General features: G+C 45.3%; 2 protein-coding genes across 3 annotated transcripts; both read right to left on the bottom strand.

Moving 5' to 3' along the window:
* Positions 1 to 2,408: 2,408 nt before the first annotated feature.
* On the bottom strand, positions 2,409 to 22,586 carry LOC139392161 (alpha-taxilin-like). Of its 2 annotated transcripts, XM_071139932.1 has the most exons (12): positions 22,547 to 22,586; positions 21,673 to 21,865; positions 19,491 to 19,925; positions 19,070 to 19,161; positions 17,597 to 17,767; positions 15,062 to 15,127; positions 14,224 to 14,352; positions 12,854 to 12,973; positions 8,906 to 8,980; positions 8,562 to 8,654; positions 5,441 to 5,536; positions 2,409 to 4,472 (listed from the first exon to the last, which is right to left on the bottom strand). In XM_071139932.1, exons 2-12 carry the CDS (start codon positions 21,824 to 21,826, stop codon positions 4,173 to 4,175), a joined length of 1,731 nt encoding a protein of 576 aa, XP_070996033.1. In that variant the 5' UTR covers positions 21,827 to 21,865; positions 22,547 to 22,586; the 3' UTR covers positions 2,409 to 4,172. The 2 variants fall into 2 exon arrangements, with proteins under 2 accessions (XP_070996033.1, XP_070996034.1); XM_071139933.1 differs by lacking the exon at positions 21,673 to 21,865 and having other exon boundaries at positions 2,410 to 4,472.
* Positions 22,587 to 31,226: 8,640 nt separating this feature from the next.
* Positions 31,227 to 69,088, bottom strand: LOC139391645 (importin subunit alpha-7-like). The gene is made up of 12 exons (XM_071139034.1): positions 68,962 to 69,088; positions 47,812 to 47,945; positions 47,292 to 47,487; positions 46,801 to 46,895; positions 46,452 to 46,583; positions 44,752 to 44,840; positions 44,533 to 44,632; positions 40,179 to 40,342; positions 39,825 to 40,029; positions 39,552 to 39,679; positions 35,142 to 35,332; positions 31,227 to 31,648 (listed from the first exon to the last, which is right to left on the bottom strand). The coding sequence occupies exons 1-12, from the start codon at positions 68,963 to 68,965 to the stop codon at positions 31,461 to 31,463; spliced, it is 1,626 nt and encodes a 541-aa protein (XP_070995135.1). The 5' UTR covers positions 68,966 to 69,088; the 3' UTR covers positions 31,227 to 31,460.
* Positions 69,089 to 72,089: the final 3,001 nt, after the last annotated feature.

Below are 72,089 nucleotides of genomic sequence, written 5' to 3'. Positions count from 1 at the left end.
TACCCCCTGTAACCCTAGGTGACCTACCCCCTGTAACCCCAACATAGGACCTTAACCCCAGGTGACCAACCCCAGGTGACCTACCCCCTGTAACCCCAGGTGACCTACCCCCTGTAAACCCCAGGTGACCCACCCCCTGTAAACCCCAGGTGACCTACCCCCTGTAAACCCCAGGTGACCTACCCCCTGTAAACCCCAGGTGACCTACCCCCTGTAAACCCCAGGTGACCTACCCCCTGTAAACCCCAGGTGACCTACCCCCTGTAAACCCCAGGTGACCTACCCCCTGTAAACCCCAGGTGACCTACCCCCTGTAAACCCCAGGTGACCTACCCCCTGTAAACCCCAGGTGACCTTGTTCCAGTTTTTACGGTACATCCTTATTCTAAAACGGATTAAACAAATATTTTTCCCCTGAGTCTAGACACAACAACCCATAATGACAAAGCGTAAACAGGGTGTTAGATATGTAAATAATGGTAAAAAAAATATATATATATATATATAAGTATTCAGACCCTTTGCTATGAGAGTCAAATTGAACTCAGGTTCATCCTGTTTCCATTGATCATCCTTGAGATGTTTCTACAACTTGGAGTTCAAATGTGGTAAATTCAATTGATTGGACATTGGAAAGGCACACACCTGTCTATATAACGTCCCACAGTAGACAGTGGATGTCAGAGCAAAAACCAAGCCATGAGGTCGAAGGAACTGTCCATAGACCTCCAATACAGGATTGTGTTGAGGCACAGATCTGAGGAAGGGTACCAAAACATTTCTGCAGCAATGAAGGTCCATAAGAACACAGTGACTTCCATCATTCTCAAATAGAAAACGGGCCTTGGTCAGGGAGTTGACCAAGAACCCGATGGTCACTCTGACAGAACTCCAGAGTTCCTCTGTGGAGATGGGAGAACCTTCCAGAAGGACAACCATCTCTGCAGCACTCCACCAATCAGGCCTTTATGGTAGAGTGGCCAGACGGAAGCCACTCCTCAGTAAAAGGCACGACAGCTCGCTTGGAGTTTGCCAAAAGGCACATAAAGGACTCTCAGACCATGAGAAACAAGATTCTCTGGTCTGATGAAACCAAGATTGAACTATTTGGCCTGCGTGCCAAGCTTCACGTCTGGAGGAAACCAGGCACCGCTCATTACCTGGCCAATACCATCCCTACAGTGATGCATGGTGGCAGCATCATGCGGCAGGGATGTTTTTCAGCGGCAGGTACTGGGAGACTAGTCAGGATCGTGTGTTCAGTATACATGGTTATCAAACATATGGGCCCATTTTAGCTAGAAATGTTAAGAACAATAAACAACATTAGGGATATCTAGTTTCATCATTGTGATAAATAGTTGATAAAGAGGTGTCACAGTAGTTATTTAAAGTGTTTTCCAGGGAGACAGCTGAGCATTATGCTACAGACCTCACTACGTCACACTGTTATGGTAACGGGAACTACTTATCTCGGCGGCTAGCTGGTTAGCATAAAACACTGACATTGTACAGAAAATCCTAGCTAACTTTAGCACTTTGATGAGTGGCTAATGAAATAAAATAAAAATATTTGTAAAAAAAAGTTAAGATCTGATATACTCACCATCGCCAAAAGCTTTACCCTTGTCGCTTTATCCGTTGTAATCGTTATTTCTCCAAAAAACAAGAAAAGACGAGGACTCGTGTTGCTAGGCACCAGGGCGAAAGCGGAAAATGAATGATGGTACTTCCGGTGAAACCAGTGACCGCATGAAAGTTCTAAAAGGCGCATTTTGCTCCGAGTAAAAGTCACTAGAATAAATTAATAATGGCATGTGATAAACCTTCACAATATTCACAGGTCTTTGGAAAAAGTTGTACAGTGGTAGCCAAGTGAAGTGTAAAGTTATTCAAAGTCAATGTTGAAACGTCTCAGTAATTGCAGCAAATATGTTAAATCATTCTCACCCCTAAACCAAAATCCTAGAGAGCTAAATTGCAGCTTTCGACTGGGGGTCAAAAATAAAATACCCATTACGAAAATCACATAACAGATACATATTTTAAATAAGCAAGTAATTAAGTACAAAAGTATAGGAAAATATAAACAATATTATGTAGAACGTAGACATTGCCACTAACCACTGATACAGGGTCAGTTGTTTCACCTTCCCAATGGTCAGGGTTGGGAATGGACTAGAGTAATCTGATCCTAGATCTGTGGTTAGGATCAACTGAGTGTTTACGTCTGGGGGTGTGTATTCATTAGTGTACACCTTCGCAAACCATTTTACAACCGAAAACAAGTTTCTTATTGGATGAATTCAGGTAGTTCCCTCCCGGTTACATCCTGTTTCCTAACGTTTGGTTCTTAGTGAATACACCCCAGGACAGTGTGTCGAGGACGGGAGGGGATAATACATTCTCAGTTAAGTTCTCGTCAAATCAAACTGCCACAAAACTAAATAGCGAGGCTGGGGTTGCATAGATATATCAGTTAAAATATTTTATTACTTGCACCTGATTAACAAATCGAACTATCCGAGTTGTGATTCAACAAATCTTGCTAAGATACGTACACTCACCCACACACAGGCATTAATTATTGGTAGCCAACCTTGGTCAGTACATTTCAATATCTGTTTTAGTGGTTAATGGAATCTTACATCTCAAACATATACATGGCTCATGATAGCAAGGAAAGGCAGCATGAAAAAAACATTCCATCGGATCAAATGTTGCAGAATGACATTGGAAAACAAGGAATATGAGCGTGTGTAATGGATACATGCATATTGTGGGAATGATGACGAAAAAAAAACACTCAATTAGTTAACCATTCGTTTTTTTTGGACTGATATCTATATATAGCGGTGAATCTCCATTAGATACGCAGGTGTTAAAATAACATATCAAAAAACAGTCTACAAACTCTGCTGTGTAACATGATATAAAGAAACAAACCAAAACACAAGGCTATTTTCTCTATTCTTGGGGTGTATTCAGTAGTGCACACTGTAGTGAAACACTTTGCAATGGAAAACACGTTTCATATTGGACAAGTTCAGTTTAGTCCCTTCCCTGGTTTGCCCTATTAGCTTCCTGTTGGTTCCGAGACATTACACACCCCGTGGTTAGAGTACTTTCTGTAGATCCACCGATTGCGCAAGATTCCTACAGAATACGTACATAATCCATTAACGCTCTGGACCTCTGGTTCTAGGATAAACAATGATATCTAGAACAGAATGAAGAGAAGTGGCATCCCCAACCTAGAGATATACACACTGATCTTTGAACTGAAAAGGTGATGATCCCTACATGCTCTGGGTTGAAGTCCAACTGTGGCCAGACATCTGCTGCTTCACTGTATCTCTGTATGACGGACACACACACACACACACACACGAAAGACCGATGGAGACAGGCACACACCTACTAAATACTCTTGTGGTCCAACATCATCTAGGGTTCTGGTGAAATATAGGACACTATTTTGGGAATAGGGTGCAAATTGTGACAGTCTATTCCCATATGGTTCTGGTGAAATATAGGGCACTATTTAGGGAAAAATGTGCCAATTGTGACACAGGCTATTCCCATATGGTTCTGGTGAAATATAGGGCACTATATAGGGAATAGGGTGCAAATTGTGACACAGGCTATTCCCTTATGGTTCTGGTGAAATATAGGGTACTATTTAGGGAATAGGGTGCCAATTGTGACAGTCTATTCCCATATGGTTCTGGTGAAATATAGGGCACTATATAGGGAATAGGATGCCAATTGGGGAGCAGGCTTTCCTTAGCTTGTGATTTACATGAACATTGCGTACAGGAGTTCTGAAAGGAAAGGACAAAAAACCGCAGGATAAGAACCTTCTAGGCGGCACAATCTCCCGACTGACATCACCTTCAACTCTCCAGGGGGGAACCAGAGTAAGTAGAAGCTGCTATCCGACTACAAATCCAGGATCAGATTTTCTTGCATCGCCCTATTGGGTTTTTAGTTAGGATGGACCAAATGGAAACTGATTCTAGATCTGTGGTTAAGGGACAACTTCATCTTATTCTTGAGGGAATTACACAGACCCATACTCTTAACGCCTACGTTAGTAGTGGCTTGGCTTGCAGGCTGGAAGTTGGTTGGTGAAGAGGAGAGTGTGAGCGTTGTTGCCCAGGCGAGAGGTTTCATTCCTGGGCCGTGAGGGAGGCTGCACAGGCCTGGTTCTCAGTGTCCAACTCTGGGCTGAAATGGCAGCAGGGTGTGGGGGAACTAGGGGTGGTGGTGTCGGGGTCTGGGCTGGGCTCCTGGGAGTCTATGGGGGGGAGGGAGGTGGATTCATCTCCTGGGCTGGTTTCGTCGTCGGTGCTAAGGCCCTGTACCTTCTTGCTGAGTTCGTTGCGTTCGTTCTGCAACGCCCGACAGAGCTTCTCCAGCCTCGCTACCTTCCCCTGGAGGCTGTCAAACTCACGATCCTGCAGAGTTTTCTAGGGAACACACAGTCAGTGTGTCAGTGAGTCAGTCACAGACACCTTGCACTTTTCACAACAAAACAAAAATGCACTCACACTAATCTAAAAGTCCCATTCAGGGATTCAAAATCCCGAGTCCAGCCTACCTCCTCAGCCATGATCAGTGATTCAAAATCCAGAGTCCAGCCTACCTCCTCAGCCATGATCAGTGATTTAAATCCCCAGTCCAGCCTACCTCCTCAGCCATGATCAGTGATTTAAATCCCCAGTCCAGCCTACCTCCTCAGCCATGATCAGTGATTTAAATCCCCAGTCCAGCCTACCTCCTCAGCCATGATCAGTGATTTAAATCCCCAGTCCAGCCTACCTCCTCAGCTATGATCAGTGATTTAAATCCCCAGTCCAGCCTACCTCCTCAGCCATGATCAGTGATTTAAATCCCGAGTCCAGCCTACCTCCTCAGCCATGATCAGTGATTTAAATCCCCAGTCCAGCCTACCTCCTCAGCCATGATCAGTGATTTAAATCCCCAGTCCAGCCTACCTCCTCAGCCATGATCAGTGATTTAAATCCCCAGTCCAGCCTACCTCCTCAGCCATGATCAGTGATTTAAATCCCCAGTCCAGCCTACCTCCTCAGCCATGATCAGTGATTTAAATCCCCAGTCCAGCCTACCTCCTCAGCCATGATCAGTGATTTAAATCCCGAGTCCAGCCTACCTCCTCAGCCATGATCAGTGATTTAAATCCCCAGTCCAGCCTACCTCCTCAGCCATTATCAGTGATTTAAATCCCGAGTCCAGCCTACCTCCTCAGCCATGATCAGTGATTTAAATCCCCAGTCCAGCCTACCTCCTCAGCCATGATCAGTGATTTAAATCCCGAGTCCAGCCTACCTCCTCAGCCATGATCAGTGATTTAAATCCCCAGTCCAGCCTACCTCCTCAGCCATTATCAGTGATTTAAATCCCGAGTCCAGCCTACCTCCTCAGCCATGTTCAGCAGGGCCTTGTTGCTGCTCTCCCACCTGGAACGATACATGGTCGTCTCCTTCTCCAGCTTCTTGATCTTCTTCGTCATCTACGGATACACACACAGGGTCACATGACCACAGGGTCACATGACCACGGACTACAACAAAGAGACACAGACCTGCCAACCCGGGAATCGTTTTTTTACGAGTACCACTTCAGCGCGGCGGCGGCACCCCCAGCCCCACTTCAGCGCGGCGGCGGCACCCCCAGCCCCACTACGGCGCACGTGCAACACCCACACTGCACAAATCATTTGGTATGCACCTTTTTATTATTTTTTTTAATTATTGCCTAATAATTATGTTGCAAGAAAACTGCCTCAGTAGTCTACAGACTTCTGGGTACTTGGTAATTGGCTGCCCCTCAGCAGCTAACTAGAAATACACTGAAATGTATAATCACAAAGTACATGAGGATGGCTGGGGGGGTGATCAGGAATTGAGATTTTTTATCTATTTGTCTATTTTTCTGCATATCGAAGCATACATCTTGAGCCGTCTATTGGTTATTTAAAAAAAATATATATAAAAAAAAGACACTAATTATGTTGCTCTGCATCTCTGCTAAAATCTGTGTAAAAAGACTGAAAGGAATGTGAGTTTTATTCAGTACATTTAGTTATTGCTGGAAGTCCACCAACCTTGACAGCAGGCATGCCAGCTAAGATACAGGTAACTACAAGTAAAATAAATGACAACGTTTGAGTAAATGAGGGTGGCACGAGCAGTCACTGGTTTGATGAGCATGAAAACGAGGTAAGCCATATTGCATGGCCGTCTCAGAGGACCCGATCTCAACCCAATTGAACACTTGTTGAAGACTCTGGAGAGGCGCCTGAGACAGCGTTATCCACCACCATCAACAAAACACCAAATGAGAGAATTTATCGTGGCAAAATGGTGTTGTATCCCTCCACTAGAGCTCCAGACACTTGCAGAATCTATGTCAAGGTGCACTGAAGCTGTTCTGGTTCGTGGTTGGCCCAACCTCCTATTAAGAGACTTCATGTTGGTGTATTTTATTAATTGAACTTTTATTTAACTAGGCAAGTCAGTTAAGAACAAATTACTTTTTACAATGAAAGTGTTACCTTCTTAAAAATGTTATTTTATATATATATATATATATATATTTTTATAGATAAGCTAGCTGCTCTAACTTGATTGATAGCATGAAATGGCTTCTGGGTATTGAGTTATAAGGTTGGGAACCCATCTGTGATAGCTAAAGCCTACTTCATACAATTTCTAGGTGGCTTGTAGTATTTTAACAGGACAAATCTGAGTGGCCATGTCCCCCCCTATGGGCATGAAGCCTCTGTAGGCCTACGGTTGGGTAGGGGGGAGGTCCAGAAGGGGGTCAGTCAACCTCCCCCTCAGGAATTTGGAAGAATTATCTCTCTCTCTCAAAAAAAAAAAGAAGTTTAAACCTGCCATTTCCTGAAACCTAGCATCTTAAATTATATCAAACAATGTAGCCAACACAGAAGTCTTATGTTTTGATCATAAATGACATTGAGGTGGTCTCAATAAAAAGTCCAGATTATTCTAGGTTAAATTTAGGGGTCATGATTATTCTAATTAAAAAGGGAAATTTCATAATTTCCAACTTCATATTCATCACCTCCAGCACCAACAGAATATCAACATGTGAAAACAGCTCGTTTCTATGTTTTGTAGTGAAGAAGAGTGAGGAAGACAAGTGTTCCCAAAGACATCAGTGTGCATCGTGTGATTTTAACCAATGAGGAGGCATTGCATACTAATTGATTGATGATGTCACTGTAAACACTTATCTTCCTGTATCTTAAAAAAAACACACCATTTTCACATACAGTGAGTTGATGTTGGGGTGCTGCTGGAGACGAACATGAAGTGGAACATCTTAGAAATAATAGGCGTCTTTATGCAGATAGTCGGGTGAAAATGTAAACTGGCTTCTTCATTTTGTTTTGCGGGAAAATTCAGGATAATTCAATTACTGGATGTAATGTAACAGTCTAGCTTACTGTATGTAAAGGATATTTGGAATGTGAAACAACTGAATTAGGGCTATACGAGCTTGTTTCTACCCTCATCCACCCGGGCCCTGCCCTCATCCACCCGGGCCCTGACCTCATCCACCCGGGCCCTGACCTCATCCACCCGGGCCCTGACCACTAGGCTACCATTCATTCAACGTGCCTCATCGTCATGGGTGACCTGATTATTATGACATCGTTAGCAGCCTACTGTGTTGACCTCCAGAGGACTGATTCATTAACACAACTCTGCTAATCTTCAACAGTTTAACATCACTTTCTGAAGGTCTGTATTTCAGCAGAACAGCTCTCTGCCATGTCTGTTTCCATCCACGCAGCGACGCGCACCGAAGCACTGCACGTTTCCTTGCTCGTCAATGCACTCGCCTACTACCATCTTCGCGGAGATGTGCGGGCAAGAAGGTTCTCGCTTAGTAGACTAAACGCCGTAGCTCACTACCTTTTGTCGTAATGAAGCCTTAGCGAAGGAGCTAACTAGGAAAGTGGTTATGTCAACGTTTACCAAACTCGGTCCTCGGGATCCCAAGGGGAGCACGTTTTGGTTTTAACCCTGACGCTTGATGATTATTTACATCAGCTGTGTAGTGTTAGGGCGAAAACCAAAACGTGCACCCCTTGGGATCCCGAGGACCGAGTTTGGTAAACCCTTGGGTTATTGTGCGTAACTTAACACACATACATAGTGGGAAATGTATTCGGGCAAACAGTTTGTTCTCCATATTCCCCTCACACATCAGTGGTATCAACAGACAAAGTGGAGAGCCGTCACCCAGGGAGAAAACAGTACCATGGTTACGGGGGGGGCGGACCGGAGAGATAGAGACTTTTTCCCCCTTTTGCCCAAGTCCTCTGATTGGCTCAGCTCCAACTTCAGACGGTTGAGTCAAAAACCAACCATGTGCCAACTTGAATCCTATTTACTGGATCGTTTTTCGTACCAGCGCACTTTGACCTCAAATTGTGTGTAGGTTGGCAGGTCTGCGGACTCAAACATGGGTGCGCCTCCATTTTAACACACGCACAGGCTCACCTTCTCCATCTCCTGTTTGAATGTGGTGAACACCTCGTTGCTCTTGGACAGAGTCGTCTGGAACTCCTCAAACTTCTCTGTGTATAAGGACAGCTGGATGGAGAAACGGGGAACAGAGGGGACACAGAGGGGAACAGAGGGGACACAGAGGGGACACAGAGGGGAAACAGAGGGGAAACAGAGGGGACACAGAGGGGAAACAGAGGGGAAACAGAGGGGAAACAGAGGGGAAACAGAGGGAGGAGAGTTCATTCACATATTACCTTTACAGCTCAGCAGAAACAGTGAGGATGTTTATCGTAGAGCATCCACTCTGTCCTACAGAGTTCTAGAGAGGTTGTTACCTGTTGTTTGAGATGCACCTCCTGCTGCTTCATGAGCTCACACATCCTCTGAGACTCTGCCGCTTCCTTCAGCAGCTGGAGAGACAGGAGACAACATGAGACCAACCCATCGTCTGAAAGTACCTCTTCCTTCAGCAGCTGGAGATACATGAGACAACATGAGACCAACCCATCGTCTGAAACTACCTCTACCTTCAGCAGCTGGAGAGACGAGACAACATGAGACCAACCCTAACCCATCGTCTGAAACTACCTCTTCCTTCAGCAGCTGGAGAGACGAGACAACATGAGACCAACCCATCGTCTGAAAGTACCTCTACCTTCAGCAGCTGGAGAGACAGGAGACAACATGAGACCAACCCATCGTCTGAAACTACCTCTTCCTTCAGCAGCTGGAGAGACAGGAGACAACATGAGACCAACCCATCGTCTGAAACTACCTCTTCCTTCAGCAGCTGGAGAGACAGGAGACAACATGAGACCAACCCATCGTCTGAAACTACCTCTTCCTTCAGCAGCTGGAGAGACAGGAGACAACATGAGACCAACCCATCGTCTGAAACTACCTCTTCCTTCAGCAGCTGGAGAGACAGGAGACAACATGAGACCAACCCATCGTCTGAAACTACCTCTTCCTTCAGCAGCTGGAGAGACAGGAGACAACATGAGACCAACCCATCGTCTGAAACTACCTCTTCCTTCAGCAGCTGGAGAGACAAGAGACAACATGAGACCAACCCTAACCCATCGTCTGAAACTACCTCTTCCTTCAGCAGCTGGAGAGACAGGAGACAACATGAGACCAACCCATCGTCTGAAAGTACCTCTACCTTCAGCAGCTGGAGAGACACGAGACTAGGGCTTTCCACGACTAAAAATAAATAAATATTGGGTCTACCAAGAGTCATCTTTTTCATTTGACCAATCGATTGGTCGAAATTTTCAAAATGTGTATTTATCTTGAGTTTTAATCAAATCAACTATATGCACTGAGCTTGTCTGATGCTTTAAGCACACGATTTGATTAAATAATCAAGACACACAAATGACTAGAGGGAGTCCGACCGCAATTGATTTGATTGTGCCGGGCTCAGACTTGCTGTGCCGTCTAAAAACCAAAACAATTAGCACCCATTGTCTGTCTCTCCTCCCTGCTGCAGCGACCGACACAGAACATCAACAGTATTTATCTCGCTGTCCAGTGTTACTGGAGCTGTAACATAATTAGAGCCATTTCTAAACTGAAACGTTCTGTTACCGAAATCCCTCATTTGTTTAGGAACATTTTTGACTCAACCCTCGCTCTCTTTACACGACAGATGTAAACATCACATGCATGTGACCTTTATAGCATATCATAATCACGTCAATAAATTGGTTATAACAAACTCTGAACACTAACACTCGAAACAGGAATGTTTAAAGGGTGCGTTCTGAGCCCTCTCCTGTACTCCCTGTTCACCCACGACTGCGTGGCCACGCACGCCTCCAACTCAATCATCAAGTTTGCGGACGACACAACAGTGGTAGGCTTGATTACCAACAACGACGAGACGGCCTACAGGGAGGAGGTGAGGGCCCTCGGAGTGTGGTGTCAGGAAAATAACCTCACACTCAACGTCAACATAACTAAGGAGATGATTGTGGACTTCAGGAAACAGCAGAGGGAACACCCCCCTATCCACATCGATGGAACAGTAGTGGAGAGGGTAGCAAGTTTTAAGTTCCTCGGCGTACACATCACAGACAAACTGAATTGGTCCACTCACACAGACAGCATTGTGAAGAAGGCGCAGCAGCGCCTCTTCAACCTCAGGAGGCTAAAGAAATTCGGCTTGTCACCAAAAGCACTCACAAACTTCTACAGATGCACAATCGAGAGCATCCTGTCGGGCTGTATCACCGCCTGGTACGGTAACTGCTCCGCCCTCAACCGTAAGGCTCTCCAGAGGGTAGTGAGGTCTGCACAACGCATCACCGGGGGCAAACTACCTGCCCTCCAGGACACCTACACCACCCGATGTCACAGGAAGGCCATAAAGATCATCAAGGACATCAACCACCCGAGCCACTGCCTGTTCACCCCGCTATCATCCAGAAGGCGAGGTCAGTACAGGTGCATCAAAGCTGGGACCGAGAGACTGAAAAACAGCTTCTATCTCAAGGCCATCAGACTGTTAAACAGCCACCACTAACATTGAGTGGCTGCTGCCAACACACTGACACTGACTCAACTCCAGCCACTTTAATAATGGGAATTGATGGGAAATGATGTAAATATATCACTAGCCACTTTAAACAATGCTACCTTATATAATGTTACTTACCCTACATTATTCATCTCATATGCATACGTATATACTGTACTCTATATCATCGACTGTATCCTTATGTAATACATGTATCACTAGCCACTTTAACTATGCCACTTTGTTTACATACTCATCTCATTTGTACATACTGTACTCGATACCATCTACTGTATCTTGCCTATGCTGCTCTGTACCATCACTCATTCATATATCCTTATGTACATATTCTTTATCCCCTTACACTGTGTACAAGACAGTAGTTTTGGAATTGTTAGTTAGATTACTTGTTATTACTGCATTGTCGGAACTAGAAGCACAAGCATTTCGCTACACTCGCATTAACATCTGCTAACCATGTGTATGTGACAAATAAAATTTGATTTGATTTGATTTTACTGGTTGCTCAGTAGGTAAAGGGAATGTCTGATAAGTGGAATAAATGTGACTAGTTGTGGAAAACACTGGACATCAAGAAAAAGGGAAGGATCCAGCAGTGTGTGCATATTGTGTGTGCCAAACAGGTGCTGGTTATTATAAATACAACATCTTGACTATTGGGAACAGTGTAAACAGTAAATGAATACCAGAGAGTCTAACGGACAAAAAGGGTAGTGCCTGTACAATAACAAAGACCGTAATTAATTTTCCAGAATTATACATAATTATGACATTGAAGGTTGTGCAATGTAACAGCAATATTTTGACTTTCGGTTCCAAAATAATAAACGTTTTGTCTTTCGAAATTTGACCATATTAATGACCAAAGGCTCGTATGTGTATTTTTATGTTATAACAGAGTCTATGATTTGATAGAGCAGTCTGACTGAGCAGTGGTAGGCGGCAGCAGGCTCGTAAGCATTCATTCAAACAGCACTTTACTGCGTTTTCCAGCAGCTCTTAGCAATGCTTGAACCACAGCGCTGTTTATGACTTCAAGCCTATCAACTGCCAAGATTAGGCTGGCAATACTAAAGTGCCTATTAGAACATCCAATAGTTAAAGGGTATATGAAATACAAATGGTATAGAGGGAAATAGTCCTATAATTCCTATAATAACTACAACCTAAAACTTCTTAACTGGGAATATTGAAGACTCATGTTAAAAGGAACCACCAGCTTTCATATGTTCTCATGTTCTGAGCAAGGAACTGAAACGTTAGCTTTCTTACATGGCACATATTGCACTTTTACTTTCTTCTCCAACACTTTGTTTTTGCATTATTTAAACCAAATTGAACATGTTTCATTATATACTTGAGACTAAATTGATTTTATGTATTATATTAAGTTAAAATAAAAGTGTTGATTCAATATTGTTGTAATTGTCATTATTACACACACACACACACACACACACACACAAATATATATCTAAATTAAAAAAAATAATAAATAAATCTGCTGATTAATCGGTATCGGCCTTGAAAAATCACAATCGGTCGACCTCTAGCTCCCATATGATTATTGTGACTAACGATAGCTTGTCTTCATTTGGACACTCTTGAAAACGAGATGCATCAAGTCATTTCTTCCTGTAAAATGTTTTTAAAAAATATATATATATTCATTCTCATCGAGTTGAATGTGTTGACTAGAGTGTTCACCAAACAACCATATTATTTTACTGTTACTCACAAAGTCCTTCTCTCTGTGATGGCGGTCCTCTGACTCTATGAGCAAACCCTGAGCCTGGTGTAGCTTCGCATCCACCAACTGTTGCTGCAGTTCCTTATGCTTGAACACCTTGTCAATGTGCTGAGAGAGGACAGGGGGTTAACAGTCACATGACAAGAACATTGTCAGACATTTACTGCAGTTGTGTGCTTTAGTTGTGTAAGTCAATGGACTTGTCCTAGCTCCTCCTAGAAGCACGCACGCCGTTCTCCCCACCCGTAACCGCGCAACGCCGTTCTCCCCACCCGTAACCACGCACGCACGCCGCTCTCCCCACCCGTAACCACGCACGCACCCCGCTCTCCCCACCCGTAACCACGCACGCACCCCGCTCTCCCCACCCGTAACCACGCACGCACCCCGCTCTCCCCACCCGTAACCACGCACGCACCCCGCTCTCCCCACCCGTAACCACGCACGCACCCCGCTCTCCCCACCCGTAACCACGCACGCCGCTCTCCCCACCCGTAACCACGCACGCCGCTCTCCCCACCCGTAACCGCGCACGCCGCTCTCCCCACCCTTAACCGCGCACGCCGCTCTCCCCACCCTTAACCGCGCACGCCGCTCTCCCCACCCGTAACCGCGCACGCCGTTCTCCCCACCCGTAACCGCGCACGCCGTTCTCCCCACCCGTAACCGCGCACGACGTTCTCCCCACCCGTAACCACGCACGCACGCCGCTCTCCCCACCCGTAACCCCGCACGCCGCTCTCCCCACCCGTAACCGCGCACGACGTTCTCCCCACCCGTAACCACGCACGCACGCCGCTCTCCCCACCCGTAACCGCGCACGCCGTTCTCCCCACCCGTAACCGCGCACGACGTTCTCCCCACCCGTAACCACGCACGCACGCCGCTCTCCCCCCCCGTAACCACGCACGCACCCCGCTCTCCCCACCCGTAACCACGCACGCACCCCGCTCTCCCCACCCGTAACCACGCACGCACCCCGCTCTCCCCACCCGTAACCACGCACGCACCCCGCTCTCCCCACCCGTAACCACGCACGCACCCCGCTCTCCCCACCCGTAACCACGCACGCACCCCGCTCTCCCCACCCGTAACCACGCACGCACCCTGCTCTCCCCACCCGTAACCACGCACGCCGCTCTCCCCACCCTTAACCACGCACGCCGCTCTCCCCACCCGTAACCACGCACGCCGCTCTCCCCACCCGTAACCACGCACGCCGCTCTCCCCACCCGTAACCACGCACGCCGCTCTCCCCACCCGTAACCACGCACGCCGCTCTCCCCACCCGTAACCACGCACGCCGCTCTCCCCACCCGTAACCACGCACGCCGCTCTCCCCACTCGTAACCACGCACCTCCTCTCGTAGTTCGTACTGTTGGATGAGTTTCTTGAGCTTCTCTGCCAGCTCAGAGTTCTCCAGCCTAAGACTGGCATTCCTCTCGTCATGCTGCTCCATCTGGGCCTGGATGTCATACAGAGTCACCTGTGAACACACGCACACACACACCACACGCAAACTCACACCACACGCACGCCACACGCAAACACAAGCCACACACGCAAACACACGCCACACGCAAACTCACACCACACGCAAACTCACACCACACGCACGCCACACACGCAAACATACGCAAACACACGCCACACGCAAACTCACACCACACGCACACACACGCCACACGCACACACACACCACACGCACGCACGCAAACTCACACCACACGCACACACACGCCACACGCAAACACACACACAAACACACACGCGCAAACACACACGCGCAAACACACACACACACGCGCAAACACACACGCAAACACACATGCAAACACACACACACGCAAACACACACACACCCGCAAACGCGCAAACACGCGCGCAAACACACGCGCAAACACACACGCAAACACACAGGCAAACACACACACACGCAAACACATGCAAACACACACACACGCAAACACACGCAAACACACACACACGCAAACACACACACACGCAAACACACACACACAGGCTAGAGGACGTTACATCACAATAGACACCAACCGGTGTTGTATCTTTGGGTGAACGTCCAAAGTATTTCCTAGATTTCACACCTCATCGGAGAAGACGGCAGCCCATAAATCAACGCACCAAGGAAAAGATTTGACATTCATCCCCTTCTTTACATGACGCTAGTGGCTCACCTGGAAGTGTGCCGTCACTTCCTTCCTCTTCTCCTCCTCCACACGTGCACGCTGCATCCCGTCGTCCTGCAAGAGCAGGTCAAAGTTCGTGTAAAACGTACGGCTCCATTTTAGTCCAGAAAGCTGTTCAACTTCATGAGTCTGAGACGACTGATTCGCATTAAGGGCCCGACCCAGACCTGCCAACCGGGTCCAGCTTTTTAAGAGGACCAGACGCACATTGGAGATTCATAAACAAACATCACACCTGGTTCAGTTCAGTCCTCTGAAAAAAGGCATTTACAAAACAGCAAAAGATTCATACTGATAAGTTGTTTTTATTTAACCTTTATTTAACCAGGCAAGTCAGTTAAGAACAACTTCTTATTTTCAATGACGGCCTAGGAACAGTGGGTTCCTGCCTTGTTCAGGGGCAGAACAACAGATTTGTACCTTGTCGGCTCGGGGATTTGAACTTGCAACCTTCCTGTTACTAGTCCAACGCTCTAACCACTAGGCTACCCTACCTCCTCTACACTCTAACCACTAGGCTACCCTACCTCCTCTACACTCTAACCACTAGGCTACCCTGCCTCTAACCACTAGGCTGCCCTACCTCCTCTACACTCTAACCACTAGGCTACCCTACCTCCTCTACACTCTAACCACTAGGCTGCCCTACCTCCTCTACACTCTAACCACTAGGCTGCCCTACCTCCTCTACACTCTAACCACTAGGCTACCCTGCCTCCTCTACACTCTAACCACTAGGCTACCCTACCTCCTCTACACTCTAACCACTAGGCTACCTGCCTCCTCTACACTCTAACCACTAGGCTACCCTACCTCCTCTACACTCTAACCACTAGGCTACCCTACCTCCTCTACACTCTAACCACTAGGCTACCCTACCTCCTCTACACTCTAACCACTAGGCTGCCCTACCTCCTCTACACTCTAACCACTAGGCTGCCCTACCTCCTCTACACTCTAACCACTAGGCTACCCTACCTCCTCTACACTCTAACCACTAGGCTACCCTACCTCCTCTACACTCTAACCACTAGGCTACCTGCCTCCTCTACACTCTAACCACTAGGCTACCCTACCTCCTCTACACTCTAACCACTAGGCTACCTGCCGCCCCAAAGTACAGAACATATAAAATAAATATACGTTGTGGAATTAGCACAGATTGTATGTTTATTCCGTTACATTGTACAGTGTAGAATGGCGATAATTATCTAACCCAGCTAGCCCTAACCCACCCAGCCCTAACCTAACCCACCCAGCCCTAACCTAACCCAGCCCGCCCTAACCCAGCCCGCCCTAACCTAACCCAGCCCAGTAGTGTGACAAAGGTACAAGTGTGAGCAACCGCTTCACCATCCTTTACCTAGAGAGGAAGTACCGGTTTCACCATCCTTTACCTAGAGAGGAAGTACCGGTTTCACCATCCTTTACCTAGAGAGGAAATACCGGTGTCACCATCCTTTACCTAGAGAGGAAGTACCGGTATCACCATCCTTTACCTTGAGAGGAAGTACCGGTTTCACCATCCTTTACCTAGAGAGGAGGTACCGGCTTCACCATCCTTTAGCGGGGAAGTACCTGCTTCACCATCCTTTACCTAGAGAGGAAGTACCGGCTTCACCATCCTTTACCTAGAGAGGAAGTACCGGCTTCACCATCCTTTAGAGGGGAAGTACCGGCTTCACCATCCTTTAGAGGGGAAGTACCGGCTTCACCATCCTTTAGAGGGGAAGTACCGGCTTCATCATCCTTTAGAGGGGAAGTACCGGCTTCACCATCCTTTAGAGGGGAAGTACCGGCTTCACCATCCTTTAGAGGGGAAGTACCGGCTTCACCATCCTTTAGAGGGGAAGTACCGGCTTCACCATCCTTTAGAGGGGAAGTACCGGCTTCACCATCCTTTAGAGGGGAAGTACCGGCTTCACCATCCTTTAGAGAGGAAGTACCTGCTTCACCATCCTTTAGAGAGGAAGTACCTGCTTCACCATCCTTTACCTAGAGAGGAAGTACCGGCTTCACCATCCTCTACCTAGAGAGGAAGTACCTGCTTCACCATCCTTTACCGAGAGAGGAAGTACCTGCTTCACCATCCTTTACCGAGAGAGGAAGTACCTGCTTCACCATCCTTTACCGAGAGAGGAAGTACCGGCTTCACCATCCTTTACCTAGAGGGGAAGTACCTGCTTCACCATCCTTTACCTAGAGAGGAGGTACTGGCTTCACCATCTTTTACCGAGAGAGGAAGTACCTGCTTCCCCATCCTTTACCTAGAGAGGAAGTACCGGCTTCACCATCCTTTAGAGGGGAAGTACCTGCTTCACCATCCTTTACCTAGAGGGGAAGTACCTGCTTCACCATCCTTTACCTAGAGGGGAAGTACCTGCTTCACCATCCTTTACCTTGAGAAGAAGTACCGGCTTCACCATCCTTTAGAGGGGAAGTACCGGCTTCATCATCCTTTAGAGGGGAAGTACCGGCTTCACCATCCTTTAGAGGGGAAGTACCTGCTTCACCATCCTTTACCTTGAGTGTGCGGTTGTGTCTCTGCAGCTCCCGACAGAGTGACTCCAGTTTGCTGCGTGCCAGGATGGTCTTGCTGTGTTCGTTCCTCAGGTGGTCCGTCTCCTGCACCAGCTGAGACTGTTTCTTCTGCAGGACCCGCATTAGCTTCTGGTTGTTCCGCCGCTCCTCCAGCTAAACACACACACACAGGGGGATGAATGCACAACATACACAGGGACACGCACACGCACACACACACACAGGGGGATGAATGCACAACATACACAGGGACACGCACACACACACACACACACACACAGGGGGATGAATGCACAACATACACAGGGACACGCACACACACACACACACACACAGGGGGATGAATGCACAACATACACAGGGACACGCACACACACACAGGGGGATGAATGCACAACACACACAGGGACACGCACACACACAGGGGGATGAATGCACAACACACACAGGGACACGCACACACACAGGGGGATGAATGCACAACACACACAGGGACACGCACACACGCACACACACACAGGGGGATGAATGCACAACACACACAGGGACACGCACACACGCACACACACAGGGGGATGAATGCACAACACACACACACACACACACAGACACACAGAAAATAGTTTAATGCATGAAAATCCTATTACAGCTGTTCAGTTACACCTAAATGAAAAGCTATTGCCAAGGGAAGCTGGGTGTGTCGGCCATGTCGGCCATGTCCTTGGCCAGTAAAGACACTGTACAGCGGTTCCCCCTCTAGCCCATTCTAACCGCTGCGGTTTCCCCTCAGTGTTGCTCCATCAGCCAGTTGCCCCGACCATTCCCCTGTAGGTCACCCCTGACCATTCCCCTGTAGGTCACCCCTGACCATTCCCATGTAGGTCACCCCTGACTATTCCCCTGTAGGTCACCCCTGACCATTCCCCTGTAGGTCACCCCTGACCATTCCCCTGTAGGTCACCCCTGACCATTCCCCTGTAGGTCACCCCTGACCATTCCCCTGTAGGTCACCCCTGACCATTCCCCTGTAGGTCACCCCTGACCATTCCCCTGTAGGTCACCCCTGACCATTCCCCTGTAGGTCACCCCTGACCATTCCCCTGTAGGTCACCCCTGACCATTCCCCTGTAGGTCACCCCTGACCATTCCCCTGTAGGTCACCCCTGACCATTCCCCTGTAGGTCACCCCTGACCATTCCCCTGTAGGTCACCCCTGACCATTCCCCTGTAGGTCACCCTGTGTTGAGCTACCCTGACCATTCCCCTGTAGGTCACCCTGTGTTGAGCTACCCTGACCATGCTCCAACACAAGGAGACAAACTACTACTGTCTAATACACAGATGGAGGCTAGAAATAAGAGGTTGGCTAGCATGCCGAAATGAAAAGATATTAACTAAATCAAACAGCCTTTGAACCACACCCGAGTCAAAGCATTTATGAGAGTCACTAGTCACCAGTTCAGCATACTTCTTACAGAGGCCTGTCAGTTTATCCTCTGGAGTACTCAGAGTATTCAGGGTCTGCATCAGAAGGGTGATCTCTTTACCTGCAACACACAGGAGAGGGAACACATTCAGCACAACAGAGGGGGGGGACATATTCAGCGCAACACCACCTCATCACAACAGGGACCCAACAACACACAAGGGGAAGCTATCCAGCCCTAAACCCCTAGCCACCACATGTAAGACTAAAATAATCTGATGGATGACAGCTAGATATTAGTGACCAATCCTGGTCCGGAAGACCATATCGGTCTCCAGGATTGGAGGCGACTGACCTACACTCAGCCAATCATTTCAGATCAACGACAAGCATCCAGGAATACGGCCCCCAGGGATTGATTTCAGCCAGAGTAACAGAACCAGTCCTTACCCAGCCCCTTCACCTTCTTCTTCACTTTCTCCACTCCGCCGGCGCTCACTTTGACCTCCTCCGGCTTGGCATCCAACTCCTCATTGGCCAGGCCGTTGAGCACGGGGCAGTGTGATTGGCCGTTGGGCAGGTTAACTCCGTCCTCCCCGTTGTCCTCCAAGCAGTAGGTGTTGAGGATGTCCTCCAGCTGGCGGCTCAGCTCCTCAGCCATGTCACATTGAGACGACACCCCCTCCTCTATAGTGGAGACCGGGAGGGGTAAAGGGTCTGTTACAGTGGAGACTGGTACAGGGTCTGCTACAGTGGAGACTGGTACAGGGTCTGCTACAGTGGAGACTGGTACAGGGTCTGCTACAGTGGAGACTGGTACAGGGTCTGCTACAGGTGGGACCGTGGGGACGGCTGCAGACTCTGCTGTGTTGGAAACGACAGCCACTAGACAGGGGACGGAGAGAATGATGTAAAAAATAATAAAAATAAAAAAATCAGCTATAACAATTACTTATTGGACTTTGAAGTATGTAAGAACAACAAGGGGGACATAAAAATGAATTATAATAACAAAGCAAACAAACAAGCAAAGAAAGAACCCACAAAGCTACACTGCAAGCTACACACACTTATGGGCCTAATCATATAATTCCATATATAATCCCTAATCATATAATTCCATATATAATCCCTAATCATTTAATTCCATATATAATCCCTAATCATATAATTCCATATATAATCCCTAATCATTTAATTCCATATATAATCCCTAATCATTTAATTCCATATATAATCCCTAATCAATTAACTCCATATATAATCCCTAATCAATTAACTCCATATATAATCCCTAATCATATAATTCCATATATAATCCCTAATCATATAATTCCATATATAATCCCTAATCATATAATTCCATATATAATCCCATATCATATAATTCCATATATAATCCCTAATCATTTAAAAAAAAGGAACTCAGTTGGTCTAATAGTAAAGATGTGTCATTTAACTTTTCAAATATGTTATTTTATTGTGCCATGAAACACAACTAGCTAGACATTTTTCAGCCTGGCTACCTGCACACATTCATCCTGTATCCATAGAACTGCACAGCACACATTCATCCTGTATCCATAGAACTGCACTGCACACATTCATCCTGTATCCATAGAACTGCACTGCACACATTCATCCTGTATCCATAGAACTGCACACATTCATCCTGTATCCATAGAACTGCACTGCACACATTCATCCTGTATCCATAGAACTGCACACATTCATCCTGTATCCATAGAACTGCACTGCACACATTCATCCTGTATCCATAGAACTGCACTCCATTGATGAATGGAAAAAGACACTGTTACAATGAATGACATTCAGTGACTGTCAAATAGGCCCCACAGAATTGACGAGCCCACTGCTGTCCGCACGCGTCTCAAACACACATCTACGCTGTGGCGAAATGGAACTGTTATCGTCGAATCCACTTCGCATTAGGGAACGTATTTCCACGTTTTCAAATCCATTCACGCGACTCACAGCCAGTAATGACGTTTTCATTTTTGCGATAGGCTCGCGTTTTTCCCCGGTACGGCATCCCCTTACCATTTCTTTCACCTCAGTAGTAATTGCCATGTAAAAGTTTGTTGAAAAATGTGCTTTACACTAGCTAGGGTGTACTGGCTGTATGGAAGCCTTCACATATCAATGTCACAATGTATAGCTAGCTATGTTGTTGCCATAGTTGTGATACCCTGCGGTCGTAACGGTCCTGCCTATGTGGACGTAGAAATTCAGTGTCATGAGTGTTGTTGAAAGTTCCCAGCTGAGTTGAGAGCTGGAGGAGGTATGTTCATTAATTGAATAGTACCAGACTTGACTTTGTGGATAGGAGCAGTGATATCTTTTCAACGCTAGAGAGAGAAAAAGAGCCAGCCCAGTCTCAAGACGTCCACTGTAAAATGACTGCATTTGACTAGTGCCATTATGCCGCGTTCAACATGCTAGTTGAAACTCTGACATTGCCTTCTGGTTGTAGTTATACACACGCCGCGTTCAACCAGTTAGCAGGTCAAAAAAATCCCAGTTACCTTGTTCTGACTAGACTAGCAACATGAACGTGGCCATTTGGTTGTCACTGATGTGATGGAACTGTGACACACAGCGCTAACTTTACCTGCGCTTTCAGTCCCATCAGCTTGTGAAGGCATGTCCTGCTCTTGCTCTTTTGGGCTACTGGTCTCTGTAACCTTGCTTGCCTCCATCTCTCCCGTGCCAGGTGCTGCATCACTGCCCTGCGTGGACGACTCTTGTGTGTCCTGTTTCTTCATGATGAAACGCCCGAAACAGATATCCAAATTGTTCGAGTACTGTGTTTGTATAGGGGAAAAGTCCAACTGTGGCGTGAGTTACAGAACCGAATACGTTAAGTGTTGGCTAACGATCATAACACGTACCCGTGCTTGAGAAAAGCAAGAAATTCAACTGCCAAACGTCAACGGGGATGTGTTAGTGTCGTCTAAACCTATTAGTTAGCGGACTAAACTCAACTGTATTGGTGAACTCAGTCATTCACCAAGGAGTGGAGTTTAGTTAGAAATCAAGACCGTGCACCTTACCAGAAAATGTGTTGAAACATTTTACATAAGCAATATTACATGTATCTGAAATGGCGAACAACAGCAAGCAAGCAAAGCAACGAATAAATAAATGTGGTATGCTAACGAAGTGAAATTGCAACTCGGCCAAAGTGTAGCTAACTACACGAATAGTTGACATATTGGAAAGTCTACTTAATAATCATTGTCTAGCAAGTGAAACAAGACCTCTTCTCTTAGCAACCAAATACACAACTAGGTTTCACTTTAAACAGACATTCGTAACGTTGAGATAGTTAGTCAGCAAGCTAACTTAGAAAGCTAAATGCTATCTTAGCTCTACGCTACGGAACACCCCCAAAAAAGACGACACATCAACATATCGAAACAGTCATTATATATACTTGGAACAATATTTAGGTACTTTATTAGAACATAAAAATGACTGATTACCTTCTTGATCCAACTCAATAAACAAACTCCGGCGTTGCCTGCTGCCTTTCCTCTTGCCAACGGATACAGGAAATACGCAATGAACCACGGAAGTGCGTAACTGACAATCTTGTGGAAAATGTAGTTCAAACCCTCAACTCAGAACTACAAAAACGTTCATTCAACGATTCTACATCTTACACATGCGGCAGCAAAAGTACGTTTACGTTTTCGTATCTTTTAGTCATTCAAAACTTGTTAAAAAAATTGGAAAAACAGGAGAAAAAGGGTTGCAACATTTTATTTCTCGGGGATTTGTTTTGTACAGTTTCCACTGGACAAGTTTATTTTTTATTACATTTCTAATATTTGTTAATGCATTTGTTTCTGTGTTCATGTTTGTGTGTCATGTTCAGTTGAAGTGTATCAGTCACTCATTCATACCGTCGGTAATGTCAAGTCACAGTATAATATGGGTTATCATAAGCAAAAAAAATATTTGTTTTGTAAATAAATACATTGAAAGAGAGCGAAATGAGAGGACCAGAGAATACATCAGGACTGGTCAGTTATGACATATGAAAAAAACACTTTATAAACATGTAGCATTGTAAACAATTATAGCCTAGATAGCATAATTTATTTGACAAAGCCAAGCACTAAGGCGTGGCTTGGGATTTTCAAACACCTTTGTCTCAGTTATACACATTTACACAATCTAGGCCAGAAGACAAAAAAAAAATCCCATTTCAAAATGTATCTTAATTATATATATTTTTCAAACCAATGCCTAGGAGTTGTTCCTTACCAAAGGGCCTGACAGGGAAACAGACAATAGAGCAAATGGCACCCTATTCCCTATGTGGTTCGCCATTTTTGACCAGGACCTAATAGGTGTCTGGTCAAAAGTAGTGCACTATATAGGGTATATAAGTCCCAATTGGGACACAGACAGTTTCTCCTTGTCATTTGGTCAAGGGAAAAACTCCCATCCCTTTACTATGCCTTAAAAAGCATTTCAGCAGTCATTAAAAAATATGGATGATTCCTCCAGCTAATGTACATATTTCCAGGGGCACTGTACAATGGCGACCATGGCCGTGACTCGAATCCCTGCAGTCGTCTCAGTGGGAGTCAGATATGCAACAAACAAAATATATATATATATATATATTTCCATTACACATGTGTGTAAGAGAACAAAATATAAGCACCCCCCCAAATTATAAATCATACACACAGTTCCACTTGGACACTTGATTATCATTTAATGTAAATTTCACATTCCTGCATCCCAGATTTGTTCTAGGAAACTGTTGACCAGTCATCTCTGTTAATTGCCCTCTTGAAGAGGGCAAACACCTGAAAAATAAGTCTTAAGCTCCCTCCCAAAATGCCACTATTCCCTCTATAAAATGTACCACAGTATGACTCATAAGGCCTATAAAACATGGTGCCATTTCCCTGTTTGACCACTAATCGTTTTCCCATCATCCATTTTTCCCAGTTTTTATTTTATTTTTTAGGAACACTTAAAACATGGGCTGTGTTCCGTGTAGGCATTACCCTGGTGTGATGTTTTGATAACCTCTCAAATCTCAACCGGACAAGGTGACTTAATATGTTTGCCTGTACTCCCCTCCCCCCACCAAAACGAAATGCTAATTAGCTGCTAATGTGGCTATCATAAAGAACTACAAATACCATGATGACTGACGTATCGAGGCAAAAGCAACAATCTCTGGATTAATTATCTAAGGCTAGCTAAATGGATTAATGAATATAATTAGCTACATTTCTTTAATTAAAAAATGTACAATTCTGTGAACTGTCTTGTGCACGTCTTAAATTGACACAATACCTGTTAGCAAAGATGTCAGCTAGAGATGAAGTGGAGAAGCATGCAGGGATTTGTAGTCTTGCATGATGTCTAATTTATGTATTTTAAATTCTGCGAGTAAAAAAAAGAGAGCCGAATAATATTGAGTCACCCTGTCCTAGAGAGATCTACACGGTTATCAACACGTCACCCCGGGGTAAAGCCGACACAAAACACAGACCTTATTTTAAGTGTTTCTAAAAATCGCCTATGGGTAAAAAATAAAATGGTTGGAAAAAAACCCGATTAGAATTATTTCCGTTTGACCACTAGGTTTTATGGGTATTATTACACCTCCACTGTGGGGGTATATTGTGCACTATTTTTTAACCAGAACTTCATGGACTCCTGGTCAAAAGTTGTTCATTAAATAGGGAGCACTTCGGGACGCAGGTTAAACCTCTTGGGATGGCCGACTTCTGGAGAATATTTATTGCGTTACTTTTTAGGTTGTTCATTCTCAGCCAATAACGTAGCTTCCATTTAGCTTCCCATCTCAAGGCAAGTGTCTCTGAGTCCTTGTGCTAAATCAAGAAATAGCTGAGCGAAGTCTCAGGACAAGTGATTGGTTGTTTTGGTTGATTGACTGGGTCTGGACAGCCAAGAAGATTATGCCACTGAAACATTCTAGAACCATCCATATCCATGTAATGGTATAGCTGCTCAAAATCAAGAAAGAAAAAATTATGTAAAAATAAAATGTAAAAAACTTCGGTGAGTAGTGTCCATTTTGAATTGGCTGTTTAGTTCTTTGTGATAAGATGGGTTTGACTCATTATGTGCAAACATGGTAGTTTAGGTGGAGAAACCCCGGGGCACGTTCAGCAGGAACGCAACATTTTCAAAACGTTCAGATAGAAATATTTCTATGTAAAAAACAAACATGACATGTTAAATATGGAACAACGTTGGCATTTCCTTTTGCAACGTTTGGCCACTGAACGTGGCCCTGTATTGGCCTGATACGATAACTGACCTGATAAACAGGGCCGGGAGCTTTTCCAGACCATGTGACCTGACTAGGAAAAACTCAGGGCCCTAATAAATGTGCAGTGCAGTCTTTGCCTCAGGCTAAAATTACACTTGATGGCCCTGCATCTTTCTAACGAACGTCTAGGCTGTCTATCCCACAGCTGCAGTGTGAGGTCTGCACAGTGAAATCAACAAATGAATTCCACTGTAAAAAAAAAAAATCAAAAGAAGAGAGCATCAATATTTAGTTAGACGGATCAGCATGATGGAATAAATTATTAGTTTTTTTTTGCCGATTTAAAATGACTTCTGACCCAATCCCACAGTGCAAAAGCAGTAGAGAATGCCACTTTCAGAGAAGCCACATCAAGGAACTATAAGATGAGGAAAATAGAGCAGCAATGTTTTTTGCACAAAACGTGTGCACATTCAAGGAAATATTAAGAAAATTAAATGAATCAAGTCAAAAGTTATATGTAAATCACCCTCAAGTCTTTAGTTGGTCAGGATTGGCACTTTTGTTTTTTTCTTCATAAATATAAAATATATTTGTTTATTTTGTGTTTTTATTTTTATTTTACTTTTCTGGAAGTCTGTTGGTAGACTGCACGCAGAAGTCGAGAGAAAAAACAAAAACAAGGAGAGGACTTCTGATTTTATAAATGCTCGTCCCACTCGTTAGTGACGTAGAGGCAAAAGTTCTTTAGCAAATGTTTTCCAACATTTATTTAGTCTCAAAATGTCAGTTTGGAACACTTGTTCTGTGGACAACCATTTCCCTTTAGAGGACCAAAGTGCATAGACTCCTATAATAGCCTATTACTGTTACTTACTGTCCATGTTAGATCAATGACAAGCTTAGTCTCTTACCAACGTCAATACATTTTGCATGTCAACCAAAGGGCAACGTGTCCAAAGCCATAGCAGACCATGAAAAATCACCATTTTGCAGACCATGAAAAACCACCATTTAGCAGACCATGAAAAACCACCATTTAGCAGACCATGAAAAACCACCATTTAGCAGACCATGAAAAACCACCATTTAGCAGACCATGAAAAACCACCATTTAGCAGACCATGAAAAATCACCATTTAGCAGACCATGAAAAATCACCATTTAGCAGACCATGAAAAATCACCATTTAGCAGACCATGAAAAATCACCATTTAGCAGACCATGAAAAATCACCATTTAGCAGACCATGAACAATCACCATTTAGCAGACCATGAAAAATCACCATTTTGCAGACCATGAAAAACCACCATTTTGCAGACCATGAAAAATCACCATTTTGCAGACCATGAAAAAAATCACCATTTTGCAGACCATGAAAAAAATCACAATTTTGCAGACCATGAAAAAATCACCATTTTGCAGACCATGGAAAAATCACCATTTTGCAGACCATGAAAAATCACCATTTTGCAGACCATGAAAAATCACCATTTTGCAGACCATGAAAAATCACCATTTTGCAGACCATGAAAAACCACCATTTTGCAGACCATGAAAAATCACCATTTTGCAGACCATGAAAAAAATCACCATTTTGCAGACCATGAAAAAATCACCATTTTGCAGACCATGGAAAAATCACCATTTTGCAGACCATGGAAAAATCACCATTTTGCAGACCATGAAAAATCACAATTTTGCAGATTGAACATAATAACAAGCTATGACATTGTACAAAGTCATGGCCCGCATCCTCACAGGGTTAACCTACCGAGACATCACGTCAGGAAGGACAATATAGCCATAGGGGATGATTTTCTATATAAACATGTGCAATGACTAGGGTCCTCATAGCTAGCATATCAAGTAAAATATATATATATATTATTTTTAAAGATGAGTTACAGATGCCCTTCCAAAAATGAAAGTTTAGGCATTAAGTTTGAAATAGAAACAGCTCTGTAAATTCTGATTTTGTTTACCTCAAACCAGTTTGGTTCTGCTCAACCAGGGGAAACAGTGGATCCACAGAACAAGCTGTGACTGATGAGGACATACAAATTGTACATCTATCGCTTCCTCACACAGTGTCGGTCAGTCAAACTGTCACCAGTTTAGGCTCCACTCAACCCAGAGATTGATCTGTGATCAGTTTTGCCCCATTAAAATGTTACAGGTCAGGATTTAAAGGGAGGGCAAGCTGATCCTAGATCTGTGTCTTAAGGGCATATCAATCGAACCATCTTTTCAGTCATGTAGCAGAAAGGAGAAAAGGCTTCCATAATACCTAGGTTGAAGATAACAAAAACATTTTAAAAAGACAACATAATAATTAACATGCGGAAGCGTTTGAAAAAAAAAATAAACAAATTAGAAAATGACAAAGTGAATGTAAGCAGTTCACCAACAAAGTGAGAAATAAACAATGAATTTCAGCTAACTGCTCAGCAAACAACTTTTACATTTTCATTCTATGAATTCTAAACGTTTTTTTTTTTCTTTCTCCATCCACTTTATTAGTTGATTTCTCGACCGATGGTCACGTTTTCAATGCTAATCTACCGAATGTGTTTATTTTCCAACTCTCCACATGAAATCACTATAATGTTTTTATCCTGTATATTTTTCAACTGAGCATATTACCAGACAGTACACACCCCTGCACTTCCTCAAGAAAAAAAATGTCAAAACTAAAAATATCATTTTCTCCTAAAAAAAAAAATTGTAATTTTTTTTTTAGATTTTAAAGGATGCTGTGAATGTGATGCATTGTGGGTAGGTGAATTCTTAAAAATAAAAATAAAATAAAAAATCTAAGCGCATAATCTCAATAGTGCTGATAAGGAAGTGGCAAAACATTGAGTGAACAATACCGCATTGAAAACCCAATATAGCACAGAAAGAAAACATGCAATTACATTCCTTCAACAAGGTGGATAATGGAAGTTGATTCTCCTTGTGTAAGCACTCATCCGTGTGAGCTGTGTGCAGTCTGCTGGCGTTGGTTGTATGCATGTGTGTATGAAGTGTCTGTGCAAATACATCTTAACTTAATTTCTGTTGCGGTTAGGTTCGTCACGGTCTAAATTAATTTAAAAAAACACTTATCCCTTGCCAAACCCTGGTTGTCGTTAGATGCATGACACCTTGTCTGATATAGTGCCTTTACCTCTGGCCAGAGACTCCCTAGGTGGCGAAACGAATGGCCTCTACCTCTGACCAGAGACTCCCTAGGTGGCGAAACGAATGGCCTCTACCTCTGACCAGAGACTCCCTAGGTGGCGAAACGAGTGGCCTCGACCTCTGGCAAGAGACTCCCTAGGTGGCGAAACGAGTGGCCTCGACCTCTGGCAAGAGACTCCCTAGGTGGCGAAACGAGTGGCCTCTACCTCTGGCCAGAGACTCCCTAGGTGGCGAAACGAGTGCACTAAGAGGAACATAGGTGTCATTTAAATATCCATATACACCACACCTCGGGCTTTATTATAAACTGGTTACCAACGTAATTAGAGCAGTAAAAATACATGTTGTCATAACCGTTTTATACGGTCTGATATTCCACATATGGTGGTCGGGTCAATCAGCATTCAGAACCACCTCGTTTATAATAGCAACAAGGCACCTTGGGGGTTTGTGGTATATGGCCAATATAAACACGGCTAAGGGCTGTATCCAGGCACTCCGCGTTGCGCCGTGCCTAAGAAAAGCCCTTAACCGTGGTATATTGGCCATATACCACAATCCCCTCGGACCGTATTGCTTAAAAATAATATCTTGGTTCAATTTTCTAAGACTTAAATCACTACCTCTCCCAACAATAATTCCAGGTGTTTGGCAAAAGGATAGTGCGTGACTGTAGGGCAATAGGAACACCATGCAAACCCTAGCATACATACACACTGGGGGGACACACACACCAAATCACAGGGCCTAATGCAACTCAGCCAGCACAAACATATCTACTTACACTGGAGCTCTGTTCCAAATGACACCCTATTCCCTATATAGTACACTACTTTAGACCAGGGCCCTATATAGTACACTACTTTAGACCAGGGCCCTATATAGTACACTACTTTAGACCAGGGCCCTATATAGTACACTACTTTAGACCAGGGCCCTATATAGTACACTATTTTAGACCAGGGCCCTATATAGTACACTATTTTAGACCAGGGCCCTATATAGTACACTACTTTAGACCAGGGCCCTATATAGTACACTACTTTAGACCAGGGCCCTATATAGTACACTATTTTAGACCAGGGCCCTATTCCCTATATAGTGCACTACTTTAGACCAGGGCCCTAATCCCTATATAGTGCACTACTTTAGACCAGGGCCCTATATAGTACATTATTTTAGACCAGGGCCCTATTCCCTATATAGTGCACTACTTTAGACCAGGGCCCTAATCCCTATATAGTGCACTACTTTAGACCAGGGCCCTAATCCCTATATAGTGCACTACTTTAGACCAGGGCCCTAATCCCTATATAGTACACTATTTTAGACCAGGGTCCACAGGGCTTAGCGTGCCATTCAGAACGCATCCCGGGCCCAAAACCCCCCAACCTTCCATGCAGGTGAGTAAATAGGATATCACAGTGAATCTGACATTGATGCCTGATTTACGTGAAGCTGAGTTACATGTTTTTTTTCTCAGGTTAGTGTAGCCCCACCCCCCCCCCAGCGGTCTGCCGTTTTAATAGCTAGAATCACGTCATAATTCAAATCTATCGTTATTAAGAACACAGCACACAACGAACATTATATCTCTAGCTATATCAACTTCAGATCAAGATAGCAACCTAGGTATTTTAACTGTTATACGATTCAATATGGACCCCCCCTCCCTCACCTTAAATCCCCTTCCCCATCCCACTCGACGCCCAGAAGTTTTCCTGATTTTACGATTTAGACCCCAACATGTTGCTCCACCCTCGTCATCCCTCCCCAGGTCCAAGAAATCATCTGACGCAAACAAAAAAAAAAGTTGCTGAAAGTTGTAAGAAATTAAATAGTAGAGAAAGGACCGTCAGTTCTAGAAGGAGAGAACCTTGGGTCAACATTCCAAACCAGAATTCTAGAATTACTAAGAATCCCCAGAATTGTTTTAGTGGAACCCTGTATGTCTGATCAGACAGAAACCAATGTGAATGAGGGTTTGGCCTCTGAGTTCTATTGCTAACAGTAAGGAAGTCTTCAGTCTGGGGACACTAGTCTTCAGGTGGTACACCGAGATGTGCTTCAGAACAGGCTGGGGGGGGGGGGGGGGGGCAGGGCTGACAAAAGCTAAATGAGGGGAAAGGATAAATAAGTGAAATAACACTCATCACTCGAGGTCAGATTTGACCCCCCCCACATCCTAAAGGTCATCCCTACGGGCTGACAGGGAGCAGTAAAATCCACAACAAGCCACTGCTACTGTCAGAAGAAAATCAGGACTATCAACAGTACTGGCGGTATTTCTCAATGTATCTACGCGTTTCAAACCCGCCCTGGTGTGTGATCACCGCCCTGGTGTGTGATCACTGCCCTGGTGTGTGATCACTGCCCTGGTGTGTGATCACCGCCCTGGTGTGTGATCACCGCCCTGGTGTGTGATCACCGCCCTGGTGTGTGATCACCGCCCTGGTGTGTGATCACCGCCCTGGTGTGTGATCACCGATCTGGAAGAGCTGTGTTTTAAATCATCAGGTCATGTGGTGCGAGTTCAGCTCTCCGATTGGCTCCTCAGCCGAGGCGTGGTGTTCTGTTAGAAGTGTCTGATCTGTTTGGGTAGGTAGAGACACGCTCACAGGAATTGGGTAATATAGGTTGGATAAAGCCTTCCATGGGATAGGAGGGAGAGGACAACGTTCCATCTTCCACAGTTGAGCCTGGAAGGTCACAGTGGACAAAGGATAGGGCACCGGAGACCCTGCATCAGTAGAGGTTGGGGTAGCAGAGCTAGCCACGGGCTGGGGCATATAGGTGGTGGTTGGAGGGACACAGGAACCCTAATTTACCTCAAAACCCTCCATTGGTAGGGGATATGGGGGAAGAAGTCAACCGAAAGCCTTCCAATGGGATCCATGGGTAAATGAGTGATGTTTGGATGAACCAAAGGGAAGGGAGGGCATTATAGCTGGAAGCCCTCCATGGGTGCTTCCTGCTGGGGGAAGAGGAACTGCTGGTTGACCTGGTCTACCTGAGGAGCCAGGTTCTGGTCCTCCTCCTCCACTCCAAAGTAGTGCTCTATCAGATCAAAGGCCTTCTGGTAGATCTCTTGGTTCTCATGGCTCTGAAGGAACTCGATTTTATCCAGACCTGGAGAGGAGAGTTTATTTATTCATACACCACGGTAGATTATTGATTCTGACTGACTGACTGACTGACTGACTGACTGACTGACTGACTGACTGACTGACTGACTGACTGTCTGTGTCTGTCTGTCTGTCTGTCACGTGCCTATACTGTCTGAATGTGTTTGTATACATGTACCTCAGAACAGCAGCAGTTGTTGGTATTATATAGTGCATTTCAGCAAGTATTCAGACCCCTTGACCTTTTCCACATGTTGTATACATCTACACACAACGCCCCATAATGACAAAGCGAAACACATGTTTTTCGATTAACCCCCTCAGAAGTATTCAGACCCTTTGCTATGAGAGTCAAATTGAGCTCAGGTTCATCCTGTTTCCATTGATCATCCTTGAGATGTTTCTACAACTTGATTGGAGTCCACCTGTGGTAAATTCAATTGATTGGACATGATTTAGAAAGGCACACACCTGTCTATATAATGTCCCACAGTTGACAGTGCATGTCAGAGCAAAAACCAAGACATGAGGTTGAAGGAATTGTCCGTAGAGCTCCGAGACAGGATTGTGTCGAGGCACAGATCTGAGGAAGGGTACCAAAACATTTCTGCAGCATCGAAGGTCCCCAAGAACACAATGGCCTCCATCATTCTTAAATGGAAGCCACCAATACTCTTCATAGAGCTGGCCTCCCGGCCAAACTGACCAATAAGGGTAGAAGGGCCTTGGTCAGGGAGGTGAAGAACCCGATGATCACTGACAGAGCTCCATAGTTCCTCTGTGGAGATGGGAGAACATTCCAGAAGGACAACCATCTCTGCAGCACTCCACCAGACCTTTGTTAGAGTAGCCAGATGGAAGCCACTACTCAGTAAAAGGCATATGACAGCCCACTTGGAGTTTGCCAAAAGGCACCTAAAGGACTCTGAGCATTAGAAACAAGTTGCTCTGGTCTGATGAAACCAAGATTGAACTATTTGGCCTGAATGCCAAGCGTCACATCTGGAGGAAACGTGGCACCATCCCTACAGTGAAGCATGGTGGTGGCAGCTGTGGGGATGTTTTTCAGCGGCAAGGACTGGGAGACTAGTCAGGATCGAGGGAAAGATGAACCGAGCAAAGTACAGAGAGATCCTTGATGAAAACCTGCTCCAGAGCGCTCAAGACCTCAGACTGGGGCAAAGGTTCACCTTCCATCAGGACAACGCAGGAGTGGCTTTGGGACAGGTCTCATAAGGTCCTTGAGTGGCCCAGCCAGAGCCCGGAATTTAACCTGATCAAAAATCTCTGGAGTGACTTGAAAATAGCTGTGCAGCGACGATCCCCATCCAACCCGACAGAGCTTGAGAGGATCTGCAGAGAAGAATGGGAGAAACTCCCCGAATACAGGTGTGTCAAGTTTGTAGCGTCATACCCAAGAAGACTGGAGGCTGTAATCGCTGCCAAAAGGTGCTTCAGTAAAGGGTCTGAATACTTACGTAACTGTGATATTTATGGGGTATTGTCATTATGGGATATTGTTTGTAGATTTAAGTGGTATGAATACTTTCCAAATGTACGTACTACAGTGAGGGGGAAAGTATTTGACCCCCTGCTGATTTTGTACGTTTGCCCACTGACAAAGAAATGATCAGTCTATAATTTTAAATGGTAGGTTTATTTGAACAGTGAGAGACAGAATAACAAAAAAATCCAGAAAAACGCATGTCAAAATGTTGTTATAAATTTACTTGCATTTTTAAATGAGGGAAATAAGTAATTTGACCCCTCTGCAAAACATGACTTAGTACTTGGTGGCAAAACCCTTGTTGGCAATCACAGAGGTCAGACGTTTCTTGTAGTTGGCCACCAGGTTTGCGCACGTCTCAGGAGGGATTCTGTCCCACTCCTCTTTGCAGATCTTCTCCAAGTCATTAAGGTTTCGAGGCTGAGGTTTGGCAACTTGAACCTTCAGCTCCCTCCACATATTTTCTATGGGATTAAGGTCTGGAGACTAAGGTCCTGGAGTGGCCTAGCCAATGTGCTTCTTCTTGAGCCACTCCTTTGTTGCCTCGGCCGTGGGTTTTGGGTCATTGTCATGCTGGAATACCCATCCACAACCCATTTTCAATGCCCTGGCTGAGGGAAGGAGGTTCTCACCCAAGATTTGACGGTACATGGCCCCGTTCATCGTCCCTTTGATGCGGTGAAGTTGTCCTGTCCCCTTAACAGACAAACACCCCCAAAGCATAATGTTTCCACCTCCATGTTTGACGGTGGGGATGGTGTTCTTGGGGTCATAGGCAGCATTCCTCCTCCTCCAAACACGGCACGTTGAGTTGATGCCAAAGAGCTCCATTTTGGTCTCATCTGACCACAACACTTTCACCCAGTTGTCCTCTGAATCATTCAGATGTTCATTGGCAAACTTCCGACGGGCATGTATATGTGCTTTCTTGAGCAGGGGGACCTTGCGGGCGCTGCAGGATTTCAGTCCTTCACGGCGTAGTGTGTTACCAATTGTTTTCTTGGTGACTATGGTCCCAGCTGCCTTGAGATCATTGACAAGATCCTCCCGTGTAGTTCTGGGCTGATTCCTCACCGTTCTCATGATCATTGCAACTCCACGAGGTGAGATCTTGCATGGAGCCCCAGGCCGAGGGAGATTGACAGTTCTTTTGTGTTTCTTCCATTTGCGAATAATCGCACTAACTGTTGTCACCCTCACCAAGCTGCTTGGCGATGGTCTTGTAGCCCATTCCAGCCTTGTGTAGGTCTACAATCTTGTCCCCGACATCCTTGGAGAGCCCTTTGGTCTTGGCCATGGTGGAGAGTTTGGAATCTGATTGATTGATTGCTTCTGTGGACAGGTGTCTTTTATACAGGTAACAAACTGAGATTAGGAGCACTCCCTTTAAGAGTGTGCTCCTAATCTCAGCTCGTTACCTGTATAAAAGACACCTGGGAGCCAGAAATCTTTCTGTTTGAGAGGGGGTCAAATACAAATCAATTTATAACATTTTCGACATGTATTTTTGTTGTTGTTATTCTGTCTCTCACTGTTCAAATAAACCTTCCATTAAAGTTATAGACGGATCATTTCTTTGTCAGTGGGCAAACATACAAAATCAGCAGGGGGTCAAATACTTTCCCCCCCCACTGTATAGGCCTCAGAGAGCGCAGTAGGGGTTGATGTGTGTATGTACGTACCATAGGCCTCCTCTATGAGAGAGCAGTAGGGGTTGATGTGTGTATGTACATACCATAGGCCTCCTCTATGAGAGAGCAGTAGGGGTTGATGTGTGTATGTACATACTATAGGCCTCTATGAGAGAGCAGTAGGGGTTGATGTGTGTATGTACGTACCATAGGCCTCCTCTATGAGAGAGCAGTAGGGGTTGATGTGTGTATGTACATACCATAGGCCTCCTCTATGAGAGAGCAGTAGGGGTTGATGTGTGTATGTACCATAGGCCTCCTCTATGAGAGAGCAGTAGGGGGTTGATGTGTGTATGTACCATAGGCCTCCTCTATGAGAGAGCAGTAGGGGTTGATGCCGGTACCACTGGGTCCTGCATCCTGCTTGGCCTCTTGGTCTCCCAGTCTCAGAATGTTCTCCAGACCGTTCAGAGACACCTGGACTATCTTACTGTCCATCACGGTCAACAGGTCACACAGAGGCTTGATACAGCCCAGGTTCACCAGGTACCTAGAGAGAGACAGAGAGAGAGAGACAGAGAGAGAGAGAGAGAGACACAGAGAGAGAGATAATTAAAGATGGAGAAAACAGAGAGAGAGACAGGAAGAGATTGTGTCGGACCTGGGCCCTGACAGACCTGGGCCCTGACAGACCTGGGCCCTGACAGACCTGGGCCCTGACAGACCTGGGCCCTGACAGTAAATCTCAGAAAGACAAAAAATAATGGTGTTCCAAAAAAAGGTCCAGTTACCCGGACAACGAATAAACAAATTCCATCTAGACACCGTTGCCCTAGAGTACACAAACAACTATACATACCTCGACCTAAACTTCACCACCACAAAGCCCTAAGAGACAAGGCAAGGGCCTTCTAATCCGTCAATTTAAATAAAATCCCTTTGGAATTTGAATGTAATATTTACTGTTCATATTTATAAAAACAAATGTAGCCCCTTTTTCTCTCCAATTTCATGATTACGATCTTGTCTCATTGCTGCAGCTCCCCTGCAGGCTCGGGAGAGCCAAACCGTGCTTTTTAACACCTGCTCGCTTGACCCGCTACACCAATGTGTTGGATGAAACTCCAGCAGGTATATTTCACTGGTCATCTCCAAAGCCAACAACTCCTTTGGCCGCCTTTCCTTCCAGTTCTCCGCTGCCAATGACTGGAACAAATTGCCAAAATCAGTGAAGCTGGATACGGACATCTCCCTCACTAGCTTTAAGCACCAGCTGTCAGAGCAGCTCACAGATCACTGCACCTGTACATAGCCCATCTGTAAAACAGCCCATCTAACTACCTCATCCCCATATAGCTATTATTTTGTGTTGCTCTTTTGCACACCAGTATCTCTACTTGCACATCATCATCTGCACATCTTCCACAGTGTTACTGCTAAATTGTAATTATTTCACCTCTATGGCCTATTTATTGTCTTACCTCCCTAAATCTTCAACATTTGCACACACTGCACATAGATTTTTCTATTGTGTTACTGACCGTACGTTTGTTAATGTGTAACTCTGTGTTGTTGTTTTTGTCGTACTGCTTTGCTTTATCTTGGCCAGGTCTCAGTTGTAAATGAGAACTTGTTCTCAACTGGCCTCCCTGGTTAAATAAAGGTGTTCTCAACTGGCCTACCTGGTTAAATAAAGGTGTTCTCAACTAGCCTACCTGGTTAAATAAAGGTGTTCTCAACTAGCCTACCTGGTTAAATAAAGGTGTTCTCAACTAGCCTACCTGGTTAAATAAAGGTGTTCTCAACTGGCCTACCTGGTTAAATAAAGGTGAAATAAAATAAATAAAACACTGCTCAACTGACAACCGAAGTCAGCCTGCAGTTGCCCGAACCCACCACAAGGAGTCGCTAGAGAGCGATGAGCTAAGCCCCCTCGGCCAAACCCTACCCTAACGACACTGGGCCAATTGTCCCTACGGGACTTCAGGTCACGGCTGGTAATGACTACAGCCTGGGATCGAACCCCAGGCTGTAGTGACGCCGCAACACTGTGAGGACTACTGTTCATTTATTGTTTATTTCACTTGCTTTGGCAATGTAAACATATGTTTCCCCATGCCAATAAAATCCCTTTGAAGAGAGAGCGCGAGAGAGAGCAGGACTTGTGTGAGTGACGGCAACACAAACCCTAGATAATGAATACGGAATGTGTTTGGTACAATCCAGACGCCTGACAAAATGCAGCGGCCCGAGACAGAACGTGTGTCAGTGTCTCGTGACATTCCACAGACGGGAGGGAAAAATAACTGCAACGTAATTCAACGTAGACAAAAAGCTTTCGGCTAGGCCTCACACACACACCAGAGGATAGCTCCTGTTTGATATAACGGGGACAACCTTGGTATTACCGAATGCAGACCATGGAAACACTGCTAAGACTGGAATCCCAGACTCCAGGAGGAAACAGTGAAAAAAGAACACCAATCCCATAGACCCCTCCCTCTTCCGACATGGACTAGGTTTCTTTACACGTTCAGCTACTGTCCCCTCCCTCTCTAATCCGGTCCTGGTGAGGAGCGTCCCCTCCCTCTCTAATCCGGTCCTGGTGAGGAGCGTCCCCTCCCTCTCTAATCCGGTCCTGGTGAGGAGCGTCCCCTCCCTCTCTAATCCGGTCCTGGTGAGGAGCGTCCCCTCCCTCTCTAATCCGGTCCTGGTGAGGAGCGTCCCGTCCCTCTCTAATCCTGTCCTGGTGAGGAGCGTCCCGTCCCTCTCTAATCCTGTCCTGGTGAGGAGCATCACCTCCCTCTCTAATCCGGTCCTGGTGAGGAGCGTCCCCTCCCTCTCTAATCCGGTCCTGGTGAGGAGCGTCCCCTCCCTCTCTAATCCGGTCCTGGTGAGGAGCGTCCCTTCCCTCTCTAATCCGGTCCTGGTGAGGAGCGTCCCCTCCCTCTCTAATCCTGTCCTGGTGAGGAGCGTCCCCTCCCTCTCTAATCCTGTCCTGGTGAGGAGCGTCCCCTCCCACTCTAATCCTGTCCTGGTGAGGAGCGTCCCCTCCCACTCTAATCCTGTCCTGGTGAGGAGCGTCCCCTCCCTCTCTAATCCTGTCCTGGTGAGGAGCGTCCCCTCCCACTCTAATCCTGTCCTGGTGAGGAGCGTCCCCTCCCACTCTAATCCTGTCCTGGTGAGGAGCGTCCCCTCCCTCTCTAATCCTGTCCTGGTGAGGAGCGTCCCCTCCCTCTCCTGGGCGTGGCTTTATACCCGATCTGTCCTGGTGAGGTGGGCGTGGCTTTTTCCTGATCTGTCATGGTGAGGTGGGGGTGGCTTTTTCCTGATCTGTCATGGTGAGGTGGGCGAGGCTTTTTCCTGATCTGTCCTGGTGAGGTGGGCGTGGCTTTTTCCTGATCTGTCCTGGTGAGGTGGGCGTGGCTTTATTACCTGATCTGTTCTGGTGAGGTGGGCGTGGCTTTATTACCTGATCTGTCCTGGTGAAGTGGGCGTGGCTTTATTACCTGATCTGTTCTGGTGAAGTGGGCGTGGCTTTATTACCTGATCTGTTCTGGTGAAGTGGGCGTGGCTTTATTACCTGATCTGTTCTGGTGAGGTGGGCGTGGCTTTATTACCTGATCTGTTCTGGTGAGGTGGGAGTGGCTTTATACCTGATCTGTTCTGGTGAGGTGGGAGTGTCCTGGTGAGGTGGGCGTGGCTTTATTACCTGATCTATTCTGGTGAGGTGGGCGTGGCTTTATTACCCGATCTGTTCTGGTGAGGTGGGAGTGTCCTGGTGAGGTGGGCGTGGCTTTATTACCCGATCTGTTCTGGTGAGGTGGGCGTGGCTTTATTACCTGATCTGTTCTGGTGAGGTGGGCGTGGCTTTATTACCTGATCTGTTCTGGTGAGGTGGGCGTGGCTTTATTACCTGATCTGTTCTGGTGAGGCCGGCGTGGCTTTATTACCTGATCTGTCCTGGTGTGGTGGGCGTGGCTTTATTACCTGATCTGTTCTGGTGAAGTGGGCGTGGCTTTATTACCTGATCTGTTCTTGTGAGGTGGGCGTGGCTTTATACCTGATCTGTTCTGGTGAGGTGGGAGTGTCCTGGTGAGGTGGGCGTGGCTTTATTACCTGATCTATTCTGGTGAGGTGGGAGTGTCCTGGTGAGGTGGGCGTGGCTTTATTACCTGATCTATTCTGGTGAGGTGGGCGTGGCTTTATTACCCGATCTGTTCTGGTGAGGTGGGAGTGTCCTGGTGAGGTGGGCGTGGCTTTATTACCTGATCTGTTCTGGTGAGGTGGGCGTGGCTTTATTACCTGATCTGTCCTGGTGAGGTGGGCGTGGCTTTATTACCTGATCTGTTCTGGTGAGGTGGGCGTGGCTTTATTACCTGATCTGTCCTGGTGAGGTGGGCGTGGCTTTATTACCTGATCTGTTCTGGTGAGGTGGGAGTGTCCTGGTGAGGTGGGCGTGGCTTTATTACCTGATCTATTCTGGTGAGGTGGGAGTGTCCTGGTGAGGTGGGCGTGGCTTTATTACCTGATCTATTCTGGTGAGGTGGGCGTGGCTTTATTACCCGATCTGTTCTGGTGAGGTGGGAGTGTCCTGGTGAGGTGGGCGTGGCTTTATTACCCGATCTGTTCTGGTGAGGTGGGCGTGGCTTTATTACCTGATCTGTTCTGGTGAGGTGGGCGTGGCTTTATTACCTGATCTGTCCTGGTGAGGTGGGCGTGGCTTTATTACCTGATCTGTTCTGGTGAGGTGGGCGTGGCTTTATTACCTGATCTGTTCTGGTGTTCCTCCAGAGGTGGCGTTAGTAATGGCCCAGGCTGCTTCCTTCCTGGTTCTGAACTCTGCCTTCTGCAGGATGTCGATCAGCACAGGGAAGATGTTGGCGTCGATCACCGTCTTAGGAGAGGAGAAACAAGAGGAAGTGAAAACGGTTGAGTGGAGACAGAGATGCCCGCAACCTAAACGGGAGAGAGGCAACACAAGCCCTTTATGCAGACCGAAGACTGAGTTTGTATGTCTGTGTATAAAGTCTGGACCTCACCTGTATCTGAGCCCTGTTGCCAGCGGTGATGTTGGAGACGGTCCAGCAGGCTTCTTTCCGGATGGATTCTTTAGGACTACTCAGCAGGTGGAGCAGACAGGGCAGGGCTGAACAGTTCAACACCACCTGGGTCTGGATGTCGTCTCCCGTGACGATGTTCCCCACTGCTCTCAGAGCAGGAGACGCCACCTTGTAGTCCGTGTGCCTGACAGAGGGAACATTCAAAAGTCACTACGCTGAGGCCCCTGAAGTCTGCACGCACAAACACACACACAACTCTACGAGGTGCCTGCAGTAACACACACACTTACATGAGCAGCTCTACGAGGCGCCTGCAGTAACACACACACTTACATGAGCAGCTCTACGAGGCGCCTGCAGACGCCGGAGTCGATGACAGCCTGGATCTTCTCGTTGGGTCCGTCAGAGAGGTAAGACAGAGCCCAGCAAGCATCTGCTAACAGATCTGAATCACTGCTGAACAACAGTCTAGACAGGACCTGTAGACAAGGGGACACCTGGGGGGGACAGACAGGGGGACAGTTAGTGTATTCTATCAGAGAGGTAGGACAGACAGGGGGACAGAGGACAGACAGGAGGACACCTGGGGGGGACAGACGGGGACAGTTAGTGTATTCTATCAGAGAGGTAGGACAAACAGGGGGACAGAGGACAGACAGGAGGACACCTGGGGGGACAGCTGGAGTCTACCACGTCGGTCTGCTATGGAATTGTATGACTGTCTCATCCATGGTGGTAGGCCCATCGTTTGTAAAACAGGTTGTTGCATCTACTTTATTTTGTACCCTCTGCCTTTGACAAAAGTGGGCACTGCTTACCATTAGGTCACCATAGGTCACCACAGGGCGGCATCAGCGCTCACCTAAAAAAGCCCATATACCACTGGTTGAGAGAGAATTCGTTATTGTTTTTTTCTGAGGTTTTATGTGTTGTTTGAGGTGCATCTTGGTCAGTTTAGCACGGAAAATGCTACCCTCATCAATGTTTGGGCCCAATCAGAATGAGAATTAGGTGGCTGCCTAAATCCTGCCTAATGAGCGGGCCGACCACGCCGTCAGTTAACACTATCAACGTTTCCCTTTGGGAATTGTGATCGAATCAATGCAAATATTAGGCAGAGTGCATTGGAATAGGATTCTATTACACTGAAAGACAACTCAGGCCTGTACTCTACACAGACCGGTGACCCATAACCAATCAGAGCTGCAGTAGCCCTATATGCAAATAGACTACTGCCATATATGGATTTGTGCCATTCTCTGAACTGGACTGTGTTTACAGCATGAGCGGTCGTGAGTAGATGTCCTTGTTTTGAGATCAAAGCGAGAGCTGCATGTAGCCACGAGTGCGCATCCTTTGCTAGTTAGTGAGTTATTAGACCACTTATAGATCATGTGTAGTCAACAATAGGGGAGTGATTGCTTCCTACAAGAACACAAAACATGTACATTTCTAGACATCTTTCAATCAGGTAAAGTTCTTTTAATTATTATGTCTTAAAGTGACAGTGTTATTTTTTTGAGACAGCATACTCAAGTCTAAGTAGGCAATATAATTTTTTCTCTCCAAAAGTCTCATGGAATGCAAGGCCTACATTGAACACTACACATTGGCTGCTGAACGATAGAATGGCTATGTACATGTTAAAATGTTATGGACCCCCCCCCCATTGGCCTACCATAAAACAACACTCTGGTAGGTCTACGTTATGATCCCAGCCACACTAGTCCACACGGCTGCTGTTAAAACAGTCAATTAAAACGCAGGTACAACCTCCGTGTTCACAGTAAACACACACTGGAAGATGCACAGAATTTTAAACAACGTTCACGTTAGTGCTCAGCAGACCTGAAGTTTGCTGTAAAAAAATTGAGGGAACATTTAGGAGAGTAATGGCTTGTTAGGGATATCAGCTGGCTGATCCAATATCACGTGAGACAGCTGTGATGAAGCATTCATTCTGATAGGACAGAGCTGACATCACGCTCTGAAAGCTGATATTCTCATTCTGATAGGGCAGAGCTGACATCACGCTCTGAATGCTGATATTCTCATTCTGATAGGACAGAGCTGACATCACGCTCTGAATGCTGATATTCTCATTCTGATAGGGCAGAGCTGACATCACGCTCTGAACGCTGCTATTCTCATTCTGATTGGACAGATCTGATATTCTCATTCTGATTGGACAGATCTGACATCACGCTCTGAACGCTGCTATTCTCATTCTGATTGGACAGATCTGATATTCTCATTCTGATTGGACAGATCTGACATCACGCTCTGAACGCTGCTATTCTCATTCTGATTGGACAGATCTGATATTCTCATTCTGATTGGACAGATCTGACATCACGCTCTGAACGCTGCTATTCTCATTCTGATTGGACAGATCTGATATTCTCATTCTGATTGGACAGATCTGACATCACGCTCTGAACGCTGCTATTCTCATTCTGATAGGACAGATCTGACATCACGCTCTGAATGCTGATATTCTCATTCTGATAGGACAGAGCTGACATCACGCTCTGAATGCTAATATTCTCATTCTGATAGGGCAGAGCTGACATCACGCTCTGAACGCTGCTATTCTCATTCTGATTGGACAGATCTGATATTCTCATTCTGATTGGACAGATCTGACATCACGCTCTGAACGCTGCTATTCTCATTCTGATTGGACAGATCTGATATTCTCATTCTGATTGGACAGATCTGACATCACGCTCTGAACGCTGCTATTCTCATTCTGATAGGACAGATCTGACATCACGCTCTGAACGCTGCTATTCTCATTCTGATAGGACAGATCTGACATCACGCTCTGAATGTGGATATTCTCTTTGTAGAAAGCGTAGGGATGCATTCTGTGTCAATGATTTCAATATGGAAAAAAACGACACTCTTAACATGCTCTGTCCTCCTCATCTCATTTAGTATAGCTGATAGGGCTCAATACTACGCCCTCTCTGACACTACAACAGCAGCCCATTAAACGGAGTTACTGTGACTAAGGGAAAGGTGACAGTCAAAGAGTAGGCTATTGGGACACAGAGACTGATCTCCTCACCCAGGGTGAATCTCAAGTTTTAAAAATGGCTTCCTGTCCCTCTTCTATTAAATGCCAACAGAGAAACAGGGCTGACGAAGAGGTATAACACTTTAGACTGCTGAGAGAGTCACACAGGGTGAGAGAAACTCCCGCCTCTTCACATACCGTCCCCCCTGGTCACATGCTGTCAGTTAGTCACTGGGGCTTTTATGTTCTGGCTGGCTTGAGTCACTAGCAGATTACACCATTAGCTAGCTAGCTAACTAACAGGAGGGAATAACACAGCATTACAGACTAGCTCCATGGAATCCAGACTGAGGCAAATAACACCTCATCTCCTACATAGGGCCCTGGTCACTAGTAGTGCACTATAGGTGTCAAAAGACTGACTTCACCGAGCTAGAGGTTACGGTTTACATTCAGAACTCAATGAGTCCACCGTTTTCAACTACAAGCAGTTTGGAAAGTCTTTATACCAATTATGGAGTTAACCTACTTCTTTAGGCTTAGCTAGCTGTTACCGTTTAGATTGTAGCATACACACAGAGAGAGGGGTAGTGATATTAAGGACACACCAATCAGAGATCAGATTTATATAACACTAATCCTTATCCTATTAGAATGTTCTGACTACACCAACATTCCTTCCTGGCTCCAAACCATTCTACAAATGTGAACTATGTCTGACACCATGCCTATTTTCAGCTGGGGGGGGGGGGTGGGAATCAGACAACAGAAGCTGTGTTAAAGTAGTGGAGACATATGCAGAGACGATGAAGCAGAGGGTTGCCTTGCCCCTTATCATCCTCCTTCCCTAGCCCCTCGACTCTTTCCTGGTTGGATATATCTAATATAGAGATGGTTTCATTTAGACTTCCATAGGGCTCTTTATATACATCTAATATAGAGATGGTTTCATTTAGACTTCCATAGGGCTCTTTGGATACATCTAATATAGAGATGGTTTCATTTAGACTTCCATAGGGCTCGTTATATAAATCTAATATAGAGATGGTTTCATTTAGACTTCCATAGGGCTCGTTATATAAATCTAATATAGAGATGGTTTCATTTAGACTTCCATAGGGCTCTTTGGATACATCTAATATAGAGATGGTTTCATTTAGACTTCCATAGGGCTCGTTATATAAATCTAATATAGAGATGGTTTCATTTAGACTTCCATAGGGCTCGTTATATAAATCTAATATAGAGATGGTTTCATTTAGACTTCCATAGGGCTCGTTATATAAATCTAATATAGAGATGGTTTCATTTAGACTTCCATAGGGCTCGTTATATAAATCTAATATAGAGATGGTTTCATTTAGACTTCCATAGGGCTCGTTATATAAATCTAATATAGAGATGGTTTCATTTAGACTTCCATAGGGCTCTTTGGATACATCTAATATAGAGATGGTTTCATTTAGACTTCCATAGGGCTCGTTATATAAATCTAATGTAGAGATGGTTTCATTTAGACTTCCATAGGGATCTTTGGATACATCTAATATAGAGATGGTTTCATTTAGATTTCCATAGGGCTCTTTGGATACATCTAATATAGAGATGGGGGCGGGGGGGGGGGGGGGGGGTGGTTTGGGACAGTGGGTGGGATTAGGGTGTTACCTTCTCAAATACAGGTGGGGGGCTCTTCCCCCTGCACAGGTTAGACAGAGCCCACACTGCATTCCTGGTCATGCTCAGTCTGGTGGATTTAGTCAGAAGCCTGGAGAGGAACCGGGGAGAGGAACCATGAGAGTAGTAGATATCAGAGGACACAGGACCTCCACTCTGATTCCACTGACACATCAACATAAACAGTAGTGTGTGATTGTGTGCGCTCACATTAATAGTGGTGGCAGGATATTACAGTTGAGTACGTAGTCTCTGCACACTGCACTGTCCCCTGCTATGTTACCCAACGCCCACACTGCCTGAGAGCGAGGAAAGAGAGGTGGGGAGAGGAGAGAGAAAGAGAGAGGGAGAGAAGAGGGGGAGAGAAGAGGGGGAGAGAAGAGGGGGAGAGAAGAGGGGAGAGAAGAGGGGAGAGAAGAGGGGAGAGAAGAGGGGAGAGGAGGAGAGAGAAGAGGGGAGAGAAGAGGGGAGAGAAGAGGGGAGAGAAGAGGGGAGAGGAGGAGAGAGAAGAGGGGAGAGAAGAGGGGAGAGAAGAGGGGAGAGAAGAGGGGAGAGAAGAGGGGAGAGAAGAGGGGAGAGAAGAGGAGAGAGGGGGAGAGAAGAGGAGAGAGGGGGAGAGAAGAGGAGAGAGGAGGAGAGAGGAGAGGGGAGAGGAGGAGAGAAGAGGGGAGAGGAGGAGAGGGGAGAGGAGGAGAGAGAAGAGGGGAGAGGAGGAGAGAGAAGAGGGGAGAAGAGGAGAGAGAAGAGGAGAGAAGAGGAGAAAGAGGGAGAGGGAGAGGAGAGAGAAGAGGAGAAAGAGGGAGAGAGAGAGGGAGAGGAAAGAGAAGAGGAGGGGAGAGAGGAGAGAGAAGAGGGGAGAGAAGAGGGGAGAGGAGGAGAGAGGGGGAGAGAAGAGGAGAGAGGGGGAGAGAAGAGGAGAGAGGGGGAGAGAAGAGGAGAGAGGGGGAGAGAAGAGGAGAGAGGAGGAGAGAGGAGAGGGGAGAGGAGGAGAGGGGAGAGGAGGAGAGAAGAGGGGAGAGGAGGAGAGAAGAGGGGAGAGGAGGAGAGGGGAGATGAGGAGAGAGAAGAGGGGAGAGAAGAGGGGAGAGAAGAGGGGAGAGGAGGAGAGAGAAGAGGGGAGAAGAGGAGAGAGAAGAGGGGAGAAGAGGAGAGAGAAGAGGGGAGAAGAGGAGAGAGAAGAGGGGAGAAGAGGAGAGAGAAGAGGAGAGAAGAGAAGAGGAGAGAAGAGGAGAGAAGAGGAGAGAAGAGGAGAGAAGAGGAGAAAGAGGAGAGAAGAGGAGAGAAGAGGAGAGAAGAGGGAGAGGGAGAGGAGAGAGAAGAGGAGAAAGAGGGAGAGAGAGAGGGAGAGGAAAGAGAAGAGGAGGGGAGAGAGGAGAGAGAAGAGGGGAGAGAAGAGGAGAGAGAAGAGGGGAGAGAAGAGGGGAGAGAAGAGGGGAGAAGAGGAGAGAGAAGAGGAGAGAAGAGGAGAGAGAAGAGGAGAGAAGAGGAGAGAGAAGAGGAGAGAAGAGGAGAGAAGAGGAGAGAAGAGGAGAGAAGAGGAGAGAAGAGGAGAGAAGAGGAGAAAGAGGGAGAGGGAGAGGGAGAGAGAGAAGAGGAGAAAGAGGGAGAGAGAGGGAGAGGAAAGAGAAGAGGAGGGGAGAGAGGAGAGAGAAGAGGGGAGAGAGGAGAGAGGAGGGGAGAGAGGAGGGAGGAGAGGGGAGAGAGGAGGGAGGAGAGGGGAGAGAGGAGGAGAGAGGAGGAGAGAGAGAGAGGGAGAGAGGGAGAGAGGGAGAGAGGGAGAGAGGGAGAGAGGGAGAGGAGAGAAAGCAGGTTCTGATCGTACTAGTTCCAACACCACAGCTAGGTATAAATTATAGACGGTCTTGTAATAAAACAACTCCATGACTGTTTATATGAACAGGGTTCTTTACCTGTTCCTGAACATCTTCAAAGTCCGAGTTGAGTAGTTCTATAAAGATGGGGACTGCTCCTGCCTCGATTACTATGTTAGTCTGCATGGATGTACCTGATGCTATGTTGGTCAGGGCCCAGGCTGCCTCAAACTACACACACACACACACACACACACACACAGGTATTGTGTAATAAAACTTGACGACATAAATGTTATTGTAGACAGCAATAATCCACAACGATATCCACAATGTATTAGCAGTAAATGAAAAGCCCGACCATCCTCTTTAAGTTTATAGTATTTGTCTGGGTTAACTTTTCTATTTTACCAACACAAACTGTTTCCTAATATTTCCAAGGTCTCACCTGTAATGTGCAGTTGACGCTCATCTTGAGGAACTCTACAAACCTCTCTACAATGCCTGGGGTGTTGATGACCTCGTCAATAGGTGGATTGGGTTCTGGAACACATCAGATAGAATATATGAGTAATGATGTAACAATTAGCACCAAGGACTCAACCTTTACCACCCTAGAGGGAGGTAGCCGAATCAGCAGAGTTAGTGCTGGGCTTGGACCAGGAGGGACAACAGCCCCCCCCAGGAGGGACAACAGCCAGATTGCCTGCCTGCCTGCCTGCCCCCCCCCCCCCCCAGGAGGGACAACAGCCCCACCCCCCCAGGAGGGACAACAGCCAGATGCCTGCCCGCCCGCCCGCCACCCCCTCCAGGAGGGACAACAGCCCCACCCCCCCAGGAGGGACAACAGCCCGGGGTCCCTTGGACAAGGAGTGAAGGGCACGGCTATACACAGAGACGACAGAATATCCTGGTGATATTCACTGAACAGCCTGGTACCTTTGGACAGTAGTTTCCTGAACGTCTGTGTGGTGGTGAGTTGGAGCTCTGGGTCCTCTGAGAAGAGCATTTCCACCAGGCGTCTAGTTAGGACACCTTCCTCTGTGGCTGTGGAGTCCACATACGAGTCGACCAGTGGACTCTCAAACATGACTCCTTCCTCGTTCAACATGTCAACGTTTCTCCTCTTGAACAGCTGCCAAATACAGGAGAGTAACAGCAGATCAGTTTATCTCTGTGTGTGTGTGTGTGTGTGTGTGTGTGTGTGTGTGTGTGTGTGTGTGTGTGTGTGTGTGTGTGTGTGTGTGTATTCTGCCTAGGAAGAGGATAGTAAATAGTGGTAGGTGTTATACAGGTGGGTTAGGTTCTGTACCTCTCCTGCTTAGACACTAGCAGTGAGCTAGGTGCTCTAGGCTAGGTGCTCTAGGCTAGGTGCTCTAGGCTAGGTGCTCTAGGCTAGGTGCTCTAGGCTAGGTGCTCTTGGCTAGGTGCTCTTGGCTAGGTGCTCTTGGCTGTGTACCTGTTGTTCTCGTTTCTGCTTCCTCAGCTGGACACCCTCCTCCTCTCTCCTGCGTCTCATCTCCTCCACATTCAGGGCTTTGTTCTTGTAGCTGTTCATCCTGTGGTTATCCTTCGCTGGACTGGCTGACGGCTCTGAAGCGCGCACACACACACACACACACACGTTAGATCTTTATAACAATAAGTCCAACTAATCCGATCTTAAGGACAGAACTTTTTTTATTTTTATTTGACAAAGTTTATCATAGAACGGTTAGGCCTTTAACAAAATGAAGTCTAGCAACAGTCGTCAGGAAAAACAATGTCAAGAGAACACATTTCCCAAGGAACAAGACTCTTCCACAGGAAGTCTACTGTGTGTGTCTCAGATCCCAGAGTATAGACTTGGTGAGGTCACGGGGGGGGGGGGGGGGGGGGGGGGGGGTATGTGAGCCCAGTATAAACAATCTCCTGGAAACAGAGCACAGCCACATGGGTAAAATTACACTGGAGTATGTGATGAGTCCACACTCACACACCAGATATGCAAAGAGAGACTTACATATAGCCCAAGTGAACTTCTCTCTGACTTGTCATAAACCAAACACACAGACAACACTGCCCCACAGACACAGAGATGCAGCCCACAGACACAGGGATGCAGTCCACAGACAGAGGCTCTATTCTCCAGCATTCAGCTGGCAGACAAAAACATTGATTCAGGAGAATTAATTGCTGAGTTAGCAGGAAGTGCCTGATCAGCCAGCCGACTGACCACTGTGCAAACTGCCCCAACTCAGCATTTGTGCAGTCATGGTACCAGACTCGTTACCAGAAGCAGCCAGACTGGGAACCAGACTCATTACCAGAAGCAGCCAGACCCGTTACCAGAAGCAGCCAGACTGGACACCAGAAGCAGCCAGACTGGACACCAGACCCGTTACCAGAAGCAGCCAGACCCGTTACCAGAAGCAGCCAGACTGGGAACCAGACCCGTTATCAGAAGCAGCCAGACTGGACACCAGACTCATTACCAGAAGCAGCCAGACTGGACACCAGAAGCAGCCAGAATGGACACCAGAAGCAGCCAGAATGGACACCAGAAGCAGCCAGACTGGGAACCAGAAGCAGCCAGACTGGGAACCAGACTCATTACCAGAAGCAGCCAGACTGGGAACCAGACCCATTACCAGAAGCAGCCAGACTGGACACCAGAAGCAGCCAGACTGGACACTAGACCCATTACCAGAAGCAGCCAGACTGGGAACCAGACCCGTTACCAGAAGCAGCCAGACTGGGAACCAGACCCGTTACCAGAAGCAGCCAGATTGGACACCAGACCCGTTACCAGAAGCAGCCAGACCCATTACCAGAAGCAGCCAGACCCGTTACCAGAAGCAGCCAGATTGGACACCAGACCCGTTACCAGAAGCAGCCAGACTGGACACCAGACCCGTTACCAGAAGCAGCCAGACTGGTCACCAGACCCATTACCAGAAGCAGCCAGACTGGTCACCAGACCCGTTACCAGAAGCAGCCAGACTGGTCACCAGACCCGTTACCAGAAGCAGCCAGACCCGTTACCAGAAGCAGCACCAGAGCAAAAATTTTAACAGGAAGCAGTATATAGTCTTCAATCTTTAAAACAAAACCTGCTGTATGTAAAATAGTGTCTGCTATAGATTGGAAAATAAATACATGTGACTCTGGACTACAACAATGTTTTCCTAATGAAGTTCCTAATGAAGTTAAATCTGTGTTTTGTTTCCATACCACGATACTAACGAATATGGCAATACTGGTATGGTTCCGGCCCTAGTGTGTGTAAAGAGAGGGAAGATTAGGGTGTGGCTTCAACCTGTACAACCTTCCTGGAAGAAAGGGTCAGGAGGCCGGAACTTAATTACAAATAATTGACCGCAAAGAAGCCCAAGCAGATATAATATTTGACTAAAATCATTTTCAAACCTTGCTTCCATTCGTGCAAAATCACTTGGAGATGATTTCCTGGTCTTTATACGGTCTTTTGTCTAACAATAAAAATTATATTTAAAAATAAAGCCTAACTCAAAAAACACCCGCGGGCCACCAGGTGGAGAATGCAGTTTTTAAAGGAACCATCCAGGTCCTTAGTTGCATTAGAAGATGATGTCACAATCTGGCATTCTGTCTGCAAGCCACACCCACCACCACAGGGGATGGGATAACTTTCACGATCTTATAAATACATGTTTCGTTCAAATAGTATTTAGCCCACACAGAGGCCTAAATCAGAATAGTTTTTAGCCCACAGAGGCCTGCTGTAATGATTTGTGTGCTGCTGCCTCACCCCAAGGCCCCGCCCCCCTTTCGGAAAAGCTGACCACGACTCCATTTTGTTGATCCCTGCCTACAGACAGAAACTAAAACAAGAGGCTCCCACGCTGAGGTCTGTCCAACGCTGGTCCGACCAAGCTGACTCCACACTCCAAGACTGATTCCATCACGTGGACTGGGAGACGTTTCGTATTGCGTCAGATAACAACATTGACGAATACGCTGATTCGGTGTGCGAGTTCATTAGAACGTGCGTTGAAGATGTCGTTCCCATAGCAACGATTAAAACATTCCCTAACCAGAAACCGTGGATTGATGGCAGCATTCGTGTGAAACTGAAAGCGCGAACCACTGCTTTTAATCAGGGCAAGGTGTCTGGTAACATGACCGAATACAAACAGTGCAGCTATTCCCTCCGCAAGGCTATCAAACAAGCTAAGCGCCAGTACAGAGACAAAGTAGAATCTCAATTCAACGGCTCAGACACAAGAGGCATGTGGCAGGGTCTACAGTCAATCACGGACTACAGGAAGAAATCCAGCCCAGTCACGGACCAGGATGTCTTGCTCCCAGGCAGACTAAATAACTTTTTTGCCCGCTTTGAGGACAACACAGTGCCACTGACACGGCCTGCAACGAAAACATGCGTTCTCCTTCACTGCAGCCGAGGTGAGTAAGACATTTAAACGTGTTAACCCTCGCAAGGCTGCAGGCCCAGACGGCATCCCCAGCCGCGCCCTCAGAGCATGCGCAGACCAGCTGGCCGGTGTGTTTACGGACATATTCAATCAATCCCTATACCAGTCTGCTGTTCCCACATGCTTCAAGAGGGCCACCATTGTTCCTGTTCCCAAGAAAGCTAAGGTAACTGAGCTAAACGACTACCGCCCCGTAGCACTCACATCCGTCATCATGAAGTGCTTTGAGAGACTAGTCAAGGACCATATCACCTCCACCCTACCTGACACCCTAGACCCACTCCAATTTGCTTACCGCCCAAATAGGTCCACAGACGATGCAATCTCAACCACACTGCACACTGCCCTAACCCATCTGGACAAGAGGAATACCTATGTGAGAATGCTGTTCATCGACTACAGCTCGGCATTCAACACCATAGTACCCCCCAAGCTCGTCATCAAGCTCGAGACCCTGGGTCTCGACCCCGCCCTGTGCAACTGGGTACTGGACTTCCTGACGGGCCGCCCCCGGAGTGTGGTGTCAGGAAAATAACCTCACACTCAACGTCAACAAAACTAAGGAGATGATTGTGGACTTCAGGAAACAGCAGAGGGAACACCCCCCTATCCACATCGATGGAACAGTAGTGGAGAGGGTAGCAAGTTTTAAGTTCCTCGGCATACACATCACAGACAAACTGAATTGGTCCACTCACACAGACAGCATCGTGAAGAAGGCGCAGCAGCGCCTCTTCAACCTCAGGAGGCTGAAGAAATTTGGCTTGTCACCAAAAGCACTCACAAACTTCTACAGATGCACAATCGAGAGCATCCTGGCGGGCTGTATCACCGCCTGGTATGGCAACTGCACCGCCCTCAACCGTAAGGCTCTCCAGAGGGTAGTGAGGTCTGCACAACGCATCACCGGGGGCAAACTACACGCCCTCCAGGACACCTACACCACCCGATGTCACAGGAAGGCCATAAAGATCATCAAGGACATCAACCACCCGAGCCACTGCCTGTTCACCCCGCTATCATCCAGAAGGCGAGGTCAGTACAGGTGCATCAAAGCTGGGACCGAGAGACTGAAAAACAGCTTCTATCTCAAGGCCATCAGACTGTTAAACAGCCACCACTAACACTGAGTGGCTGCTGCCAACACACTGACACTGACTCAACTCCAGCCACTTTAATAATGGGAATTGATGGGAAATGATGTAAATATATCACTAGCCACTTTAAACAATGCTACCTTATATAATGTTACTTACCCTACATTATTCATCTCATATGCATACGTATATACTGTACTCTATATCATCGACTGTATCCTTATGTAATACATGTATCACTAGCCACTTTAAACTATGGCACTTTGTTTACATACTCATCTCATATGTACATACTGTACTCGATACCATCTACTGTATCTTGCCTATGCTGCTCTGTACCATCACTCATTCATATATCCTTATGTACATATTCTTTATCCCCTTACACTGTGTACAAGACAGTAGTTTTGGAATTGTTAGTTAGATTACTTGTTATTACTGCATTGTCGGAACTAGAAGCACAAGCATTTCGCTACACTCGCATTAACATCTGCTAACCATGTGTATGTGACAAATAAATTTGATTTGATTTGAAGACAGTATTGGGGGGGGGGGGGGGGGGGGGGGGATTGTGATGTGTCCAGATGGTTCCATGCATTCATGCCCGCCCACAGCTTGTGGATGGGGAAGCCTCGACTTTCCTCCTCTACTTGATACAGCAGCGTGAGAAGTGGGAAGGGTTTAGTCTCCCATGTTTAGGTCTGCTGTGAGATTAGAGGTCGACCGATTATGATTTTTCAACGCCGATACCAATTATTGGAGGACCAAACAAAAGAAGCCGAAACCGATTAAAATCGTCCGATTTGTATTTATTTATAATTTCAACAATACTGAATGAAGACTTATTTTAACTTAATATAATACATCAATAAAATCAATTTAGCCTCAAATAATGAAACGTTCAATTTGGTTTAAATAATGCAAAAACAAAGTGTTGGAGAAGTAAAAGTGTGCCATGTAAGAAAGCTAACGTTTAAGTTCCTTGCTCAGAACATCAGAACATATGAAAGCTGGTGGTTCCTTTTAACATGAGTCTTCAATATTCCCAGGTAAGAAGTTTTAGGTTGTAGTTATTATAGGACTATTTCCCTCTATACCATTTGTATTTCATATACCTTTGACTAGTGGATGTTCTTATAGGCACTTAAGTATTGTCAGTGTAGCTTCCGTCCCTCTCCTCGCTCCTACCTGGGCTCGAACCAGGAACACAACGACAACAGCCATCCTCGAAGCAGCGTTACCCATCGTTCCACAAAAGCCGCGGCCCTTGAAGAGGCAAGGGGAAGAACCACTCCAAGTCTCAGAGCGAGTGACGTTTGAAACGCTATTAGCGCGCACCCCGCTAACTAGCTAGCCATTTCACATCGGTTACACCAGCCTAATCTCGGGAGTTGATAGGCTTGAAGTCATAAACAGTTGCTGGCAAACGCACGAAAGTGTTGTTTAAATGAATGCTTACGAGCCTGCTGCTGCCTACCATCGCTCAGTCAGACTGCTCTATCAAATCATAGACTTAGTTATAACATGATAACACACAGAAATACGAGCCTTAGGTCATTAATATGGTTGAATCCAGAAACTATCTCGAAAACAGAACATTTATTCTTTCAGTGAAATACGGAACCGTTCCATATTTTATCTAACGGGTGGCATCCATAAGTCTAAATATTCCTGTTACATTGCACAACCTTCAATGTTATGTCATAATTACGTAAAATTCTGGCAAATTAGGCGGCCCAAACTGTTGCATATACCCTGACTCTGCGTGCAATGAACGCAAGAGAAGTGACAATTTCACCTGGTTAATATTGCCTGCTAACCTGGATTTCTTTTAGCTAAATATGCAGGTTTAAAAATATATACTTCTGTGTATTGATTTTAAGAAAGGCATTGATGTTTATGGTTAGGTACTGTTACGAATCCCTTTTGGCCCAACAGTCTAGGGGGGATGGTAGTGAGACCCGTAACATAACTCATGTAAATTATAATAGTGACAAAGTAAAAGTGAACGAAATAACCACGACAACCGAAATAATACCGTCAAACTCAGGGTTTATTTATAAACACACGGTAATGGGGGGGGGAGCAGGAAAAAGGGGCTGAGCTGGACCCAAGGAAAGAAACAATAAGTATTCAAAACACCCCTAAGCTAGACTAGCCTATTTCAACAACAGCTAACTAACTAACCAAAAATACAGTAGGTGGTCCGCCCAGTTCTAACTAGTGTATTTAACAAAGTTCACCTACGGGTAGTGTATGCCCATGGGCGACTTGTCTTGGTTTCCCCTTTTCCCACCAGCAACAAACAAACACCATAACCAAAACAATACTCACAGGTGATGACAAAGTGCTATGGAGGTGCTCAAACAAAAGAGAGGTTAATTAATACACAGAGAGCACGTGCAAAACAGAGGTCTACAAACATGGCATTTACAAAGAGATTGAGCTTGAAATCTATATAGAACAGAGATCTACCAACATGGCATTACAAAGATTGAGCTCTCCTGAAATCTACAAAGAACAGCTATCTACCCACATGGCATTACAAAGATTGAGCTCTCGAACAAACAAATGATGGGGTTTTTAAACCATGGGGAAGGAACTGTGATAGGGTAGGAAACAGGAGGAGGTGTGTCTTCTGATTGATGGGTTGATTGTTGACTGATTGCGGAGTGATGATTTTCACCTGTGAGGGGAGAATGAGAGAAAAGAAACACACACACACACAGGATACACACACAGGATAACTGTATCCGTAACACTCCCACCCTTAAAAGAGCAACCCCAGGGGTTGCGACTACAGTATTTAAATGAACACTCACAACAAAGCAACAACCTTGCAAAACATACAGAAATCATCTTCACACACGAGACAAAGCATCTGCCAACACATTATCTGAACCCTTTTTGTGGCGGATTTCCAAATTATAATTTTGTACAATCAACGCCCAACGCATAAGGCGCTGGTTCTGGTTGTACATTCGGTGGAGAAAAACTAAGGGGTTATGGTCAGTATACACAATCACTGGTAGGGCACTGGAACCAATGTATACTTCAAAGTATTGCAGAGCCAACAACAAAGCAAGAGCTTCTTGTTCTATTGTCGCATAGTTTGTTTGACATTTATTAAATTTACGGGAAAAATAACAAACAGGATGATCTACTCCACTCTTGTCCTGCTGCAGTAGAACAGCACCAGCACCTCTGGCACTAGCATCTACCTCAAGCTTGAATGGTTGTTCAAAATCTGGAGCAGCAAGTACAGGTGTACTACACAAGAGTGCTTTCGCAGATTCAAAAGCGCTCTTACAATCAGGGGACCACACAAATGATCTAGCCGGACTAAGCAAATCGGTCAATGGAGCAACTACCGCAGAGAAATTTTTACAGAAGCTACGGTAGTAGCCAACCATCCCTAAAAAGCGGCGTAGCTCTCGTCTGGTGGTAGGTGCAGGGAATGCAGTTATAGCCAAGACCTTGGCATCAACAGGGCGCACCTGTCCATGGCCAACCTCTTTACCGAGATAGGTAACAGTAGCCTTCCCAAACTCACACTTTGCCAAGTTCAGGGTTAGAGAAGCAGTTGCCAACCGTTCACATACTACCCTTAGCAAGTCAACATGATCTGACCACTCAGACGAATAAATCACTAGGTCATCAAGGTATGCACTACAATTAGGAACGCCAGCTAATACGGAGTTAACCAGTCGTTGGAAAGTGGCTGGTGCATTTCGCATCCCAAAAGCCATGACTGAGTACTGAAGGAAGTTGTCTGGGGTCACAAAGGCAGAAATCTCAGAAGCACGTGAAGTTAACGGAACCTGCCAGTAACCTTTTAAGAGGTCCAACTTGGTTATATACTTAGCAGCACCAATAGTATCGATACAGTCATCCAGTCTGGGTAACGGGAACGAATCTGGCATTGTGACAGAATTTACCTTTCGATAATCCGTACATAACCTGGACGTACCATCAGGTTTAGGAACCAGAATGCAAGGAGAACTCCAAGGGCTTGAACTTGGCTTAGCCAGGTCATTCTCCAACAAATATCTCACCTCATCCCTCATTATCTTCCTCTTGGAAGTGTTGATACGATATGGGTGTTGCTTGATAGGAGTAGCATTTCCAACATTAATGTCATGTTCCAACACATTTGTGCGAGTAGGAACGTCATTAAAGAGACATGGAAAACTGTGTAGTAGCCTCACAATATCTTTAGCCTGTCCATCCGTTAAATGAACCAGACCTGACTGGATAGACAGCAGCATTTCTGAGTTGGGCAATCTAACACACTGCTGTTGAGTATTGCGCAACTCCAAGCCATCAACATCATCAATTTGACAGTCCACTATCATCGCAGTAGTAGCAGAGGAGACAGCAGTACCTTCCTCTGTTTTTGAACAATCTAACTGTGTGATGGGTCGGGTGTGGTATGCTTTCAACATGTTAATGTGACACACACGAGATTGGCGTTTTCTATCAGGAGTTTGAAGCACATAGTCAGTTTCACTTCTTTTCTTTTCAATTAAATAAGGACCAGAGAAACGAGCTGACAGTGAAGATCCTGGAACAGGTAATAACACCAGTACTTGGTCACCTGGCTGTAGTGGACGAGAAACAGCCTCTTTATCATAGTGTCTTTTCATGCTCCTCTGTGAGGAAGACAGAGCTTCCTTTGCAAGAGCACAAGCTTGGTGTAGGCGCTCACGAAAGCGACTAACATAGTCCAACACATTCTCATCTCTGGTACACAACTCTTGGGACAAGAACTGTTCTTTAAGGACTTTCATTGGTCCTCTTACTGTGTGACCAAACACTAGTTCAGCCGGGCTGAAACCTAGGGACTCCTGCACAGTTTCACGAGCAGCAAACAAAACTAGAGGAACTCCCTCATCCCAATCTTTCCCATCCCAATCTTTCACCCCGATTCCAAACAATATTTACGTAGCATAGACTTCAGTGTCTGATGCCATCTTTCAAGCGCACCCTGAGACTCTGGGTGATAGGCGCTTGATACACGGTGCGTAATTGATAAGGATTTCAACACCTGCTTGAAGAGCTTGGATAGGAAATTGGTACCTTGATCGCTTTGTACCACCTTAGGTAACCCGAATGTCGTGAAGAATTTTATTAAGGCTTTACTCACTATCGGAGCTGTAATCCTTCTCAGAGGAATAGCCTCGGGGTATCTTGTAGCCATACACATTATCGTTAACAAAAACTGGTTACCTGATTTTGTCTTCGGTAACGGTCCGACACAATCAACCACCACATGCTCAAATGGTTCACCTATGACAGGTATGGGACAAAGAGGAGCGGGAGGAATAACCTGATTTGGTTTTCCTGTTATCTGACATGTGTGGCATGTCCGACAGAACTGAGCCACATCTTGTTTTAAACCCGGCCAAAAGAAATGTCGAAGGATCCGATCATACGTCTTTGTAATTCCTAAATGACCAGACCACTGGTGATCATGAGCAAGGGATAACACATTTTGTCGAAAGGCTGTAGGAATTACTATTTGGTAAACAGCATTCCAATCTCCACCCGCGTCAACATGGGATTTCCATTTACGCATGAGGAGATTACCATCAATGAAGTAAGCCACATTCTTCTTCTTCACCTCTTCTAACGAGACAACACTAGAAAAACATTTAGCAAGCTTGTTGTCAACCTTTTGGTTAGCAATCAGCTGCTCACGAGTGACTGGTAACTTTATTGCATCAGCAATAAGTTCAACGTTCTTTGATTCTTTCCTGGGCTGTTTGTCAGAGGTGATCAGCTTCTCAGAGGTATCACACAATCCATCCTCTTGATCATCCTCTTTGAACAGAACAGTGTTCGACAAATCTATCACGTCACCCTCTTGTAGTGCCTGAGCACGAGTGACAGCACAAGCGGGGAACACATGTGGATAACTCTGTGCCAACTCATTCGAAAGAGAGTGGTCACTTTTATCCAATACTTCCAATACGGGTACTACCTTTCCTCCGGCAATATCGTTACCCATTATAAAGGTCACACCTTTCACTGGCAACTTAGGACGTACCCCCACTCTGAATATTCCACTGATTAACTCAGAGTGTACTTTCACAAAGTGCAACGGCACTGGGACAAAACCCATTTCAATACCCTGCACTAACACACTGGAACCACAGTATGTATCGTCAGATAAGGGCAACACATCAGACAATATAAACGACTGCGCCGCACCAGTATCTCTAAGGATTTTAACCGGACGCTGAGACGCTTCGTCATTCGTTAGGGACACAAACCCATCGGAAATGAATGGTTCATAACTACGGTCGGGGACTGAGACTTTCAAACTACAGTTACTCTGAGGCACCTGTTTTGTTGTAGACCTCACAACCGTACGAATTAGAGCAACACCTGTTGGTGGCTTGGCACGAAGAGGCATCCCTTGTTTGCGTTTAAGCAGGAAGCAATCATTAATCATATGTCCCACTTTATGACAATAGAAACAGGAACGCTCATACTTCTGCCGTGCTTGATATACTACTGCTGGTCGACTAGGGCTAAAGGTAGGAAACTCAGTGGTTCTACTCTCAGTTTGAGCCGAAAACACACTCTTGTGCGTCAACACAAACTCGTCTGCCAACACAGACGCTTCTGCCAGGGAGGATACTTTCTGTTCGTTTAGGTAAACTACAATGCGTTCGGGTAAGCAATTTTTAAACTCTTCCAACAAGATTAACTCCCGGAGAGAGTTGAAATCAGTTACCTTACTAGCAGCATGCCATTTATCAAACAGATTTCCCTTGTCTCTAGCAAATTCCACATAAGTCTTACTAGAAGACTTTCTATGAGACCTAAATCTCTGTCGGTATGCCTCAGGCACAAGCTCATAGGCACGAAGAACAGTAGCTTTGACCACTTCATAATTCAAACTGTCCTCCAGAGGTAGCGCTGACAAAACCTCTTGGGCTTTACCAGTTAATTTACACTGAAGTAATAGGCACCATACCTCTTCAGGCCACTTCAATGCTACGGCTATACGCTCAAATACACAAAAATAGGAGTCAACCTCCGACTCTCTGAACAAAGGTACTAAGGCAATCTGCCTACTAATGTCAAACGTGTTTGAGGACACAGCTGGTGAGGACGACTCACTAACAGTGACAGCAGGAACGAAGGCTAGCCTCGCTGTCTCTGCCTCCAGTTCCATCTGGCGCATTTTAAACGTCATCTGCCTCTGTTCTCGTTCTCGTTCTTTTTCTGCCTCAATTTTACACATCTCCAAATCTAAATGCCGCTGTTCTCTTTCTGCCTCAATTTTACACATCTCCAACTGGAGAGTCTCTCGCCTAATTTGGGCTCTCTCTTCCACCTCTAGTTGTAACTGTGCTAAATGGACATCCCTTCTGGCATCACCGTTTGACAGTGGGGAGAGTGGATCAAAATGGGACAATGTGGCTGGTGTTTTAGCCTCGCCCTCATTATCAGATACCAATGGGCTTATAGGAGCAGTTACATCCCCTACAGGGTTAGTAGACTCAGGCAGCGGTAACACAAGCACTTGCTCTTCCAACAATGCATTTAATACTAGCTGTTTAACCTCCGCCTTAACTAGCAGCACATTGGAGCAACGATACGCACCGCATCGATTATATGCAACACAGGATACGCTAGATAAACTAGTAATATCCTCAACCATGTGTAGTTAACTAGTGATTATGATTGATTGATTGTTTTTTATAAGATTAGTCCAAGTTGCTAGCTAGCATTAAACTTGTTGGACTAGTTAACCGGAAGGTTGCAAGATTGAATCCCTGAGCTGACAAGGTAAAAATCTGTCCTCCTGCCCCTGAACGAGGCAGTTAACCCACCGTTCCTCGGCCGTCATTGAAAATAAGAATGTGTTCTGAACTGACTTGCCTAGTTAAATAAAGATTAAATAGTGTAAAAATGAATAAATAAAATGTGTAAATAAAATAAATATATACAGATTTCCGATTGTTATGAAAACTTGAAATCGGCCCTAATTAAATCGGCCATTCCGATGAATCGGTCGACCTCTATGTGAGATCAATATAAAACTAAATTAAGAAATCACTTTCTCCCACAACAGAAGAGGATTGTAGTCCACACTAGAAAGTTTGGTACAACAGCTTGGTTTGGACCAGGGGTATACTAAGTATTTAGGGAATCCAACCCCCCTCCCAACAGTTTGGTTTGGACCAGGGGTATACTAAGTATTTAGGGAATCCTGATGTGAATGCTCCTGTTTTGGTAATGGCCCTCACAAACAGCCAGGACACAGGAGGATATTTTAAAGAGGGCTACGGATCAAAGCAGCGTGATGCCCCCCCCCCCCAGACACTGATCTAGGGTCATTTTGGCACTTAAAAATCAGCGTTCACCCCTAATGGTTAAGGTTAGAGTTAGAGGGAATTAAGCTGATCCTAGATCTGTGCCTATGGAGAACTTCTCCCCTAGAGCCTGCAGACGATTCAGAAAGTCCTGGAGGACAGCGAAGAAATGTAAGGCAGTCGGACCAACACACCCCCCCAGGCTGTAGTCCCCACTTGCTTCAAGGAGACCACCATAGTCCTAGTGTCCAAGCAAACAAAAAAAAGGTGACATGCCCAAATGACTAAACGCCCATGTTGCACTCATCATGAAGTGTTTTGACACGCTGGTCACGGCCCACATCAAGACCAAGCACACTGGACCCGCTCCAACAGATCCAGGGGCCATTTCCATCGGTTTACACGCTCCTGATATCTGGAGAAGAGGTACACCTATGTGAGAATGCTAGGTTATTTATTTTTGTTAACACCTTTATTTAACTAGGCATGTCAGTTAAGAAATTATTATCTACAACGACGGCCTACACCGCCAAACCCGGACGACGCTGGGCCAATTGTGCGCTGCCCTATGGGACTCCCAATCACGGCCTGTTTGTGATACAGCCTGGATCCGAACCAGGCTGTCTGTAGTGACGCCTCGAGCACTGAGATGCAGTGCCTTAGACTGCTGAGCCACTCGGAAGCCAGTTAGGGCTGGGCGGTATGCAGATGTTCATATCGTCATACAGTCCTTCCCTCGTCCCAGGATTTACGCTGTTACCTGCTTAATACACAAGGGGGCATCTATTACCAGAATGCTAATAAAATGAGCACAAGTAATAGCGAATTTCCATGGAGGCTGTTAAAATATGCTAACGAGCACAAATAAAATTACCAGCTACCGAATGTTATTGTTGGTGAGTTTGGACATTTTACAACCGAATGTTAACGAGAGGCCTTGTGCAAATGAACAAAGTTGAGACGCTTGTCTGAAGGAAAAACCAAACTTAAAACCTCTTGAAGCTAGGGGGCACTATTTTTATGTTTGGAAAAATAACGTTCCCAAAGTAAACAGCCTATTTCTCAGGACCAGATGCTATAACATGCATATAATTGACATATTAGGATAGGAAACTCTAAAGTTTCCAAAACTGTAAAAATATTGTCTGAGTATAACAGAACTGATATTGCAGGCGAAAGAGAAAAATCCAATCAGGAAGTGACTCTTATTTTGAAACCCCTGTGTTCCTATGCATCCCTATTGCACATTGAAAGGGATATCAACCAGATTCCTTTTTCTATGGCTTCCCTTATGTGTCTACAGCCTTTAGACATAGTTTCAGGCTTTTATTTTGAAGAATGAGCGTGAACAACCACATTGCGTAAGTGGACAGGTGGGGGCTCTGAGTGATTTGTGCACAGAAGAGGGAGGCGGCCATTGTTACTCCCGGTCCTAGTGAAAAGCCAACTGTCCCGGTTGATATATTATCGAATAGATATTTGAAAAACACCCTGAGGATTGATTATAAAAAACTTGACATGTTTCTGTTGACATTATGGATAGAATTTGGAATTTTTGTCTGCGTTGTCATGACCGCTCTTTCCGGTGGATTCCTTGGCATAACGCACCAAACTAACGGAGGCATTTGGATATAAAAAATATCTTTATGGAACAAAAGGAACATTTGTTGTCTAACTGGGAGTCTCGTGAGTGAAAACATCCAAAGATCAAAGGTAAACGATTAATTTGATTGCTTTTCTGATTTTCGTGACCAAATTACGTGATGCTAGGTGTACTTATTGTTTTGTTGAGCAATCGATAAACTTACACAAATGCTTGTATTGCTTTCGCTGTAAAGCATAATTTCTAAATCTGAGACGACAGGTGGATTAACAAAAGGCTAAGCTGTGTTTTCCTATATTGCACTTGTGATTTCATGAATATGAATATTTTCTAGTAATATTATTTGACTGTGGCGCTATGCTATTCAGCGTTGTTGATGACAATTCTCCCGGATCCGGAGTTAACAGCAAAAACAGGTTAAGAAATGTTTGCAAATTTATAAATTTTTTTAAAAAAAACGGATATCACATTTACTTAAGTATTCAGACCCTTTACTTAGTACTTTGTTGAAGCACCTTTTGTAGCGATTACAGCCTCGAGTCTTGTTGATGCTACAAGCTTGGCACACCTGTATTCGGGGTGTTTCTTCCATTTTTCTCTGCAGATCCTCTCACACTCATGTTTGACTCTTTAGCTCGGGGATTCGATCTTCCAACCTTTCGGGTTAACAAGTGCAACGCTCTAATCCCCAGGCTACCTGCCACCCCCCCATCAACTTCGATGGAGTCGGAATTGTGAGGCCACGCAGTCATGGGTATATACATGGAGTACAGGAGGGGACTGAGGACGCACCCTTGTGGGGTCCCCATGTCGAGGATCAGTGTCGAGGTGGTAATGCTGCGGCCTATCAGGAAGTCCAGGATCCAGTAGCATAGGGAGGAGTTCAGACCCAGGGCCGTGAACTTTGTAATGAGATTAAAAGGGCACTATGGTATTGAATGCCGAGCTGTAGTCGATGAACAACATCTTCACATATGCATTCCTTTTGTCCAGGTGGGTAAGGGCAGTGTGCAGTTCAGTAGCGATTGCGTCGGCCGTGGATCTGTCAGAGTGGTACGTGAATTGGAGAGGGTGGAGTGTGTCAGGGAGGGAGGAAGTGAATTGGAGAGGGTGGAGTGTGTCGGGAGGGAGAAAGTGAATTGGAGAGGGTGGAGTGTGTCAGGGAGGGAGGAAGTGAATTGGAGAGGGTGGAGTGTGTCAGGGAGGGAGGAAGTGAATTGGAGAGGGTGGAGTGTGTCGGGGAGGGAGGAAGTGATATGGTCTTTGATAGCCTCTCGAAGCACTTCATGATGACAGAAGTGAGTGCTACTGGTCGGTAGTCATTCAGTTCAGTTACTTTCCCTTTATTGGGCATGGGGGATGATAGTGGACATTTCAAGCAGGTTGGTATAGCGACCTGTGCTTGTGAGAGATTGAAAACAAATGTCAGAGAACACAACAGCCAGCTGGTCTGCACATGCTCTGAGGGCCAGGCTAGGGATGCCATCTGGGCTGGTAACACGTTTGAATGACTTCCATACGTCCTCAGTGTAGACAGCGTGTAGCCCACATTGTCATCTGGGGCTCTCCTCGGCAAGCTCGGGGTCATTGTGCTGTCTCCTCGGCAAGCTCGGGGTCATTGTGCTGTCTCCTCGGCAAGCTCGGGGTCATTGTGCTGTCTCCTCGGCAAGCTCGGGATCATTGTGCTGTCTCCTCGGCAAGCTCGGGATCATTGTGCGGTCTCCTCGGCAAGCTCGGGATCATTGTGCTGTCTCCTCGGCAAGCTCGGGGTCATTGTGCTGTCTCCTCGGCAAGCTCGGGGTCATTGTGCTGTCTCCTCGGCAAGCGCGGGGTCATTGTGCCGTCTCCTCGGCAAGCGCGGGGTCATTGTGCCGTCTCCTCGGCAAGCTCAGGGTCATTGTGCCGTCTCCTCGGCAAGCTCAGGGTCATTGTGCTAATCAAAAATGTATACCAAACAAAAAATCAACAATTTCAATGATTTTACTGAGTTAAAGTTCATATGAGGAAAAATCAGTCAATGGAAATAAATTCACTAGACCTTAATCTACGGATATCACAACTGGGAATACAGACATGCATCTGTTGGTCACAGACACCTTTAAAAAGAAGTAGGGGTGTGGATCAGAAAACCAGTCGGTATCTGGTGTGACCACCATTTGTCTCATGCAGCCCAACACATCTCCTTCTCATAGAGTTGTTCAGACTGTTGATTTTGGCCTGTGGAATGTTGTCCCGCTCATCTTCAATGGCTGTGAAGTTGTTGGATATTACCGGGAACTGGAAAACACTGTCACACACACTTCAATCCAGAGCATCCCAAACATGCTCAACGGGTGGCAAGTATGGAGGCCATGGAAGTTGTGGAACATTCAGATCCAGGAATGTGTACAGATCCTTGCAACATGGGGTCGTGCATCATCATGAGGTGATGGCGGCGGATGAACGGCACGACAATGGGCCTCGATCTCTGTACATTAAAACTGCCATTGATTAAACACACTTGTTTTTGTTGTCCGTAGCTTATGCCTGCCCATACCGCCACCATAGGGCACTCTGTTCACAACATTGACATCAGCAAACCGCTCGTCTACACAACGCCATACGTGGTCCACGATTGTGAGGCCGGTTGGACGTACTGCCAAATTCTAAAGTGGCTTAAGGTAGAGAAATTCAAATCGTATTAAAATCGGCCAACAGCTATGGTGGACATTCCTGCAGTCAGAATGTCAATTGCACGCTCCCTTAAAACTAGAGACACCTGTGGCATTGTGTCGTGTGACAGAACTGCACATTTCAGAGAGGCCTTTTATTGTCCCCAGCACAAGGTGCACCTGTGTAATGATCATGCTGTCTAACCACATAGCATTTGAGCAAGGCTGCTATCAATCCATGGTTTTTGATTAGTTTTGAAAGATACTATCCTTATCACATCTATGCATTATTTTTATTTTTTATGAATCCAGTGACCGAGTCGGTGTATTCATTGATTCATGATTCATTGATCTCCAGAGGCAACCACGAACATACTGCAGTCAGAGGAAAGGTGAGCAACTGCTGCACCATCGAGAGCGTCCTGACCGATTGCATCACTGCCTCGTACGGGAATTGCTCCGCCCACAACCGCAAAGCCCTCCAAGCAGGTGGGGAAGACGGCCCAGTACATCACCGGGGCCGTATTCACACTCATCCAGGGCATCTACTTGAAACGGTACCTGAGAAAGTCCTGCAGCATCGTCAAGGACCCCACACATTAGAGCAGGAAATTGCCAGGGAACATACGATACGATATTATCACGATACTAAAAGGTGCCAATATGATTTGTATGGCGATTCTCACAATTCTAAATGTATTGTGATTCAATACTGTGATTGATATTGCAATTTGATGTTCCAAACATATTTCTCATCATATGTCTGCTACAGAAGGACAAGAGAGAGCCACGAGAAAAAACAGCTTTGATCAGTCATGGAAATAAAAGTACTGAAAACCCCCACCCCACATAGCCTGGTTCCTCTATAGGTTTCTTCCTAGGTTTTGGCCTTTCTAGAGAGTTTTTCCTAGCCACCGTGCTTCTACACCTGCATTGCTTGCTGTTTGGGGTTTTAGGCTGGGTTTCTGTACAGCACTTTGAGATATCAGCTGATGTATGAAGGGCTATATAAATAAATTTGATTTGATCTAGTGTGTCCTGCGTTGCATATAATCGATGCGGTGCGCATTCGCGAAAAAGGACTCGTTGCTCCAACGTGTACCTAACCATAAACATCAATGCCTTTCTTAAAATCAATAGACAAGTATATATTTTTAAACCTGCATATTTAGTTAATATTGCCTCCTAACATTAATTTATTTTAACTAGGGAAATTGTGTCACTTCTATTGCAACAGAGTCAGGGTATATCAAATCAAATTTTATTTGTCACATACACATGGTTAGCAGATGTTAATGCGAGTGTAGCGAAATGCTTGTGCTTCTAGTTCCGACAATGCAGTAATAACCAACAAGTAATCTAACTAACAATTCCAAAACTACTGTCTTGTACACAGTGTAAGGGGATAAAGAATATGTACATAAGGATATATGAATGAGTGATGGTACAGAGCAGCATAGGCAAGATACAGTAGATGGTATCGAGTACAGTATATACATATGAGATGAGTATGTAAACAAAGTGGCATAGTTAAAGTGGCTAGTGATACATGTATTACATAAGGATACAGTCGATGATATAGAGTACAGTATGCAGCAGTTTGGGCCGCCTGGCTCGTTGCGAACTGTGTGAAGACTATTTCTTCCTAACAAAGACAGCCAACTTCGCCAAACGGGGGATGATTTAACAAAAGCGCATTTGCGAAAAAAGCACAAACGTTGCACGACTGTACCTAACCATAAACATTAATGCCTTTCTTAAAATCAATACACAGAAATATATATGTTTAAACCTGCATATTAAGCTAAAATAAATCCAGGTTAGCAGGCAATATTAAACAGGTGAAATTGTGTCACTTCTCTTGCGTTCATTGCACGCAGAGTCAGGGTATATGCAACAGTTTGGGCCGCCTAATTTGCCAGAATTTTACGTAATTATGACATAACATTGAAGGTTGGAATTTTAGACTTATGGATGCCACCCGTTAGATAAAATAAGGAACGGTTCCATATTTCACTGAAAGAATAAACGTTTTGTTTGAGATGATAGTTTCTGGATTCGACCATATTAATGACCAAAGGCTCGTATTTCTGTGTGTTATTACGTTATAATTAAATCTATGATTTGATAAAGCAGTCTGACTGAGCGGTGGTAGGCAGCAGCAGGCTCATAAGCATTCATTCAAACAGCACTTTTGTGCATTTGCCAGCAGCTGTTTATGACTTCAAGCCTATCAACTCCCGAGATTAGGCTGGTGTAACCGATGTGAAATGGCTAGCTAGTTAGCGGGGTGAGTGCTAATAGCGTTTCAAACGTCACTCGCTCTTAGACTTGGAGTGGTTCTTCCCCTTGCCTCTTCAAGGGCCGCGGCTTTTGTGGAGCGATGGGTAACGCTGCTTCGAGGCTGGCTGTTGTCGTTGTGTTCCTGGTTCGAGCCCAGGTAGGGGCGAGGAGAGGGACGGAAGCTATACTGTTACACTGGCAATACTATAGTGCATATAAGAACATCCAATAGTCAAAGGTATATGAAATACAAATGGTATAGAGAGAAATAGTCCTATAATTCCTATAATAACCAGCTTTCATATGTTCTCAGCAAGGAACTTAAACGTTAGCTTTTTTTACATGGCACATATTGCACTTTTACTTTCTTCTCCAACACTTTGCTTTTGCATTATTTAAACCAAATTGAACATGTTTCATTATTTATTTGAGGCTAAATTGATTTGATTGATGCATTATATTTAGTTAAAATAAAAGTGTTCATTCAGTATTGTTTTAATTATCATTAATACAAATAAATTAATTAATTCACATTTTTTTTAAATGACCGATTACTCTGCTTTTTTGGTCCCCCAATAATCGGTACCGGCATTGAAAAATCATAAAATCGGTCGACCTCTACCATGTACATATGATTAATACAACTTGAACTCTTGAAACACACACAGCACAGAGGGCGATTGGCATGTTGATGTTGCTCAGTGAGTACAAACTAGTTTGACCAGAGGAGAAGTGAGCCACTCAACACAAGGGCAACTGTCTGATAACGACATGATAGCTCATGCATGATGAATCTAACTACTTTTAAAAGTGCAGAGAGTGAGAAAGGAGGAGCAAGTGAAGGACAGTTAGATATGTGGAGAAAACTACTAGTCAGTGGTCAGAGGGAAACACTACTAGTCAGTGGTCGAGAGGGAAACACTACTAGTCAGTGGTCGAGAGGGAAACACTACTAGTCAGTGGTCAGAGGGAAACACTACTAGTCAGTGCTCAGAGGGAAACACTACTAGTCAGTGGTCAGAGGGAAACACTACTAGTCAGTGGTCAGAGGGAAACACTACTAGTCAGTGGTCAGAGGGAAACACTACTAGTCAGTGGTCGAGAGGGAAACACTACTAGTCAGTGCTCAGAGGGAAACACTACTAGTCAGTGGTCAGAGGGAAACACTACTGGTCAGTGGTCAGAGGGAAACACTACTGGTCAGTGGTCAGAAGGAAAGGTGGAGAGAAGCAGCAAGTGAGAAGGGGGTCAGATATGTTGAGGACAAAAAGAGAACCTGAAAAAAGTGATGATACTCATTTGGCTAGGTGATAATGTTCGTTCTCTCTACTGGACACACACACACTTCCAGTGTTTTCTATCAGTGCTCCTCTCTCCTCTCAAACTAAAAGTAAACAACTGACACCTCCCTGCCTAAATAGTTGAGACATCTCTATTACACTATCAATAGAAATTCAGCCATTTTCCACGTGTCTTGAGTTTGACATGTGGCTAACATCGAGTTCAAAATAAAACATACTGGAAATAACTTCTGGCTAGCTAGCGGTCTTGAGCAGCAGTCATCACTTGGGTCACAGTCTTGTGACACAAATGTGACAATGCATTAAATTCAATGGAGTATGATAGCTAGCGAGCAAGCTAAGTTAGTTCAGTTATGAACCTTATGTGGTAGCAACGTTTGAGTATATGTAGCTAGCTAGATAACTATCGTGACGTAAACTAGTTGGCTAACGTTAGCTTGTCAACAAACAAAAACATAACGTAGGTGTGGCCCACCCTTGTTAACTCAGTACCTAGTTAAATTGACAGTTAACTAGCTAACCACCTGCGTACTAGTTCGCTTCCATGCTAACGTTTCCTTCTAACACACAGCAAAACGCGTTTACTAGCTAACAGACGATGCATGTAACGTTAGCTGTTGAAATGGCTAAATTAGCTTATAACGCTGCTTTGTTGAAGGAAACGTCGTCTAGAACAACATTTTACCAGGAAAGGTGGCCAATTTGTAGACGAGCACCCATAGTCATTACGATATTATAAACAATCTTTTTGGTTTGCTAGCTACGTCGACTAGGGAGTTCACGTAGCTAATTTAGCTAGCAGGGATTTGACAAGAATGGATCCAAACGCTCGTTATTCTCTCGCCCCGTGTGTGAAGCACACGGTCTAGAAACACAAGATCGTAACTTACCCATTTTTTTTTTTATTTATCTCAAATGACAGATACTTCGTGTGTTGTTTAGAAATAAAGAGTAAATCCTCTTTCTCTCTTGGCTTTCCAGATTCTGCTCTTCACAGACGATATGTCGTCATGAGAATACGGAGGGCGAGAGATGACAAATTTAATCCCACTGTTTCCCACGGACGCTAGGGGGCGCGAATACGAAACCTCTGTTCATTTAAATAATTATAATAATAATAATATATTATTACGCAATACATTTCGTCACAAATTCAAACAATGGAATATATTTATGATATTTGATAAAGTTTAAAGTATTAAGGTTACGTGCACAGGTACATACTTTTAAAAAAAATGAAAAATCGACTAAATCTTATTCAACATCCAAGCAATTATTGAAAAGATGTCACTGGCTGTCGAGACAAATTCACAGCCTACACCGAGTGTACAAAACATTAGGAACACCGGCTCTTTCCATGACATACACTGACCAGGTGAATGCAGATGAAAGCTATCATGCCTTAATGATGTCCCTAAATGCACTTCAATCAATGTAGATGATCAAATCAAATGTTATTAGTCACATGTGCCAAATACAACAGGTGAAGACCTTACAGTGAAATGCTTTCTTGCGAGCTCCTAACCAACAATGCAGTTTAATATATATATATGTATTTTTTAAATATGAATAAGAATTAGAAATAACAGTAATAAGTAATTAAAGAGCAGCAGTAAAATAACAGTAGCGAGACTATATACAGGGGGGTACCGGTACACAGTCAATGTGTGGGGGCACTGGTTAGTTGAGGTAATATGTACATGTAGGTAGCGTTATTAAGTGACTACGCATAGATGATAACAACAGAGAGTAACAAAGATGTAAAGAGGGGGGAGGAGCAATGCAAATAGTTCAGGTTGCCATTTGATTAGCTGTTCAGGAGTCTTATGGCTTGGGGGGTAGAAGCTGTTCAGAAGCCTCTTGGACCTAGACTTGGCGCTCCGGTACTGCTTGGTGACTGGAGTCTTTGACAATTTGTAGGGCCTTCCTCTGACACTGCCTTGTATAGAGGTCCTGGATGGCAGGAAGCTTGGCCCCAGTGATACACTGGGCCGTACGCACTACCCTCTGTAGTGCCTTGTGGTCGGAGGCAGAGCAGTTGCCATACCAGGCAGTGATGCAACCAGTTAGGATGCTCTCGATGGTGTAGCTGTAGAACATTTTATTTTCAGTCTCCTGAGGGGGAATAGGTTTTGTCGTGCCATCTTCACAACATTTTTGGTGCGCTTGGACCATGTTAGTTTGTTGGTGATGTGGAACTTGAAGCTCTCAACCTGGTCAACAACAGCTCTGTCGATGAGAACGGGGGCATGCTCGATCCTCTTTTTCCTGTAGTCCACAATCATCTCCTTTGTCTTGAAGGGAGCAGACAGGTTAAAGAAGGATTTTTTTCTAAGCCTTGAGACAATTGAGAAGGATTGTTAATGAGAGTGAATGAGCAAGTGACTTTGAATGGGGCATGCCAGGCGCACCAGTTTGAGTGTGTCAAGAACTCCAACGTTGCTGTTTTTTTTTTCCCGCTCAACAGTTTCCCCATGTGTATCAAGAATGGTCCACCACCCAAAGGTTATCCAGCCAACTTGACACAACTGTGGGAAGCATCAGAGTCAACATGGGCCAGTATCCTTGGGGAACGCATTTGACGCATAATAGAATCCATGCCTGACGAATTGAAGCTGTTCTGAGGGCAAAAGGTGGTGCAACTCAACATTAGGAAGGTAATACTGGTAATAAGGTAATAATGGTAATAAGGTCATAAGGTAATACTGGTAATAAGGTCATAAGGTAATAAGGTAATACTGTCAATAAGGTAATAAGGTAATACTGGTAATAAGGTAATACTGGTAATAAGGTAATACTGGTAATAAGGTAATAAGGTAATAAGGTAATACTGGTAATAAGGTAATAAGGTAATACTGGTAATAAGGTAATAAGGTAATACTGGTAATAAGGTAATACTGGTAATAAGGTAATACTGGTAATAAGGTAATACTGGTAATACGGTAATACTGGTAATAAGGTAATAAGGTAATACTGGTAATAAGGTAATACTGGTAATAAGGTAATAAGGTAATACTGGTAATAAGGTAATACTGGTAATAAGGTAATACTGGTAATAAAGTAATAAGGTAATACTGGTGATAAGGTAATAAGGTAATACTGGTAATACTGGTAATAAGGTAATACTGGTAATAAGGTAATACTGGTAATACAGTAATACTGGTAATAAGGTAATAAGGTAATAAGGAAATAAGGTAATACTGGTAATACGGTACTACTGGTAATAAGGTAATAGGGTAATAAGGTAATAAGGTAATAAGGTAATAATGGTAATAAGGTAATAGGGTAATAAGGTAATATGGTAATAAGGTAATACTGGTAATAAGGTAATAAGGTAATACTGGTAATACTAATAATAAGGTAATAAGGTAATTCTGGTAATAAGGTAATAAGGTAATACTGGTAATAAGGTAATACTGGTAATAAAGTAATAAGGTAATACTGGTAATAAGGTCATACTGGTAATAAGGTAATAAGGTAATAAGGTAATAAGGTAATACTGGTAATAAGGTAATACTGGTAATACGGTAATAAGGTAATACTGGTAATAAGGTAATAAGGTAATACTGGTAATACTGGTAATAAGGTAATAAGGTAATACTGGTAATAAGGTAATACTGGTAATAAGGTAATAAGGTAATACTGGTGATAATGTAATAAGGTAATACTGGTAATACTGGTAATAAGGTAATACTGGTAATAAGGTAATACTGGTAATATGGTAATACTGGTAATAAGGTAATAAGGTAATAAGGAAATAAGGTAATACTGGTAATACGGTACTACTGGTAATAAGGTAATAGGGTAATAAGGTAATACTGGTAATAAGGTAATACTGGTAATAAGGTAATACTGGTAATAAGGTAATAAGGTAATAAGGTAATACTGGTAATAAGGTAATAAGGTAATACTGGTAATAAGGTAATAAGGTAATACTGGTAATAAGGTAATACTGGTAATAAGGTAATACTGGTAATAAGGTAATACTGGTAATACGGTAATACTGGTAATAAGGTAA

The sequence above is a fragment of the Oncorhynchus clarkii genome, chromosome 32 (assembly GCF_045791955.1).
Source record: "Oncorhynchus clarkii lewisi isolate Uvic-CL-2024 chromosome 32, UVic_Ocla_1.0, whole genome shotgun sequence".
NCBI classification, from domain to species: domain Eukaryota; kingdom Metazoa; phylum Chordata; class Actinopteri; order Salmoniformes; family Salmonidae; genus Oncorhynchus; species Oncorhynchus clarkii.
The sequence above is the reverse complement of the archived record's forward strand: the minus strand, read 5'-3'. Positions and strand labels throughout refer to the sequence as shown.

What these genes read in the sequence shown, in the direction of transcription:
- LOC139391645 (XM_071139034.1), bottom strand. An exon ending in ATCCTGCCACCACTATTAAT is followed by an intron (nt 44,633 to 44,751) that starts GTGAGCGCACAC and finishes GTTCCTCTCCAG; the next exon opens with GCTTCTGACTAAATCCACCA. An exon ending in CCCCACCTGTATTTGAGAAG is followed by an intron (nt 40,343 to 44,532) that starts GTAACACCCTAA and finishes TGTCCCCCCCAG; the next exon opens with GTGTCCCCTTGTCTACAGGT.
- LOC139392161 (XM_071139932.1), bottom strand. Translation starts at nt 21,826, where the DNA reads ATGAAGAAACAGGACACACAAGAGTCGTCCACGCAGGGCAGTGATGCA. An exon ending in TGATGGGACTGAAAGCGCAG is followed by an intron (nt 19,926 to 21,672) that starts GTAAAGTTAGCG and finishes TCCCCTGTCTAG; the next exon opens with TGGCTGTCGTTTCCAACACA. An exon ending in AAGTGACGGCACACTTCCAG is followed by an intron (nt 14,353 to 15,061) that starts GTGAGCCACTAG and finishes GTGTGTTCACAG; the next exon opens with GTGACTCTGTATGACATCCA.